This window comes from Peromyscus eremicus, chromosome X (assembly GCF_949786415.1).
Source record: "Peromyscus eremicus chromosome X, PerEre_H2_v1, whole genome shotgun sequence".
NCBI lineage: Eukaryota > Metazoa > Chordata > Mammalia > Rodentia > Cricetidae > Peromyscus > Peromyscus eremicus.
Window position 1 is genome coordinate 55,951,097 of NC_081439.1, and position 69,930 is coordinate 56,021,026.

Genomic DNA, 69,930 nt, shown 5'->3' on the forward strand with positions numbered 1-69,930 from the left:
CTTGCTTCTGCCTCCCAAGTGCTGGGATTAAAGGTGTTTACCACCAACCTGTTTTTTTTTTTTTTTTTTTTTTTTTGAGACAAGGTCACAGCGTGTAGACTTGGCTGCCCTGGAAGTCACTATGTATATCAGGCTGGCCTCAAACTCACAAAGATCTGTTTTCTTCTGCTGGGACTACAGGTGTGCACCACCAAGCCTGAGTAAGGGTTAATAACAGCAACAACAAGATTAGAAAGTTTTGGTGCAGAGGGGCTGTAACTGCCTGGAGAGATTTATACAGGTGCTTTCTTTTTTATAAGACAGGATCACTTGTATTATTTCAGCCCACAGGTGCTTTTTTTCTTTCTTTCTTTCTTTCTTTCTTTCTTTCTTTCTTTCTTTCTTTCTTTCTTTCTTTCTTTCTTTCTTTCTTTTTTTTTTTTTTTTTTTTTGGATTTTCAAGACAGGATTTCTCTGTGTAGCTTTAGTGCCTGTCCTGGATCTTGCTCTGTAGACCAGGCTGGCCTCGAACTCACAGAGATCCACCTGCCTCTGCCTCCCGAGTGCTGGGATTAAAGGTGTATGCCACCACTGCCCGGCTATAGGTGCTTTCTTAAACAATAGTAGTCTCTAATCTTTACAACTGCCTTTTAAAGGAAATATTAGCATACCCCTTATCCAGATGCAGGAACTAAAAAAACTCAGTACTTAGTAAAAGATGCAGTTATTAACCAAAGTAAACATTCCTGAGCACTTATTTTAGGCCAAGAACTGAGAGAGGCGACGGGAACCCAGTTCCAACTAGAACTCAGTCGCGCGGCAGTGTCCCTCCATCTCAGGTCTGCGCCTGCAGCCCAGGCCATGCGGGTGGATTTTTAGTAGGTGAAATTGACTTTCCCTCCTAGGGCCCAAAGCTCCCGGGCCGTGGGGCTCCGCCCCGCGCTGGCGAGGCCCCACCCCTTCTGCAGTCAGTATTGTCCGACGGTACCCAGCGTCCCTCGGCAGTTTCCGGCAGTAATCGAGAGTTTCTAACGTGCCCCGCCTCCGCCACCCCCCTTCTCTCGGCCTAAGTCCTCTCAACCGCCGCCCGGCTGGCTGTCCCCGCGTTCCCTCCCGTCCTCGGCCCTCCGCCCCTTCGCTCCCCACCTCGCCTGGCCCTGCAGGCGCCTCCGGCGGTACGGGCTGGGCAAGATGGCGGCTTTCGGGATCTTGAGCTACGAGCACCGACCCCTGAAGCGGCTACGGCTGGGGCCTCCCGATGTGTACCCTCAAGATCCCAAACAGAAGGAGGTGCGTTCACAAATCCCGGTTCCCGCGGGGTCCGGGCAGGTGATTAGTATTGGAAGAGACAGTTGAGGGAAGGGGGGGCGGGGCGATGAGGTGAGAGCAAAAGTCCCAAAAGGGTGAAGAGTAGAGTGGACTGGTGCCGGAGAGTAGGGTCTGCCGGCAGTTCCGGTTGATGAGCAGGCAATGGCTCACGAGCCATGCCAGAGGTGCCCCCCTCCACACTCACGCGGGCGCTCACACACAAACCTCAGAAAGTTGTTAGGGCCAGCTTGGTGAGGTGCCTGCAAGGGAAGAGTGATGTTGAGGTCGCTCTGAGGAATGTGGGAATCTCATTGACTGTGGGGGTGAGGGTGGGGTCCAAATGAACATAAGGGCTGGGCTTTAAATAACAACCTCTTTTACTCGGAATCCTCCTCCTCCCTTTCTCCCTTGTTACCTTGCTTTTTAACCTTTCTAACAACCTCTTCTACAAGGCGAATGGGGGTGAGCTAAAATGCTGTTTTTCTGCCTCAGGATGAACTGACGGCTTTGAATGTAAAACAAGGTTTCAATAACCAGCCTGCTGTCTCTGGGGATGAACATGGCAGTGCCAAGAACGTCAACTTCAATCCTGCCAAGGTGAGACAACCCTGCCAGGCTGAAGGAAAAGGCTGGAAGGATCTGAGAAGGAGCAAAGGCTCTGGGTTGGGAAAACTTAAAAGGGATAACCTAAATGGCAGAGTTCATAACCCAGTGCTACCACGTTGGCGGTTTCACATGAAAAGCAGGACCACCTGTCTACCACTTCTTACTACCCTGAGGTATACTTTTCTTCCTTTAGATCAGCTCCAACTTCAGCAGCATTATTGCCGAGAAGTTACGCTGCAATACTCTCTCTGATACTGGTCGCAGAAAGTCCCTAATGAACCAGAAGGACAACTTCTGGCTGGTGACTGCCCGTTCTCAGAGTGCTATTAATACCTGGTTCACTGACCTGGCTGGCACCAAACCACTCACACACCTAGCCAAAAAGGTGAGGTACTGTTTCCTGTTCTTAAGGTCGAGGTGGGGAATGTGTCAGGTAGCTACCTATATCCTGAGATGAAGCTACATGGTATCAGCTCCAGGGGTAATAGAGACCTTGCTGTTTGTGATGATGTCTATCCAGGTCCCCATTTTCAGTAAGAAGGAAGAAGTGTTTGGGTACTTAGCCAAATACACAGTGCCTGTGATGCGGGCTGCTTGGCTCATTAAGATGACCTGTGCCTACTACGCAGCAATGTCTGAGACGAAGGTTAAGAAGAAAAATACTGCTGACCCCTTCACCGGTAAGTGACTGCACACCTGGTGTACCACGCCTTGACAGAGCCTTGGGGAAATTCTTCTTCCTAATCTGTATTCCTTGCTTCTGCCTGAGTTTTGCACTCACTCAGTTGGTAAGAATGGAGTCACTTGCTTATCTGCTGTGTTCAGGTACTGGGCTGTAAAGATGACCAGCATATAATCTCTGCTCTTTGGAACTTAGTGGAGATGCGAAGGCATATGTAGTGTACTTAAATATAGAAAGTGGTAAATGCCAAGAGAGTAGACAGAGGATTCTTTGGGACTTCAGTGGACATAATGATTACTTGCTTTAAGGAGGTGGCGCTCAGAACTGTGGAGATTGTGGGTGGAGGTAGGAGATACAAAGTATTCGAAGCCTAAGAATAGTATTAAATAGCTCCCTTTCCATATTTTCTTTAGAATGGACTCAGATCATCACAAAGTACCTATGGGAACAGCTACAGAAGATGGCTGAATATTATCGGCCAGGGCCTGCAGGAGGTGGAGGCTGTGGTTCTACCATAGGACCCTTGCCCCATGATGTAGAGGTGGCAATCAGGCAGTGGGACTACAATGAGAAGCTCGCCATGTTCATGTTTCAGGTAGGAGCAAGGGCATGTTGCACGTGGCATTGAGTTACACCTTCTCCTGTGCTGTCGGTATAGAATGGAATTTGCCTGTTGCCTTGCCCCTGCTGCGGCTCTCTTCATCCATCCATTTACTTTATCTGCCTTACCTCTAATAGTTCCCTGCTATCCATAGGATGGAATGCTGGACAGACATGAGTTCCTGACTTGGGTGCTTGAGTGTTTCGAGAAAATACGCCCTGGAGAGGATGAATTGCTTAAATTGCTGCTTCCTCTACTGCTTCGAGTAAGACCTAGACCTAGGGAGGGAGTGTTTGAGGGGAACTGAGGAAGAATTAGACATCAGGGCAGCATCTCTTGGAGACAACTAGGGGCTCTGTTGGTCATGTCTTGGCAGTACTCAGGGGAATTTGTGCAGTCGGCCTATCTGTCCCGCCGCCTTGCCTACTTCTGTACCCGAAGACTGGCTCTGCAGCTGGATGGCGTGAGCGGCCACTCGTCCCATGTTATGTCTGCTCAGTCGACAAGCTCTCTGCCCACTACCCCTGCGCCTCAACCCCCAAGTAGCAGTACACCCTCGACTCCCTTTAGTGACCTGCTTATGTGCCCTCAGCACCGGCCCCTGGTTTTTGGCCTCAGCTGTATCCTTCAGGTAGGTACTAGAGGGCCCAAGAAAGTGTAAAGAACTGACTGCTCATCCTGGAGAATGGGGGTGAGTCCAACTCAGAGGTGGGAGCAGGCACTGAGTACCTGTTCAGGGGTTAGTGGTTCTCTGGAATAGGATGTTCCCTTTTAGAGGGTTTGGACATTCTCTCCCAGACTAAGGAGGCCCAAGGCTTCTTAGGAAAGTACCTGAGAATCTGGGTCATCGTCCCAGAACTTGGAAAGAAGAGGCAGGAGGATTGTAAAGTTAAATTAAAGTTAGCTTTAGCTGTATAGCCAAATGAAACCTTGTCAGAAAATACTATAAAAATAATAGGAAGGTAAGGAGGAGGGAGATCAGGAATGATACTTGCCCCAAAGACTCCGTCATAGTAACCCTAATTCACATGGAAGGGAGGTGCCTCTGCCGTGGGGATTCTAGAGAGGTAGCCATGACAATTGGGTTTGATTTATCTATTTGCCTGGCAGACCATCCTTCTGTGTTGTCCTAGTGCCCTAGTTTGGCACTACTCATTGACTGATAGCCGAATTAAGACTGGCTCACCACTTGACCACCTGCCTATTGCTCCTTCCAACTTGCCCATGCCAGAGGGTAACAGTGCCTTCACTCAGCAGGTAAGTTTAAAAACTACCTTGGTACTTCAGAGTTGAGATGTGATGCCAAATTATTTTTCCAGAAACAGTGATTTGAAGTCTGCTACTGTTTTATGTTTTTGTTTTGTTTTTGAGACAGAATCTTGCTAAGTAGCCTTCGCTGACCTGAAAGTTGACCAGGCAGGCCTCAAACTTAGTGGTGATCCTTCTGCCTCTGCCTCCCAAGTGCTAGATTACAGGCAGGCATATACTACCATGCCCAGCTTTTGGCTATTCTTCCTTTAGCATTTTATGTATCCGGGTGTTTCCTTAAAGGTTTTTTTTTAAAAAAAAAATTGCAGGTCCGTGCAAAATTGCGAGAGATTGAACAGCAGATCAAGGAGCGGGGACAAGCAGTTGAGGTGCGCTGGTCTTTTGACAAGTGCCAGGAAGCTACTGCAGGTGCGTGTCAGAGGGCAGAAGCTAAGAAAGGATGGGTGATGGGTTCATAGATATGTGAGGATCTGAATGCATTCAAGCTCTAGTTAAGTCCCCTTTACTGTTTATCCTCAGGTTTTACCATTGGACGGGTGCTCCATACTTTAGAAGTGCTGGACAGCCATAGTTTTGAGCGCTCTGACTTTAGTAATTCTCTTGACTCCCTTTGTAATCGAATCTTTGGATTGGGGCCTAGTAAGGATGGTCATGAGGTGAGTAAGAAGAGAAACAGAAAGAGCAAAAACATTGCAGGAGAAACAGTCTAAGGGTAAGGTTAATAACTCACTGAAAGCAGGAGATTCCTGAAGTGCTGATCTTCCTGGATCCTGGGCCCAGGATATTTTTAGGTGGGGTCTATTCTTGAATAAAGAGGAACTCAGTTCTTTTGTCTCCAATCTTCCCTTACTCATCCTCATTAAATCCTTTGGTTACAGATTTCTTCAGATGATGATGCTGTGGTATCATTATTATGTGAATGGGCTGTTAGCTGCAAGCGATCTGGTCGGCATCGTGCTATGGTAGTAGCCAAGCTCCTGGAGAAGAGACAAGCCGAAATTGAGGCTGAGGTTAGAGGCTAAGAAAAGGGAGTGAGTTGCCCAATGGAAAGAATCTAACTGGGTTTGGACATATTGGAGTGAGTGATTGAGGTAGTAGTGGAATTGGGACTGGACCTGAGGGATTGGAAAGAAACCACAGAGAGCTCTTGTCTTGACACATACCTGTAACTCCAGCACTTGAAGGGCATATACGGGAGGATCATGGTTACAAAGCCAACCAGGACTAGCCAGAGAGACTGTCTAGAAAGTTTAAAAAAAGCTGAGCATGGTAGTGCATACCTTTAATCCCAGCACCCAGGATCCTGAGGAATGCAGATCTCTGAGTTTGAGGCCAACCTGGTCTACCTTTTGCATTGTAGAACAGCTATGACCACGTAGAGAGGTTCTGTCTCAAAAACAGTTTTTAAAAAATGCTAGGCATGGTGATACATGACTTTTATCCAGCACTCAATTGGGAGGCAAAGGCAGAATGATCTTTATATGAGTTTGAGACTAGCCTGGTCTACATAGTGACTTCCAGACCATCCAGAGCTGCATAGTGAGACCTTGCCTTACAAAACCAAATAAGCAAATAAGTAGAGAAGAGTGGTAGAGAACTTACCGGGAATGTTAAGGACAAAAGGCACAAATAGAAAGGAGCTGATGGATTAATAGGTTAGAGAAGAGATCAGGGCTATAGTCGGGAGGTGGCAAAGGAAGTGAAAAGTGTGGGATGGAGGCAAGACAGGTGACACTTCCAAGGTTACATATTGAAGAGGGAAGAAGCAGGGAAAGTCACTCCTCAGCTTGTTCTGTCTTCTTGCAGCGTTGTGGAGAATCCGAAGCAGCTGATGAGAAGGGGTCCGTCGCCTCTGGTTCCCTTTCCGCTCCTAGTGCACCTATTTTCCAGGATGTCCTCCTGCAGTTTCTGGATACACAGGCTCCCGTGCTGAGTATGGACTCCTATAATCTCCTAGTTATAAGTTACTTTGCCTAGATTCAGTCATCAGAAAGCATAAAAGACCTTCTGTTCATCGGGTGGCGGTGGTGGTGCACGCCTTTAATCCCAGCAGTCAAGAGGCAGAGGCAGGCAGATCTTTGTGTTCGTGACCAGCCTGGAAGACAAAGCGAGTTCCAGGACAGTCAGGGCTGTTACACAGAGAAACCCTGTCTCGAAAAACAAACCAAAACAAAAGCCAGGCAGTGGTGGCACACGCCTTTAATCCCAGCACTCAGGAGGCAGAGGCAGATGGATCTCTGTGAGTTCAAGGCCAGTCTTGTCTATAGAACTAGTTCCAGGACAGCTAAGGCTACACAAAGAAGAAACCCTGTCTCGAAAAAACAAACAAACAAACAAACAAGAAAGGACCTTCTGGTCTATATTTCTGTCTTGGGCTCTGTGCAGAATTAATTTTAGGTGTACTTCTACTCCTTGATGGTCTCACAATTTTAGTTGAATAGAGAAATGCAGAGAATAAACACAAGAACTTTTGAGCAAAGCATTTTTACTATATATACAGGAACGAGGATACTTGTTTGTTTTGAGGTGGTGATGGATAGCATTAAGTGGTGTAGCCAATCATCCTTTTAAAAATATTTGTGTATGGGTATTTTTCCTACATGTATGTCTGTGCACCACGTGTATGTCTGGTGCCCACAGAGGCCAGTGGAGGGCTTCAGATGCCCTGGAACTGAAGTTTATAGACAATTGTGAGCTGCCATGTGGGTGCTGGGAATCAAATCCCAGACCCTCTGGAAGAACAGCCAATGAATGCTCTTAACTGCTGAGGCATTTTTCCGGCCCCACCAACCATACTTTGTATCTCTAGGCAGTGTCTGGGTTTTTCTTTCGATGTGTTTTCTGTTACTGCCTCAGGGATGTCTCGATGTCTGCAGTATTCTAAGAGCACCATTACTGAGATGTGTCCCTATCGCTTTTTGTCCTGTCTGTGTTCTGCTTAACTTCTCTTTCCTCATTCCCTTTTTCTAGCTGATCCCCGAAGTGAGAGTGAGCGAGTGGAATTCTTTAACTTAGTACTGCTGTTCTGTGAACTGATCCGACACGATGTTTTCTCCCATAATATGTACACTTGCACTCTCATCTCTCGGGGGGATCTTGCATTTGGAACCCCTGGTCCTCGGCCTCCCTCCCCCTTTGATGATCCTGCAGATGACCCAGAGCGCAAGGAGGCTGAAGGCAGCAGCAGTAGCAAGCTAGAGGTGTGTGTCCTTTTCGCTGCACTTAATTACTTTTGACACTCCCATTTTCACTTCTGGAGGTGAGGTGAGCTTCTGGAAGCCTCTGAGCATCTCTTTTTACCCAAAATGGTATTTTCTCAGCGTTTTGTGGTTTATAGAATAGTCTCATGTCAGTTTTCACTTGGTCTGCACAAAAGGTCTGTGAGGTACTCCTGCCTTGCATTTAAAGCTGATGGAAACTGAGGCTTTACTTACTGGTTAAGTAACTGCACAAGGTTTGAATCCAGAACTTGGGCTTTCTTCATGCCCCCTTGATCCATTTCTCAGTGAACTTTCCTGGACATCGGGGAAGTAACCCCTGGGACTAAGGCAACTCTTGCTTTGTTGTTGCCTGCAGGATCCAGGGCTCTCTGAATCTATGGACATCGACCCTAGTTCCAGTGTGCTCTTTGAAGACATGGAGAAACCCGATTTCTCAGTAAGATCATGAGCCTGGACGAATGCAGCACCTTGGTTCTCCCTTAAGCCTCCTTTTGGAACTTCTTTATGCCTCTTGCTTCTCCTGAATGTTCTGCCCTCTCACCCTCTTAGCTATTCTCCCCTACTATGCCTTGTGAGGGGAAGGGAAGCCCATCCCCTGAGAAACCAGATGTCGAAAAGGAAGTGAAACCCCCACCCAAAGAGAAGATCGAGGGGACACTTGGGATTCTTTATGACCAGCCACGACATGTGCAGTATGCCACACACTTTCCAATCCCACAGGTACTGTTCTCCAACAATTGTGATGGCCTGTTTTGAGCCCAGATTTTCATACAAGGAATTTGCCGAGGGGCTAGACCTGTTCCCATGGGTGTGGGTGTGTTTGAGAAGGGGCTTGAACATGGGAGTGTTGAGAGACACAAAGCATGCTCTTAAGAGGAGGGCAAGAGGCCTGTGATGGAGTCTGATGGTGCTGCTGGGATGCAGGAGGAGTCGTGCAGTCATGAGTGCAATCAGCGGTTGGTCGTACTGTTTGGGGTGGGGAAGCAGCGAGATGATGCCCGCCATGCCATCAAGAAGATTACCAAGGATATCCTGAAGGTTCTGAACCGCAAGGGGACAGCAGAAACTGGTGGGTTTGAGGCTCCTTAAACAGAAGTCTCCCCAAGGAATGCCCTAGTCAGTCTTCCCATGCCCAGTGTAGGGAGCTCCCCAGTCATGTCCCAATGTCCTGTCTCTTGGAGTCTCCTGAGAGCTCTAGTCCTTTTGAAACTTGCCCCTCATTCCCCCCTCTACAGACCAGCTTGCTCCTATTGTGCCTCTGAATCCTGGAGACCTGACATTCTTAGGTACCTCACAGTAAGCCCCTTACTGCCCTTCCCCTTCCCCCTCCTTAACCTAGCACCTCCCTGTACACAATTCCTCTGAGGTCCACATAGTCTGTGGTCCTTCAAACCTGTGCTTCATTGTCCCATTTATCCCTACCCCAGCCCTTCCTTGACCACCCTTCCCTTCTTTTTTCTTCCTCCCCTCCCCTTTTCCCCTCCTCCGTCCCTACCATAGTCCCTTCTCCACACCCCTACCCGATCCCTGATCCCTAGTCAACTAGTTTTCTTTATTGTCCTGACTCATTGCTTTCAACTGTCCCCTCAGGTGGGGAAGATGGGCAGAAGCGGCGCCGCAACCGGCCGGAAGCCTTCCCCACTGCTGAAGATATTTTTGCTAAGTTCCAGCACCTTTCTCATTATGACCAACACCAGGTCACGGCTCAGGTGTGGGCCTAAGTCAGCCCCCTTCCCACATTCTGGCTCCTGTCCTGTTTTCGTTTTATCTTCCCCCCACTAAGCAGGCTAAGCCTGCTGGTCTCATCCCCTTCCGCCATCATCCTTTCCTGCTTCCCTAGATCTTTCCTTCCATTCCCGTCTCACTCGCACTGCCCTTATCAGGTCTCCCGGAATGTTCTGGAGCAGATCACGAGCTTTGCCCTTGGCATGTCATACCACTTGCCTCTGGTGCAGCATGTGCAGTTCATCTTCGACCTCATGGAATATTCACTGAGCATCAGTGGCCTCATCGACTTTGCCATTCAGGTGGGGAAGTTGGGGCAGATAAGGGCGGAAGAAGGAATTCATGCTATATAGGGTCATGAAGACAAGAGTAGACGCTTCAGCCAGTTTCCCAGGCTATTTGGATGGCCGAAAGACTAGCACAGTGGGAGTGGAACATGAGCTAAGACCGCCGGAATAGAGACTTAAGTGCTCCCTGGGGAGGCCCAAGAGACAGATTAGAGCTTTGGGTACAGACCATCCTCCCCCTGTGGAGTTTATAGCATGCTGTCCTGGTGACTGCTTAGAGATACTGCTGGTAGATTGCAGGACACTGGTACGTGGTAACCTGACCCTTTGCTGCTGAAGTGGCTCCAGCAGGAAGGGGCTCAGGCTTGGCCATGTCAAGTGCCTCACAGAAAGTGGGGTTATGTACAATGAAAGGGGCCTCACGTTCCACCTCCATTTCTCTGATAGCTGCTGAATGAGCTGAGTGTGGTTGAGGCCGAGCTCCTTCTCAAATCATCTGATCTGGTGGGCAGCTACACAACCAGCTTATGCTTATGTATCGTGGCTGTCCTTCGACACTATCACGCCTGTCTCATCCTCAACCAGGACCAGATGGCACAAGTGTTTGAGGGGTAAGCAGGGCTTCACAGTAACTGAAATGTGCAGGGTCTAGTGAATGCCGGTTAGAAATGGCCTAGGAAGGACATGTGCGTCCACAGAGTGGGCAGAGTCTGCTACGAAGGGAGGGGTAGGAATAGCTTCACCGAGACACTTGAATTTGCTTCCAAGGCCTTTGTGCCCTGGGCCCTGTAGACTTCCTATTGATTCTCCCTACCCTGCTTCTGTGACAGGCTCTGTGGCGTAGTGAAGCATGGAATGAACCGTTCAGATGGCTCCTCTGCAGAGCGCTGTATCCTTGCTTATCTCTATGATCTGTATACTTCCTGTAGCCATTTAAAGAGCAAATTTGGGGAGCTCTTCAGGTAAGAGAGGTGAAGGGGTAAGAGAATGGGGCTAGTTCTACGTCCTTCCCATTACCGCACACCTCAGCACCCAGCTGTCTGTGCGGGATCAATCACTTAACGGACTATGTCCTTTACCTGTTACTACTTTGCTGAAAGTGAACCTTCTTCCTCCTTGCCTTCACAGGCCACTCTTTCTTAATCACATGTGGTTCCCTTCCTGCCATGTCTGCTGTGGCCCAGCTCCCTTTTTCTTCTCCCAAGGTCCTCCATCCTTCACTCCTTTTTCTTTTCTCCCCTTTCCTGCCCATCCCTGTACCCTACCAGACCTCCTTCAGTATTGCTGTTTTTTTCTCTACCCCTGCAGTGACTTTTGCTCAAAAGTGAAAAACACCATCTACTGCAACGTGGAGCCATCAGAATCCAATATGCGCTGGGCACCGGAGTTCATGATTGACACTCTGGAGAACCCTGCTGCTCACACTTTCACCTACACGGGGCTAGGCAAGAGTCTTAGTGAGAACCCTGCTAACCGCTACAGCTTTGTCTGCAATGCTCTTATGCACGTCTGTGTGGGGCATCATGATCCTGATAGGTATGGGGCATGCTGAGTTGAAGAATGGGCATCATGCCTCCACCTGACGTTGGGAGGGATGGCTTACCTGAGAGATGCTGTACCTTTCATTGTTACTGGGGCAGAGACAGAAAGCTCTGAGTCTGAGGGCTTTCGTACTTCTCCCCAGGGTAAATGACATCGCAATCCTGTGTGCGGAGCTGACCGGCTATTGCAAGTCACTGAGTGCGGAGTGGTTAGGAGTACTTAAGGCCTTGTGCTGCTCCTCTAACAATGGCACTTGTGGTTTCAACGATCTCCTGTGCAATGTAGACGTAAGCTTTTGGGTGGGGTCTTGCTGGAGAATGAGACAGTTACCTATTTGATGGACATCTGGCCACATTCAGGACCATAGAGGGTCAGGGTTGAGTAGACTGGAGGCATGGCGCACTGGCTAGGTCTCCTCCCTCCACACTGAGTCACAGTGTGTGTCCGTCTGCTTTTTTCAGGTCAGTGACTTGTCTTTTCATGATTCCCTGGCTACTTTTGTTGCCATCCTCATTGCCCGACAGTGTTTGCTCCTGGAAGACCTGATTCGCTGCGCCGCCATCCCTTCCCTCCTCAATGCCGGTAAAGTCCCAGTCCATAACCCCTAGAATGTCAGCTCTCCTCCATGTGCTAATGTGGACTCCAGAGCCATCCTCTTACTGTGGAACACCCTGCTGCAGTTCCCAGGCCAGTGCTTTGTTGCAGTCCAGGCTGAAAGGCTCCAAGGGCCTATTTTGAAATCGCAGCCCTGAAAACAGCTCCGCACTGTGTGTGTATATCTGGGGATGGAACCCAATACCTCCGTCATGCTTGAGCCCAGCCTATCGCCCTTTTTGGGTTGTACCCTTCAGCTGTGTACCATTTCTGTGCTCCACTTCTCCTTCAGGATTTCCTTGTCTCTTCCCCTTTCACCTCATTTGTATCCCCCCTTAATCCCCCTCCTCCCAGCACACATACACACATGCAGAGAGTTTGGCTTCCTTCTTTTCAGATCTGCTCTGTCTTCCTTTTAGCTTGTAGCGAGCAGGATTCTGAGCCAGGGGCCCGGCTTACGTGCCGCATCCTCCTCCACCTGTTCAAGACACCACAACTCAATCCTTGCCAATCTGATGGAAGTAAGTGACTCTGATTGGAGCCAGGCAGCTATAGAAACTGTGGCCCTCCCAACCCACTGCTTTTACTTTTGCTTCCCTTACTCGGGCTCCCTTGCAGACAAACCTACCGTTGGAATCCGGTCCTCCTGTGACCGCCACCTGCTGGCTGCCTCCCAGAACCGCATCGTGGATGGAGCTGTGTTTGCTGTTCTCAAGGCTGTGTTTGTACTCGGTATGCAAGGGGGTAGGACGAGAGACGTGCCAGAAGTGTGTATAGGGTGGAGTGCCAGCAAAACTACAGGGACAGTCTTTCTCCCTCCCAAAGGTGGTCTCTCTGACCTTTGGAGAGAGGGGGAGAGAAAGAAATATAGTTCTGTATATTTCTGTTTCAGAGGGCAGTGTTTGGGGAATTTCTGCCTCTGTGGGCCAGGGCAGGTCTCCACACAGTGTTCTGATCGCACTCTGCCCTCCCTATCTCCCACCCATGAACCACAGGGGATGCGGAGCTGAAAGGGTCAGGCTTCACTGTGACGGGAGGAACAGAAGAACTCCCAGAAGAGGAGGGAGGAGGTGGTAGTGGTGGTCGGAGGCAGGGTGGCCGCAACATCTCTGTGGAGACAGCAAGTCTGGATGTCTATGCCAAGTACGTGCTGCGAAGCATCTGCCAACAGGTCAGTCTCACCTTCCCCCTACACCACCTAAATGCTTCTGTGTAATATAGTCTTGTTTCTAGCCCATGACCACACTGCCTCCCTGCTATACATTGGGTCCTTTACCTGCCCCTGGCACGACTCCCCAGGTTGCCTGCAGTCTTCTAATTATCAGTCTCCTTAGGAATGGGTAGGAGAACGTTGCCTTAAGTCACTGTGTGAGGATAGCAATGATCTACAAGACCCTGTGTTGAGTAGTGCCCAGGCCCAGCGCCTCATGCAGCTCATCTGCTACCCACATCGCCTGCTGGACAATGAAGATGGAGAAAACCCCCAGCGGCAGCGCATTAAGCGTATTCTCAAGGTAGGCCAAGGTGCTGGGTTGCTGGGAGAAGCAGCAGGACCCTACCTGGAAGCAGTGGGAACTAACTGTTCAGTAAGCAGGGAGGTGAAGAAGCATGCAGGAGGAAGGTAGCAAGAAAAATAGCTCTAGCATGGGCTTAAAGAGCAGATCTAGTGGTCTGGTCTAGACTCGAGAGTTAGGCAGTTAGGTGGCTGCACAACTGTGTGCAGTGAGTATAGCTCATGGGAAGAATTGCCTCTGGGAGGCCCAGATCCTGCTTTGCATATATGGCACTTGGGTTGTGATTCAGTAAGTGAATGGTAATAGCTACTATGGTTGAAAATGTACTTCATGCACAGGTACTTATGTGCATGGCATTGTGCATTCATTTTAATTTTTTTTAATCTTTATGACCTCGTGCAGTGAATAGGAATATCCTTATTTGACCAGTGAGGAAACTGAGGCTTGTGAGGCTATTTAACTTGTCCAAGGAAGTTTAGGGCCAGTCTGAGGACCCAGGTGTGCCTGTGCCCTTTCACCTTATCGTACTGCTTGCTTCAGACATATGGCTGACTGGGGGGTGGAAAAATCAGGCCGTGGAGAACTAAAGGAATGAGGTCTGTGTAGCCTGGAGGAGATAATACCAGAGGGAGATTACCTAACAGTAATTTCCAGTCTCTTAGGACTTTGAAAGAGTGTCCTGTAAAGGCCCTGTGGGGGGACTTTGAGCAGCTGAAGCAACAGAGCCAGGGTTCAACCTTAACTTTAGGCATTTAAAGGTGAGGCGTGGAGCAGAAATTTGTGAGGCACTGGAACAGGAGTCTAGGGGGATATGGAATCTTTTTTCTTTTTTCTTTTTCTTTTTTTATTTGAGATAGGGTTTCTCTGTATAGCTTTGGCACCTTTCCTGGAAATCACTCTAGCCCAGGCCGGCCTCAAACTCACAGAGATCCGCCTGCCTCTGCCTCCCTAATGCTGGAATTAAAGGCGTGCGCCACCACTGCCGGCATGGAATAATTTTTCAACCATATGTAAAATGTACTAGTTTTCGGTGACTTTGGATTATTATCTAAATGTAGTCTTTACTACAGAGAGGGACATAGAGGTCTCTTTCCAACTTCTAAGAATCTGTTCTGGGGGATTAGGAATTAGCCATAAAACAGGAGGTAGCTAAGGCTGACACAATGGTGACTAGTTTGGGAATGGGGTTTTTAACCATCAGAACTTGGACCAATGGACCATGCGCCAGTCGTCCTTGGAGCTACAGCTGATGATCAAGCAGACCCCCAACAATGTAAGTAATGTTCCCAGGCCCTCCCTTTCCCAGGCCCACTTCCAGTTCCCCAGGTCAGGGATATCAGCCATCATAGAAGAACTGAGGCCCTACCCTCAAGCTTCTGACTGAAAGAGATAAGAGAGGATGTGAGAGTGGCAGATGAGTGGAGCTGTTGATAAGGGAAATGGCTTGAGAGTATGGTGTGGCTATGGTAGCAGTAGAGCCTACTTCTGTGGCTCAGCTGTAAGGAGGGTTGTAAGGAGAGGACAGCGGGACACTGTACAAACACAGAGGTGCAGGAGGGTGCAGCTTCTGACGGTTCTGTCCTACTGCCGACCTCCACGATGCTCTCCTTCAGCCTCATCTCCCATAGCTCCCGTTTCCTTGCACTGCTAGCTGCCTAGTTAGCACTCGGTCTACCCTTTATCCTCCCCAGGAGATGAACTCCCTCTTGGAGAACATTGCCAAAGCCACAATTGAGGTTTTCCAACAGTCAGCAGAGACAGGGTCATCTTCTGGAAGTGCAGCAAGCAACATGCCCAGCAGCAGCAAGACCAAACCTGTGCTCAGGTGGGGAGAAACATGTTAGGATTTGTCTCGAAATGGTGATGCTGGACATGCACGCAGGGAAAATAAATGATAGATTGTTCAACCTTGTCTCCCTGGCTCCCCTGAAACCCATGTCCTCTGTCTTCTAGCTCTCTAGAGCGTTCTGGGGTGTGGCTGGTAGCTCCTCTCATTGCCAAACTGCCCACCTCAGTCCAGGGCCACGTATTAAAAGCTGCTGGGGAGGAATTGGAGAAGGGTCAGCATCTGGGTTCCTCTTCGCGAAAAGAACGAGATCGACAAAAACAGAAGAGGTAAAAGGGCTTCTGTGGGTAAGGACTCAAGAGTAGAAAGGAGAGGAGGCTGCAGGCCCAGGGAAGAATAAACTTCGGGGCTCAGGGTAGAGAATAGGCCTCAGGAGAAAGTGGCAGTCGGGTGTGGTGTGGTAGCACACGTCTTTAATCTCAGCACTTGTGAGGCAGAGGCAGACGGATCTTTGTGAGTTCAAGACCAGGCTACAGAGTGAGTTCTAGGATAGCCAGGGCTACATAGAGAGATCCTGTTCAAACAAAACAAAACAAACAGAACAAGAAAGGAAGGAAGATGTAGTTGGTTGTTTTTCACTCTTACTCTTTTGGCTCTTTGCCTCTTACTCTTTGGAGGGTTCACCACCCAGCTCCCAAATAAATCACACAGAGGTTTATTCTTACTTCTTAGCGTTGCTTGTTTCTAGCCAGCTTTCCTCTTTTAAATTTTTTTAATGATTTATTTTTATTTTATGTGCATTGGTGTTTTGCCTGCATGCATGTTTGTGTGAGGGTGTCAGATCTTGGAGTTACAGACCGCTGTGAGCTGCCGTGTGGGTGCTGGGAACTGAACCCTGGTCCTCTGGAAGAGCAGTCAGTGCTCTTAACCGTTGAGCCATCTCTCCAGCCCCTAGCCAGCTTTTCTTAACTTAAATTATCCTGTCTATCTTTTGCCTCTGGGCTTTTATCTTTCTCTATTTCTAAATACCTTTCTTTACTTCTTACTCTGTGGCTTCCTGAGTAGCTGGGTGGCTGGCCCCTGAAGTCCTTCTCTCTCACTTCCTCATCTTCTCCTCCTATTTCTTCTCTCTGCCTGCCAGCCCCATCTGTCCTTTCTCCTGCCTTGCTATTGGCCGTTCAGTTCTTTATTAGACCATCAGGTGTTTTAGACAGGCACAGTAACACAGCTTCACAGAGTTAAACAAATGCAACATAAAAGAGTGCGACACATCTTTGCATCAGTAAACAAATGTTCCACAGCATAAACAAGTGTAACACATCTTCAACTAATATTCCACAACAGGAAGGGAGGAAGGAAGGAAGGAAGGAAGGAAGGAAGGAAGGAAGGAAGGAAGGAAGGAAGGAAGGAAGGAAGAAAGGGAAAAAAAAGAAAGTGCAAGTCAAGAGCTGAGTGGCATGGCTAAGCAGGAGGTCACATCTTAGGGGTAGAATCTAGGGTTCAGCAAGATGGCTCCATGGGTAAAAAATGCTTGCTGCCAGCCCTGAGTTCAATCCAACTCAGAAGAAGAGAACCAGATTTTCCTTTGCCCTCCAACTGTGCAGCATGGCATGTGCACATGCATGCACTCAAAATAAAATCAATACATAGAAAACAGACATGAAATGGTTAAAGAATGCTTTAAGAGTAGAATCTGGGACAAGAAAGCTGGAAGTTGCTTGAGCCGCAGTCTCCTCTCTCTGCCCCTCCCCTCCTCGTGGCTTTAGCATGTCCCTGTTGAGCCAGCAGCCTTTCTTGTCACTGGTGCTGACATGTCTGAAAGGACAGGATGAGCAGCGTGAGGGACTCCTGGCCTCCCTCCACAGCCAGGTGCACCAGGTACGGGTGTCTGGGCCATGGAGGTGGCATCGGGGTGGGGAAGGGCGCACCTCAGAGGCAACTCCGTGCTTCGACCCTTCACTATTTCCTCATCAAAACATTTGGTGACTTGGACTAGAAAGGAGAAGATCCCTGAGCACGTGTTAAACTTGCTTCTATCCTAGATTGTGATTAACTGGCGAGAAAACCAGTACTTGGACGATTGCAAACCAAAGCAGCTAATGCATGAGGCACTCAAACTGCGCCTCAACCTGGTAAAGGGGAATCTGGGCTAAGGAAGAAGAAGGCGGGGGGGGGGGGCTGGAAATACAGTTTAAAAGCCCCAGGTTGGGGAGGACAGGTTTGAGAATGGAGGCCCTAGGTTCCCTTCAGGTCTTCCAGTATGAACCCTGCTTTCCTAAGGAACGCAGGACCTTAAAATGGTTAGAGGAACTGAATTCCTGTGGTCAGGATCCAATAGACTGAATACCCTGTATCCTTGCAGGGACCCTGCCTCAGTATTTGATGTTCTGGCTGAGCCCTAGAAATACTAGAAACGTATTTTGGAATGGTGAATGGAATTATGGAATTTGTCTAGTACAGGTCCCATCTCTTTATAAGTAAGGAAACAGATCCTGATATATCAAATTCAGCCCCACTGACCCAAGATTGAATAGTTAATCATAAGTACAAATGATGGGCTAGGGCCTCAGGGGTCTCAGCTCCTATCCAACCAGATTCTAACCTAAGCTTTTCTCAAACACTTATCTCCTTGAACCATCTGGCTGATTTGTGGTCCTGGCAGGTGGGGGGCATGTTTGACACAGTGCAGCGTAGTACTCAGCAGACTACAGAGTGGGCCCAGCTCCTCCTGGAGATCATCATCAGTGGCACTGTGGACATGCAGAGTAACAAGTGAGCATCCCTACCCCTGCAGGCCATGCCCTGGAGTCCCTACCATATACCAGCTGCAGGAACCCCTGACTCCATTCCTGCCTGGGACCTCTTGGGCCATTTTTTTCTTAATCTCTTGCTTTTCTGGTTTTCTCCCTGCCTGCCACAGTGAGCTTTTCACTACTGTGTTGGACATGCTGAGTGTGCTTATCAATGGAACGTTGGCTGCAGACATGTCTAGCATCTCGCAGGGCAGCATGGAGGAAAACAAACGTGCCTATATGAACTTGGTGAAGAAGCTTCAGGTGAGCAAGGGAGTCAAGAACAAGGTTTCGGGGTGCTGGAAACTCGGCTCCTTCTACCCTGACCCTTTCCTGTGCTGCCTGGGAGTGGAGAGTGAGATGACTTGTTTTGGTCTGAGCCCTCTTCCCCCCTATTTCCTGTCTGCTCTTTTTTATCTGTGCACTGGGGATTTACTGAATGCCGTTGTTTTTTTTTTAATTTGCACTTTTTGTTTGTTTGGTTTAAGACAGGATCTCATTTAGTAGCCCAGGTTGTCCTGTAACTCACTGCATAGCCCATACTGCACTTGAACCCATAACAATCCTCCTGCTTCACCTGTATGAGTGCTGAGATTATTTTTGTTTTTTGAGATGGGTGGCTCTTTATATAGCTAAGGCTGACCCTCAAACTCAAAATACTCTTGCCTCAGCCTCCCAAGTGCTGGGATTAGAGATGTGCACCACCATGTCCAGCTCTGAGTGTCTTCTTTATACTTACTGTGTTCTGTGCTACCTCTTGAGACTTCCTGTCCCTCTTGTTCTGTATCTTTGAACTCATGACCTATCTCCCTGATCCTGCAGAAGGACTTGGGAGAGCGCCAGTCTGACAGTCTGGAGAAGGTTCACCAACTGTTGCCACTCCCCAAGCAGAACCGAGACGTCATTACCTGTGAGCCACAGGGCTCCCTTATCGACACCAAGGGCAACAAGATTGCTGGCTTCGATTCCATCTTCAAGAAGGAGGCATGTTCTGTGGTCTTCCCATGTCCTCTACCCCCAGCACCCCATGTTAATTTCTCATCTCACAATTCCAGCTAACACACCAAGCTCAGGAGCCTGTTGGGCTCGCCTCAGTAAAACGTGCAAACCCTCGGGGGCTTTAAGCAAAGCACTTAGCTTTCCCTTCTTTGGAGTCCCACCCTTTTCTTGGACTCTGCTTTACTTCCGCCTGCCTCTCACTGACTCTCTCCCACTTGTCCCCCTCTCTGCCCCACCTGGTTTGGGTCCTCTCACCATTCTGCTGACACCCATCTCTTTTCTCTGTGTCTCTCATTTGCCCAAGTCCGCTTCCCTCTTTTTCATGTTAGTTTCCATATTTGGGTTAAAGAAGTTGATGTACATGGCTGTATGTGTGTTACTTACGTGTGCAGGTGCCCATGGAGGTCCGAAGTTGGATTCCCTGGAGCTGGAGTTCTAAGTGATTGTGAGCCACCCGATGTGGATTCTGGGAAACAAGCCTGGGCCTATACAAGGGCAGCAAGGGCTCTTGGCCATCCATGCAGCCCTTAGTTTCAGGGTTTTCTTGATTAACCATGTTACTCTGCATAGAAGTAAGAGGGAGCCGGGCAGTGGTGGCACACGCCTTTAATCCCAGCACTCGGGAGGCAGAGGCAGGCAGATCTCTGTGAGTTCGAGGCCAGCCTGGTCTCCAAAGCGAGTTCCAGGAAAGGCGCAAAGCTACACAGAGAAACCCTGTCTCGAAAAACCAAAAAAAAAAAAAAAAAAAAAAAAAGAAGTAAGAGGGAGAAAAGGGAATGCAAGTTTAAAATGCAAAGTGAAAGCCTTTAGTGTACACAGTCTCTTGATTCCTTCATCAGTCTGTTCTGTCCTCCTCCTGCCCTCCCTGCCCCCGCCCCCCTTCCCCTTCTCTCTCTCTCTCTCTCTCTCACTGCCTCCTTTCTTTGCTGTCTTTAGTTTTTCCTTGCCCCTTTTCTCCTCTCCCTTCCCCTTTGCCCCTCCCCCTGGGGCGGGGCTTCTTTCTAGCCCTCTCATCTTCTGTCAGCTTTCTTCCTCCCAATGGGCTCTGTTCCCTGCCTGCCCCTTCTGTACCTCTTTCTCTCCTGGCCTCACCTTTCTCCTTCACACCTTCCTCCTGCAGTTCAACTCTGTCCCAGCAGAGTTGGTCCCTTCTGCATACGTCTGGGGCAGCCTTTGTCTTTCCTCTTCTCACCGTGTCCCCGATCTCTTCCCTTGTTTGAAAACCTGTCAACGGATGTTTCCCCCCCCTTCTAAGAGTTCTCAAGCCCTGTCTCCTGTTTTCCAAGTCTCAGCAGCTTACTCTTTCTCATTTTCTGGAACAGGGTCTACAGGTTTCCACCAAACAAAAGATCTCTCCCTGGGATCTTTTTGAGGGCTTGAAGCCGTCCACAGCACCACTGTCCTGGGCCTGGTTTGGCACAGTCCGAGTGGACCGCCGAGTGGCCCGAGGGGAGGAACAGCAACGGCTGCTCCTCTACCACACACACCTGCGGCCTCGGCCCAGAGCCTACTACCTGGAACCACTACCGCTGCCCCCGGAAGACGAGGAGCCACCAGCCCCTGCCCTACTGGAGCCTGAGAAAAAGGCTCCTGAGCCCCCCAAGACTGACAAACCGGGGGCTGCTCCTCCCAGCACCGAGGAGCGCAAGAAGAAGTCCACCAAGGGCAAAAAGCGCAGCCAGCCAGCCACCAAGACTGAGGCTAGTCCCCAGCCTGACCCACCCTCCTCCCAACGTGTAGCATGGAGTTCAAGTGCCTGGTTTAAGGGAGGCGTGGGGTGCATGGGGAAGGGGTGCCAGTAGAATCGTGATAACAGTGACTGTATCAGTGCTACTCCTTCTCACGCCCTTCTCCCTCACCTCTCCCACCTCCCCACCCAGAACTGCTGGAACCCACTTACCTTTGTCCTCTGTACCCACGCAGGACTATGGCATAGGCCCAGGTCGGAGCGGTCCCTATGGTGTGACGGTACCTCCAGACCTTCTGCACCATGCGAATCCTGGTTCCATATCCCACCTTAACTATAGGCAGAACTCCCTAGGCCTGTATACCCAGAATCAACCACTCCCTGCTGGTAAGTGCTAGTCACTAGGAATGGTGGAGCTGAACATTCCTCCCTCCCCAGGGGAGATGTGGATGGCTGGAACGGTTTTTGAAAAAGGCTGAAGGGATGAGGATGCCAGAGAGGTCAATTTGCTCTCCATTCCAGGTGGCCCTCGTGTGGACCCATACCGCCCTGTGCGATTACCAATGCAGAAGCTGCCAACTCGACCAGCTTACCCTGGTGTGCTGCCCACAACTATGACTACTGTCATGGGCCTGGAGCCCTCATCTTATAAGACCCCGGTGTACCGGCAGCAGCAGCCCACAGTGCCCCAGGGACAGCGCCTTCGCCAACAGCTCCAGGCAAAGATAGTGAGAGGGATAATAGGGAGGACTGTCAGGGAGAGGGTTCTGGTGGGTCACAGGCCTGACGAGATACTCGGGACCTTCGCAAGAACATGCAGTATGGGTAGGCGGCATAAGAGAGGCATGGCAGAAAGCATCTCCTGAATCTGACTTCCCCTTTTTCCCTTTAGCAGAGTCAGGGGATGTTGGGACAGTCATCTGTCCATCAGATGACCCCTAGTTCTTCCTATGGTTTGCAGACTTCCCAGGTAAGTGCCTGGGACTATGACCATCAGGGAGAGGGTAGCAGGCCGCTGTACACCCTCATGCCCCAACACTCACTCTCTCTCTCATCCCTCCCTCCAGGGCTATACTTCTTATGTTTCTCATGTGGGATTGCAGCAACACACAGGCCCTGCAGGTACCATGGTGCCCCCCAGCTACTCCAGCCAGCCTTATCAGAGCACCCACCCTTCTACCAATCCTACTCTTGTAGATCCTACCCGCCACCTGCAACAGCGGCCCAGTGGCTATGTGCATCAGCAGGCCCCAACCTATGGGCACGGACTGCCTTCCACTCAAAGGTACCCAAAGCAGTGGTGAGCTGGGAAAGGACACAGGGATAAACAAGCATCTGACTGGGGAAATCCCGTACTCGCGGTAGTAGATGGACCTGAACTTTAGGAAACATCAGGAACACTAATCTTGTCACATAACCATTACCACAGCCAACCTGAGTTGGAGCAGACCCTAGAGACCAAGAGTCTCACATTTACAACCCTGGCACTTCCTTGAGGACCAGAGAGAAGAAACAAATATAGCTAACTTTGACAAGAAGGGATCTAGGGTTTTTAGACATAGTAAAACAATAAGCAGTCCTAAATCCAGTATGAAACAGTTAACTCTAGGGCTGAGGATTTGATTTAGTTGATAGCATGCTTACCTAGCATGCATCAAGTCCCGAGTTTGATCCCAAGCACCACATAAAACCTGGTGGGTTGGTGCACACCTGCAGTACCAACACTCAAGAGGAAGATCAGAAGTTCAAGATCATCCTTGGCTACATAATGAGTTTGAGGCCAGCCTGAGCTACATGAGATGCCCGTCTGAAGGGAATAAAAAGCAGTTGAACTCTAGAATGGACTAACAAATGAGTTTCACGGTTAATTTTAGTTGACTCTTAGTTAAGACCTGGGTAACTGTCATGAGGCTCTGCAGCTTAGGATTCAGAATAAGAGTGGCCTGATTAATTGCCTGCTGGGTAGCCAACGTTATGTTAGGACTAGAGTGAAGAAAGATAGTGGAAGAAAGGTACAAGGTTCCTCACCACAAAGGTTTTACCCGAGTTGAGAAGTAGAGGTCTTATACAGAAGAAGAAACCATGCAGAAGAGTGTTTAGAGAATGGTACAAAGACATGATCAGGTGTTCAGTTGGGTACCAAGAAATAAAATGGGACTTGAGAAAAGATGTAGGTGAGAGTCACTGGAGAAAGATTCACGGATTCGAGGTGGCCGTCCAAGGATAGCTACTATTGGGGTTTGTAGAGAAGGGGAAAAGGAAGGGCATTCCAGGCAGAGGAAGCAGCATGAGTAAAACCAGGGGACTGGATTGAGTGTCTGGAGACAGAAAGGAGCAGATCATAAGTGTGGGGAACTTGGGCTAGGGAAGGAGCAGGGGCTAGGTTAGACATATGACATTGAACAGTGAGCTTCAGCATTGAGACACAACCCTAGAAAGGACTGCTTTGCTCAGGAGACTGATAGGAGGCACTCGGCGTGGCGAGAGAGCACTGTGGAATGAGTGGACAGAGTGGAGGGAAGGTGGGAGAAGATGGGCGAGGGAACCCAGCTGCAGATTGTCAGGGATGGGCAGATTTGGGTAGATCGGGCATATGGAGTAGCAGAACAGCTGGGGGTGTTTCTGGGGCACAACAGCAACCACAAAACCCTGGATAGGTGTTTATAGAATGCTTCTCGTGTGTAGACTGTTTTTCATAAGAGAAAAATAGCTAAAAGAGAATCGAAAAATTCCTAAGCATTAAGGTTATGAGACAGTAAAATGGAGTATTGTCTTGTGTTTTATTCCCTGACCTAGAAATCTGTCAGACTCCAGAAGGGCTCCTCTAGTTAGTGCCAAGAGGAATGAATACAATGACTTGTTAGTTTCTTTCAGGTCAGGGACCCAGGGTTTGTACCACCCCCTTTCTCTGCCCTGTGCTTTGACCTCTGGACCTCTTGTCTTTGGAGGTTTTCACATCAGACATTGCAGCAGACACCCATGATGGGTACTATGACTCCATTGAGTGCCCAGGGTGTCCAGGCAGGCGTCCGTTCAACTTCCATCCTGCCTGAGCAGCAGCAACAGCAGCAGCAGCAACAGCAGCAACAGCAGCAGCAGCAGCAGCAGCAGCAGCAACAACAGCAGCAGCAGCAGCAGCAACAACAGCAGCAGCAGCAGCAATACCACATTCGGCAGCAGCAGCAGCAGCAGATCCTACGGGTAAGGCCCCAGGATCGTGTCTGAGACTTAGGAGCCCAAGAAGGAAAGGGCATATTCTTCCCACACTGTCCCCAAGATGAAACATGATGTAATGTGCTAAGCACCCAGCAGAATGGGTCATGTTTTCTTTGGTTTCTTCAGCACCCTTCTTTCAGCAGGGTCTCATACTCATGGCAACCTTCCTGCCTCAAGCTTCCTGAATGCTAGAATTACAGGCCTACACCACCATATTGGATTTGATCATGGTGCTTAAGTGGCTTCCTTTCCCCTTCCTTTTCATTTCCTGAGGATCATCGTGAGGGGAAAGTTGGACACTGTCTGCCAAATACACTGTTTGGTTTCTTTCAGATGTGGACCCAGAGTTCCCTCACTGTTCCTTGGCCCCAGCTCCCTTTCCCCTTCCTGCTCCCATCTTTTCAATACAAAGTCATAGCTCCCCTGCTCTCCTTAAAATTCTCTCTTGTATGCTTATAGCAGCAGCAGCAGCAGCAGCAGCAGCAGCAGCAGCAGCAGCAGCCACAACAGCAGCCCCAGCAGCAGCCGCAGCCGCAGCAGCCGCCGCAGCCCCAGCAGCCCCAGCAGCCCCACCAGCAGCAGCCGCAGCCGCAGCAGCAGCAGCCGCAGGCAGCTCCTCCCCAGCCCCAGCCCCAGTCCCAGCCCCAGGTAGCTGCTGGACTCAGGGATGGCAGCACAGGATGGGCACACAGGCAGCCTGTGCTCGGAAGGAACAGTGTGTGATGGGGTAGTGTTGGGGGGCCAGGCCCAACACTAGGGGAGGGGTATGGGTGAAGAAGGAGGGGGAAGGTTGGAGGTCTATGTTCCACTTTCCATTTCCACCCAGTTCCAGCGCCAGGGGCTTCAGCAGACCCAGCAACAGCAACAGACAGCAGCTTTGGTCCGGCAGCTTCAACAACAGCTCTCCAGTAAGCCTGCCTGCCTCCTTCCCAAGAAGAACCTGGGGAAGAAGCGGGGATGGGGTAGGAAGAGGTGGCCGAGGTGCTAGCTTCGGGCCCAGATTATGGAGGTCCCCTCCCCTTCCCCCTTTCCCTTCCTCATGAATATGAGCCCTGCTTGGTCTTCCATCCCTGACAATCTCTCATTTTTCACAGATACCCAGCCACAACCCAGTACCAACATATTTGGACGCTACTGAGTCACCTGGAGGAACTGCTTGTACACTGGATGTGGCCCAGCCTTTCTGCTTAATTCTCAGTCCCCTTCCTGGGCGAGCTCCAGTAGTGGTTGGGGTCCTTCCCTCAGGCTCCATTTTTAATGAATTTTTAGTATTTTTGTTAATGTGAAGCATTGAACTGTTGGATTTTGTATATTATTTATATAGAGACCCCAGAGCTGTTGCGCCCAATACATAGAGCTTCTTTGCAAAAGAAGTGTGTGAATCTGCACATGGAGAGGTCTCCTCTGAGAGTGCCAGGGAAAGGATGAACAACTCAGAGCCTTCATACCTTCCATGTTATCCCCCCACTCTCCCTCTACCCTCTCCAGTTTGGAATTCTAACTGTTCTCCTTTCTTCCTGCTCAAAAGTAACCTGCAGTGAGCTCCAAGTCCTCAGTCCTTTCAGAGCAGCTAACCTCCTCAACCAAACAGTGCAGTTTCTTTACAGTGCAGCTTCCACTGGGGACATACCACCAGAAGAGGGGGTTCATTAGGCCGGAGAGAAATCAGTGGAAGCCCGTCATCCTTCCACAACACCCCACATACTTGGTCTCAAACAAGTCGAGAGTAGGGGCAGATGCCAGACCCTAGCTTTCCTTTTCTCTTCTCACGTGGTCCCCATCCTACACCCAGGTAGCTAGAGAACCTCCCCGAAGGTAACATTTCTGGCCTGAGAAGTTGCTCTCCAAGGGCATGTGATGTCAAAGAATAGGTAGGGACAGAAGTCCAGGTTGGCTCCAGCAGGAAGAGAGGCCAGCAGAAAGCCTCACCTTCTTCTCTCTGGCCTGCTGCGGCAACTTCATGTTTTCACACAACCCACCTTGGCAGTTTCCCAGGGTAACTTGCTCACTCCCAATTTAAAACTTCCTTCTGAGTCACTTTTGGAACAGGGGCTGGACCATTCTCCCCTTTGTGACCTGTCTGCCTTGGGCCTTTGATCCAGGGCTGTGCTGGAGTGCCCAATTGCTTTATGACAATGGTGATCTCTGGTCTGCCCAGCCTGGGCTGGGAGAGGACTACACTAGGCTGATGCTTGGGTGATAACTGGAAGGGACCCTCAAAACTGTAGTTGCACCCTATTGCTGGGAAGTGTTCAGTATGCTGATAAAAGCAGGAGTGCCAATCAATCAATCAATCAATATCCAAGTTATTTTGAAAAGTCCCTCTGAACCCACAAGGCCCTACACATGGGATTTGCCCAAGTCATGAGTAAGGAATGGGGTTCCCAGGTATGGTAAGCCAATACACCTGAAGAATTTTTTTCCTGACTCTATCCTGGCATATATACTCCAGGAGCCCCAGTGGATAGAAGTTTGGTAGGATAAGGGACGTTCAGCAGGAATTTGGGGGTGTATGTGTGCTAGGTCAAGTGGACAGGTGCATTACATACAGAAACTAGATAAAGACATTGGCAGTTGGGGTGGGGGTAGAAGCCACAATGGTCAGACAACTAGTGTGTTAACAGTCTGAATCTGGTCTGCTTTAATAGAAGAAGCACAAGTGTATGACATTGACCTCTGGGAGGATAACAGGATGAGGGCAAAGCGGCCCCACTGCTGGTTGCTGCTCGGGTGGTGCTGGGGCTGAGGAGAGGTCATGGTTGCCAAGTAAGGCTCTGTGGCAAGAAACGGGTATTCTGCATACAGTGCCTCAGTTTCTCCCCGGGTGTTCAAGGTCTCAAGCTTTGCAGATTAAGTTTGGATTTGCTGCCCTGGAAGATCACCTACCTGTCTGATAGCTGGGAATGTGAGGTGTGGAGGGAGTGGGGAGAGTTGGAGCAGAGCTTGCTTGAACATGGGGTGGGGGTATTGGGCCATGCCCCAGGACTTGAGCCATCACTGGCACAAAAGGAGTTAATGCCAGGGACCGCGCCCCCCGTGTCCGGGCACGCGCAGCGCGCCCCCTCGGTGCGCGGGCACAGCAGCCAGGCTGCCGGAGAGCTGATCTCGGGGATTCGGGTGCGGAGCCCTTGGCCTGGAGGCGATATGGGTGGTCCGTGGCCGGGTTCAGTCGTTTGCAGCCGCCTGGGGAACAGGTGAGGCCGCCTGCTCCGGTCTCTCATCCTCTAGCTGCCCATACCTTTCCCCAATCCTGTCCCCTCCCAATCCCGGGTTCCTCCACCTCCCCAGCAGTGGCTCCCATCCTTCTCAACCCCGTGTTCTCCATAGGTACCCCTGACCTCCCAACCCTCCCTCGCTTTGCTTTTCTCCTCTACCTCCTCCCTAAATCCTGCATCCCTATCATCCTCCCGCCCATGGTCCCTCTATTTCTCTGGTCCAGCCTGCATGCTCACCAAAATACCCCTAAGCAGAGCCCCCAGCCCCATTCTAGTACTGCATATTGCCAATACCCCCTCCCCTGCAGTGCACCCCCCATCCCCCTTCCATCATAGCATCTTATAGCCAGGTTCCCTCCCCCACTCTCTGCAGCCCCCCCACCCAATGGAGGCCTTTATTCTATCCTCCCCATTCTAGGGCAATTCCATCCTCCAATACCATTCTAGACCCACATAGCCCCCGATTCTGCAGTTCTCCACACTGGTCCATTCCAACACAATGCCCCTTACCCAATACCGCTCCAGCCCCCAAAGTCCCCTTAGATGCCATTCTCATCCCAGCATTGCTGCCTCCCCTTGTCTTCTCCCAAATTGCAAGTTGGACCAGAATGGAGATCTTGGCCTTGGGAACTCACAGTGGGTCCTAGGGTACAGAGGGCATTTGGGGGTCGGTTGGTTTGTCTAGGTGTTCACCAGAGGGAGGGGCTGCAGCGAACTGCCTCAACAGGGGAATTTGGCATTTGGCGAAGGGTTACTGGAGAGGAAGGCCTCTAGAAAGGGTTAATGGAATTTATGAGGTGGGGGCAGCATCGAGGGGGTTAATGGGGGGGTGCTGGCAGGGAAGCCGTGTGAATGAGCGGTCTGTGCCCCAGAGTTGCCATGGAGACGGTGAATGGGGGGATTGTGTGAACTCAGCTGCGGACTACCCCCCCCATATACACACCCACCCACTCCCTCCTGCCCCACCTCCCTCTACCCCTTCCTTCCCCTTCCCCTCCTCCTTTCCTCCTCTCCACCCGGGTGCATTCTGGGCAGTGTCTGGGATCTCCCCACCCCAATACTTTGCTCCCCATTTCCTCTCAGCCCCCATCTCTTTAGTCACTTTACCCGCCTGCCTGCTTTGCTTTCCTCTCTCTCTCTCTCTCTCTCTCTCTCTCTCTCACACACACACACACACACACACACACACACACACACATTCTCATTCCCCTCCCTTGGTGGCCGATTGCCGGTCGTTCTCAATCTCCCTCCCCCACCCCTTCAGCCACTTCTTAAAGGAACATGCCTGCAATCTCGGAAGGCGGGAGAAATGGGGAAAAACTAAATGTGCCTGTGTGTGTGTGTGTGTGTGTGTGTGTGTGTACACGAGTGTGTGCGTGCGTGCTCATTGTGTGCGTGTGTGTCCATGTGGGACACACATGTCTGTGCCTGTGTATATGTGTTGACTGTAACTGTCAGAAGGCCTGTGTGTCTGAGTGTGTTGCTATTTCTGTTTCTGTCTCCACCTATGTGTCACCATTATGCCGCCTGTGTCTGGATATTTACCTATGCGGGTATGTGTGATTTGGTTTCAGTAGGTCTCTGTGTGTGTCTGAATGTGTCACTGTGAGGCTCTGGCTGTGTGAGGCAGTCTGTTTTGGAATGTGGAACTAAATGAGGGGATCTCTGTGGGTTTGGAATGTATGTCTCTACCAGTGAATATTGCAGTGTCTGTGATCCTGGCTTGGTCTCTCACTCCCTCTTTGAGTCTTTGTGAGTTTATTTCATGAGTTCCAAGTGTATGTCCCTACACCCTGTTGTTTATTTTACACTGGACTAGCATCCACAATGCCTAGCGTGCTCAGCAGACCGATTTTTGCCTTTGGTTCTGGCATTTGATGTGAATGAAGAGCTAGGCAGCACAATGACAAAGGTTTAAGCATTTGGCAGCCGTAAGGCTGGGGAGAAGTGTCAAGGAGGGGCATGGAAGGGTCTTTGGACCTAGAGGAATGGCTCTTGGGCCCCCTGTGCTGCCTGAGGGTAAAGGGCATCTCTCTGTGGGACCCTCTGCCTATCTGCTGCTTTGCTTTTCTTGTACCTCCGAGTCCCGGAATGAAGTTGGCAGCCATACTGGAAGCCACTTCCAGCTGTCCCTATCACTACATGCTCTGACTCCAGAAGACCCTGGTGAACTCCACTGATGATGGAGTTGGAGTTGGGGGACTGTGAATTTGCAATGGCAACAACTGTCACTCTTCATCCCCTTAGAATTTTTTCCAACCATGGCCAGGCACATAAAATAGTTCTGAAAAGCAATGGATCACCTGTGAGTCCCTAGAACCCTGGGCATGTGAAACCTCTAATTGTGGGAAAATAGGCCAAGCCCACCAGGGGCCCAAAGACTGACTCTCCAGCCCTCATAGAACATTAAGATGACACATGCTTCCCTCTTTCCACAGGCCTGTCTGGCCCTAAGGGAGCCCTCTTTCGAAGTGGTGGTGCTTGGACGACTCGCTCTCTGCATTGCTGGGCACCTGTAGGTGTCCCTCGAGAGCTCAGTTTTGAGGTTCAAGTCAGTGTGGCCATGAAGGGGCTGCCTACTGGGCTGATGCTGTGACCCCGGAGTCTGCCTCTCCTGCCAGTACCCCTGCCCGGAACATGTGGCTGCAGCTTGGCCTGCCCTCGCTGTCCCCGAGCCCCACGCCCACAGTTGGCCGGAGTCTGTGCCTCACGCTGTGGTTCCTCAGTTTGGTGCTGAGGGCCAGTACCCAGGCCCCAGCACCCACAGTCAATACTCACTTTGGGAAGCTAAGGGGTGCCAGAGTACCATTGCCCAGTGAGATCCTGGGTCCTGTGGACCAGTACCTGGGGGTACCCTACGCAGCTCCCCCGATCGGCGAGAAACGTTTCCTGCCCCCGGAACCACCCCCATCCTGGTCGGGCATCCGGAACGCCACACACTTTCCTCCAGTGTGCCCCCAGAACATCCACACAGCTGTGCCCGAAGTTATGCTGCCAGTCTGGTTCACTGCCAACTTGGATATCGTCGCTACTTACATCCAGGAGCCCAATGAAGACTGTCTCTACTTGAATGTCTATGTGCCCACGGAAGATGGTGAGTGCTGCGGCCAGGCATTGTGCCCTCCTTGCCTCCCGCCTGCCCTGTTGTGTTTGTGGCTTGCATGTGGTTGTGTGCCCTGCAGCATGCGTCTGTCTGTCTGTGAAAATGCTTCTAACCATCACTCCGCTTGGCCTTTCCCCTCCCTGTTCTTCCCTCTCCCGGCATTGTCCGAGCTCCCATGTGTGAGTGATACTGATGCCAGAAGGGGGCTGGCCAGGCCTGAGAGCTTTGACAGGTCTAGGTCCAGTGCTGGATGGGGGTACCCTGGGGGAGTATGGGTGACTGCTGGCAGCTGCCCGCGGGAGGATGCTGGCTCCACCAGGCCCCCCTGTTGCCATTCCACCTGCTTCGAAAGGTGGTAGGTGTGTGTGGCTGAGGGAGCTGGGTGTGTGTGGGGGGCGGGGGGCAAGCCTGGTTGGCAATGCTTAGGTGCCTCCTCTTCCACTAGCTGATGCCTCCTCCCGCGGGGGTCACATTAAGGTAAGTGACAGAAACAAGGAGATGGTGGGACAGGCTCTCTGCCATGTGCCGCTGCAGAGCAGCTCAGCTCTTGGGGCCTGGGTGGGGGGGATGCATGCCCCTGGGCAGAGGCCTCCTGTTATTTTTTAGTTTTTTATTCATTTTACAGTAAAGCGGATTTCCAAGGAATGCGCCCGAAAGCCCAACAAGAAAATTTGTAGGAAAGGAGGTAGGTAGCGAGCCGGCGGGGAGGGAGAGAGAGAGAGAGGGAGGGCTGCTTGCCCACCTGCCCTTGCCCCTGAGGACCCAGTCTTCCTTCAAGTAGCCTAGGTTGAGAGGGCTGTGAGCAGACTTAAGATCCCAGGCTTACAGCCCTACCTCCTCCAAGGGCCCTGGCTGCTTTGCAGAGAGGATCCAGTGGCCTAAGGCAGGTTCAGAGCAGAAGCAGAAAGCCCATCACTTCCAATCTTCCCAGCTTCCCTAAGGAGTGTACCAAAGGTAGAGCTGGTGGCTCTTTTGGTAACACCTCCATAGAAAGCAGGCTTTCAAGGTGGAGCCAGAAGCCCCACCTTCCCCTGCAGCTGCTGCAGATACAAGGACCATCCAGTACTCAGTCCTGGGTTGAAGGTCTATACTCAACTCTCCCCTACTGAAGCTTAAGGGAAACTCGGGTACACAGATTTATTTGCTCTTCTGCAGCACGCACTCTGCCCCTGCCTCACCACCTCTGGCCCGAGCATAGCTGAAAGATCCAGGCTCTCCTGTGGCAGAAATTGGAAATCTCTGGAAACTGTAAACTCTAAAGAAAGCCAATTTTAAATTCAGCCTCCTGCAGAAAGGAATTTGTTTCCCCATATAGTAATGTTTCCTGTTTGCACACCGCTTTATGTTTTCTGCAAGGGTTCTCATATTTACCTCGTAAATGCCTCTCCACAGCTAGGGAAACAAGCAAGGCAGGAAGCAGTATTCCGATTTTACAGATGAGGAACCGAGCCCAGGGGAGTGACTTGCTGCACAAGGCCCCGTTGCTGGTCTAGAGCAGATCTGGGGCCAAAACCTGGGGCTCTTGACCCTCAGGAAATGTTCTTTCCACTGTAGCCCATGGAGGCAACTGCCACCTGGCCAATCCCACCTCCCTAAAACATAGATCAGATGCAGCTGGGTTGGGCCAAACGGCTCTGGTAACAGCCTAAGGAACAAGGACAACCATAACTCGACCCTTACAAGCCTTTAGCAAGCTCGGCCTTTGTTTTCCTTTGATGCTCTAGGGCAGGGTTTCTCTGGTGTCATCAGGATTCCTGGGATGGAACGATCCCTACTGAATGAGAATCTCTAAGGACAGCCGCAGAATCAGCACATTCAAAAGCTCGTATGTGGAGGGCTTTTGATGCATGCTAGAGCATGGAGTCAGACTTGAGAACAGTTTTTACCATTTTTGCCTCTTCACATCCAGCTCAGGCCCTCACACGCAGCAGGAAGCCCGCACAGGCTCTCATGCAAATGAAGGATTTCTGTAGTACCGCCTGAGCAAGAACACTTGTCTAGGGAGCACAACCCTTGACTGACTCCTGGCCTCTGCTGCCAACTCATATGCCATTCTTTTGATTCTCTCTCATTTTTCTTTGCTTTGCTGTGTTTTGTTTTGGTTTTGGAGCCAGGGTCTTGCTATGCAGCTTGGGCTGGCCATGAACTCTTTATATAGTCCAGGCTCAGAGGTCAGTCTTTTTTTTCTTCTTCTTCTAAGAACCTCCACTTCCACATGGGAAGGCAGAAAGACCACCCTGGCTGTAGCCTTCCATTAACGTATCCGTGTACTCAGGGAAAGGGTTTCAAAGCTGATCTCATGAGTTACTACTTAGTGGGATGCAGTGGGGTGAGGAAGAGATACATTGGTATAAGCCACTGCTTAGGAAGAAAGATATTTCAGGGCTCCAGTAAGAGCCTAGGGCAGGCCAAGCTCATGCTGAGATTTTGGCCAGATTGCTGACTGGGAGCCACCATGCAGTGTGACTATTTTGCCAACTGTAATTGTGGACGATGGGCAAGGTGCTGTTGGGCTGTGAACAGAGTCTAATCATTGTTCAGAAGAAGCTCCTAGGCTGGCACTAAAATTCTGCTGTCCCTTAAGTCCATAGGCCCATCTGGGAAGTGGGCTTGAGATAGGATAGGGGAGAACATTTGTTTAACTGTGCAAATTAGTTCCCCATGCCAGGCCCCATCCTGGGCCTGTTAGCCATTTGAAAAAGTTATGAATCTTGCCTCTTTGGGTGCACAGTCTGTGTGTGTGTGTGTGTGTGTGTGTGTGTGTGTGTGTGTGTGTGTGTAATATGCAGGGCAGCTGGGGTGGCCTATGTGGGATCCTACATGGCACCATGTCTGTGGGTGGTGCCTGGTAAAGCCCATGGCAGCAAGGAATTGTTCATCAAGGACATGCTGAAGGCACAGAGGGATCTGTACAGGGGAGGCTGGGACAAGGCTGAGGTGATGTAGCAAGCCAAGTACCCTCAGAGCGGCACAGAAGGAGCCCCCAGAAGTGAAGGATGTCCTGGGAAGGATCTTCCCCAGCCCTACCTCCGTGGAGGGGAAAGGAATTTATGTTTAGGAATGAGTGATTCTGTTTGGTGGCAGATCCACTGTGTGGCCATGTCTCATTGAGATTCTGAGGGCAAGACTGGGAGGGGTCGAGCTAACATGTTAAGACAGTGGACGCCACTGAAAGTTCAGGAAGCCAGAGGCTGTTTCTCCTAGAGCTGGGCTTTTGCCCAAGTTGAAAAGCCATCTTGTAGTCGGAGAGTAGTTCCTGTTTTGATCAATAACTATAAGGATATTCAGTTGCTAGAGTGCAAAGCAACAGAGAAGGAGAGCCACTGCTTGCTCCAGGGTCAAGGTGTCTGTGATCATGGAAGCAAGGGGGTAAGATGTGTGGTGCCAGCAGGATTAACTCCATTTTGACACTGACCAGCAACCGGGCAGTAGATCGATTGTGTCTTTCACAGCCATTCCAAAATGTCCTTCTGGTCTCCTCAGAACAGGAAGGAGAGGGGGTGCCAACCTACCCCCCAGGTCCGAAACACCTTCCTTCCTCTTCTAGTCTCTCTTCTCTCCCCTCCTTTCATGCTCCACCTCTTCTTCCATCTACTTCTTCCTTCCCTTTCCCTCTCCCCTGAAAGGTGGCACGATGCAGTGGAAAGACCATAAGGGCCTTGGAGTCAAGCGGACCTGGGTTTGATTCACACTTCTAGCACTTCCTAGCTGTGTGATCTTGAGCAAGTCACTTTACCTCTCTGAACCTCAGTTTCCCCATCAGTGAATGAGGAATAAAGATGATGCCTACCTCATTGGGATGTAAGGATCAAATAGTACAGCAGAAGTAGAATGTCTGGCATGTGGTAGATACTCAGTATATGGTAGGAACCATCTCTCTCTCTCTCTCTCTCTCTCTCTCTCTCCCTCCCTTTCTCCTTCCATCCCCTTCTCCTTCCCCCCCCCTCTGGCTCTCTCCTAGAGCAACACTTGCTGCTCTTTAAACTGGTTCCTGTGGGCAGGAGCCCTATTTGCCATTATCAAGAGCAGGGGGGGCCCAGTGAACAAGGCCAGAGGAAAAATTTCATCTCCCATCTTCTCCTGCGGGAATCAGGGTCAGCTGAGGCCCGGCTCGAATCTGCCCACTGGGACTTGGGAGCTCAGACCTGGGGTCCCTGGTAATCACCTCTGCCTTAAGTATGTTACATAGATATCCACAGATGCTGGCATTGTCACCCCTCACCTTCAGTACCTATCCCTGCCCTCCAGCTCAGCCTGCCTGTGTCTACACATGCAGCCCTTCCATCCTGAATGAAGTTTCTGCAAGTGGGCCTCTGGCTCGGTGCCCCAGCCCACCTGCTGCTACCTCCTTCCTAACTGAATGAACTTGGTTGGGGACAGGGAGGCGGGGCAGGGAGGTGTAGGGCGGTCAGCACAGCAGAGGCCTGCAACACCATCATCCTGATGAAGGTCTGGGCCTCAGCCCACCCATTCCCTCAGTTCTTGCCATCCCTCCTGCCTGTCCTGGGCCCAGGCCCAGAGCTGGCTTGCTGGGCCACACTGCAGTCATGCTGTTTTTGAATTCTCTCTCTGTTTTGTTCTCTGTTCTGTGCTGTTGTGTCTCCCCGTGTCTGGTCCCCAGGATCCGGCGCTAAGAAACAGGGCGAGGACTTAGCGGATAATGACGGGGATGAAGATGAAGGTATTTGGGGGCTGCAGGGCGCGGCGGCTGGTGCATGGCACAGAGCCCCTCCCCTTCTCAATGGGGAGAAGCCCCGTCTGTCTGTCTGTCCGTCCGTTGGTGTGTTTCCGTTCCTGTACAAGGCCGCTGGGCTGTTCCTTCGTCTTTGGCCTCATTGGCCACTGGGACTTCTGGGGTAATGGACACGGCTGGCAGGAGCAGGGGACTGACCATAAGTAGATCCATAGGGAGGGTGTCTTCCTGGCCCTGGCCCCTGACCCTCTCCCATCTTCTATGATTCATGGGCACCTGCCCATATGTGGCAGCAGAAATGCTGAAGACAAGCAGGGCCAGGGAGGGTGGGAATAGGCACAAAGTAAGCTGGATGGTGAGAGGATGCTTGGGATTCACTAAGGAGACCTCTGGGTCTCATGAGGAGCCTAGCTCCTGGGAGAGTGGCCCTGCAGGGCACACCAAAGGGCAAGACAGGGACATTCAAGGCTAACACTTCCCGAGCTTTCTCCCCCAAAAGAAAGATGGCCACAGGGCCGGAGGTTGCAGTAGGTTGGGAACAGAACCAGAAAAACTGTGACCTAACCAGCCAGACTGAGGCCCAGACACCACAGCCATCAGTAGATGAAGTAAGATTCTCGGGTGGTAACGGGACCAGCCTTCCTCCTTGGGATAACGAGATTGTGTGTGCTGCAGCAGAGAGCTTTCACTTCTCCACCCATGCTCTGGGCCCGCCCCTTTGGAGGCCCTGGAGGGGCCAGGCAGTTCAGGGGATCCACTGGTGACCGGCAGGGCTGTGCCGGTGTGGCAGAGAGTGGGCCAGCTCACAGACTGACAGGTGACAGGCAAGTCAAGGTCGGGCCTGGAGCCTTCTCTTGACTGCTCCAACCCAACACCATGCTGACTGGGCTTGGAAGCACCCCTTGATGAGTCCTCCGGCACTGGCCTGGGTGGAGACTTCTCCTACATCTTAACTCTGGCTGGGGAGGCCTTCTCATGCCAAGTTCTGCTCCACCCCAGTGTTAACAGCTAAGTTGCCCAGGAAGAATGGGGGATATGGGCATGTGGTTAAGAAACCCTGTCTATAAGGTTCCCCCACCCCATCTCTACCATTCACTACGCCCCCTTTCCCCACCTTCCTGTTCTCTCCCTGTGCCACCCCCTTCCCCCACCCTTCTTGTCTCTGTCTGCACTGGGGGGAATCCAGCTGCTGCCAATGGCCGTTTTTCCATGTAACTGGTCTAGTCCTGGGGGTTTTCAGGGCTCCCCAGCTCCTGCTTTTCTAAAGCCATGTCAGGTCCCAGGACTCCTGGGTGTACAGGGCAGGAACTCACCTGATGCTGCTAAGGAACCACCAAGCCCTTTATTCCTTGTTATCCCAGAAGCCAGCCGTGGCCACCCAGGCCCAGATGAATTATGCCCATATGGTCATCTTCAGTTGGGAGGTGCTTGAAACCCCCATCTTTAGAAACATTATACAAGGTCAACTCTCTCTGGCCAATACTTCAACTCTGGGCCTAGCAGCCCCACGAGTCCTGCCCTCAGGGATGGCGGTGGCGTCCTGGCACCTGGAATAGCTTTGCCGCCCGCACCCCCCCCCCAGGGCTGGCGGGGGTAGGGGAGCAAGGGCATCCTACCTAGCCTGTGTCTCATCCCTTCTCCTTACAGACATCCGGGACAGTGGCGCTAAGCCTGTCATGGTCTACATCCACGGAGGTTCCTACATGGAAGGGACAGGCAACATGATTGACGGCAGCGTTCTTGCAAGTTATGGCAATGTCATCGTCATCACCCTCAACTACCGGGTCGGGGTGCTAGGTATGGTTCTCTGCCAGGTGCCTAGAAGGAAAGCTGCCTTTGAAGGGAGGGGGAAAGAATCCTGGGGAAGAAAACTCAGGCAGTCTTGGAGCTCTAGCTGGTGTTAATGACCCGAATCATGATGTTCCGTCACCCTTACCCAAATACCAGGGGGTTTCTCTCATCTCATCCCCAGCTTCTTTTTCAGAATAATTAGATGCCAGTGGAGATACAGTTCAAATTTTATACATTTTTTAAAAGAGGGGTTAGACTGGGTAGCTTAGGCTGGTCTTGAACTCCTGGTCTTCCTGCTTCCACCTCTCAAATGCTAAGATTATGGGCATGGGTCACCACGTATGGCTCAAACTTCACACCAAGTCTCAAGCCAGGCCTCTGTTACCAGACCTCTACTTGACTGGATTTTGTAGGCCCTGTTAATTTTCTAGAGTCTTATCTTCATCGATACCTACCCAGCCCCACAGTCCTAAGTACCTATGCATACACAGATATTCCTTCTAATCTACCCTTAACCACACACCCTTATACACTCACACATCACGTCCATCCACCCACTCCCACACATACAAATACTTCTCACTCCCCGAGGCGCATGTGCATACAGCTCCAATCCACTCCTACACACACCCTCACAGAGCGAGACTCATACAGTCTCGCTCACACACATATCCACATACCCACACACTATATGCTCTACATCCACACCCCACACAGATTTTTCTCACCTTCCATATATATACACACATTCTTATACTGTGCTCCACATCTCTTATCCACAGCTACACCATACATACCACACACGCCCAGAGTCACAATTTTTGCTGCCCCTATATTGACACCTTACACAAACACCTAGACTCTGTACATCCACACCCAAATTCCACATACCTTATGTATATATAAATATGCTTTCCACTACCCCACACATCACACACACACACACACACACACACACACACACACACACACACTCTCGTGTCCTCCTACATGTCCCACTTGTGCATTCGCTTCACACATGATGTACTTCACATATGCATACATTTATCTCTCTCCTGCTCTACATAACACAAACCAATATTCTTTCTACTTGCATGCATTTAACTTCCTATATGTCCACAACACCCTACCCCACAAATTTACAACTACACAAACACACACACACACACACACACACCCCACAGCCTCTGCTTCCACACTGGTAACCATTCCATTCACTGGACATATATCCCCTCACACATGCACACCAAATAGACCCCCTCCATATACCTGGATGGATACACATGTACACAGTTTTCCCACATATACTCTGTCAATATATACCCAATACACACGCATGTGCTCATCCCCTTCCCTCTCAAACACACATACATCCTTGTACCTAGAGCTACATCTACACACACACACACACACACACACACCCTATATCTGCCCTAGCCACATTCATGTTCCCTCATGTATACACATGTACACACTCATCCTTTCACTCTTACCCATGATGTGCACCTATTCATACTCATACACATGTATTTCCCAAAGCGTCCCCCATGTACCACCACGTATCCTACCCATCACATACTCTGGCTGGCTGTTTGGGTGATTTAGGCTGTTTGTGGATCTTATACCTTCTTTCATGACTTCCAGTACCATCTGTGGCCAAGGTCTTGAGGTGAACAATACCCCAGAGAAGATGATACAGGACATAGGACCTTGCTTCCCTTTAGATGCTCATCCAGATTCCACATTTTGGTAGTGGCATGAAGAAGCCACCTTCTTCCCTGGAGGATTATGTCCTCAGGGTTTCTGTGGGGGTCTGTGGGCCCAGATGTTGAATCAGTAGTGCATCTGGTTGCTGCATTTTGCTTCTAGGCAGGGTTATATGCACAGAATGGCAGTCTCCTCTTGACTTACCCACAATTCTGTATGTGATATACACCTATTTGGGGTCAATCTGGAGAAATGAGGCTAGGTGTGGTGACGCATGCCTTTAATTCCAGCACTTAGAAGGCAGAGGTAGGTGGGTCTCTGTGAGTTCAAAGTCAGCCTGGTCTACAGAGCGAGTTCTAGTGTAGCCAGGGCTGTTACACAGAGAAACTCTGTCTCAAAAACAAAACAAAACAAAAACAAAAATACCAAACCTCTGGAAAAATGATATGCCTGAAAAAATGTTTTAGACTGTGTCTTCTTCAGTGGCTCCCTGGGACCCAAGTTATGGAACATGTAGGGCACCTCCCTGGTCTCTTCATGGTCTGACAGGCTTTAGACTTCGTGGTTCTTCCCTGTTCCCCTGTCTTCCTGTACTGCCGGAATGTGCAGAGAATACTAAGACTATGAGCCGATACTATATTATCAGAGCAGCAAGGAATGGAAGAAAGGAAAGCCTGGGGAAGAAAGCAAGCCGGGTGAAAGTAAGGAAAAGACTACAATGACTGATGAGGGAACAGAGGCTGGGGACCACTGGGACATGAGGCAGAGAGGAAATACTTTCTTCAGCAGGATTCAAGGGCTCCACAGTATCAGTCAGGAGCTGTGGGCTGCATGAAAGGCAGCTGGTTGGGGGCACTCTGTGTGGTTACCCCTCATCTCTTCAGTCACTCCGTTTTCGGCTTCTCTATGAGAAATTCATAATCTTTTGAGGAGGCCTTACACTCTTCTGAGATTATGATGACCGCTATGGATTCTTCATCAAAACAATACAGACACACACACACATAATTTTTTGTTTTTAAAGACTAGTCTTGCCACGTGGTGGTGGCACACACCTTTAAGAGTTGGAGTCCATCCTGGTCTATAGAGTTCCAGGACAGCCAAGGCTACACAGAGAAACCCTGTCTCAAAAACAAAAAAAACAACAACCAAACAAACAAAAGACTCTCAACATGTAGCCCAGGCAGCCTTCCACTTGAGACCCTCCTGTCTATGCATCCAAGTACTGGGATTATAGGCATACATCACCACACTCAGCACACAAATAGTTAAAGGGAGAACTTCACAGCTTAGCCATGAAACTCAGGCTAAGATAATTGACTTTACAGCCTCGTTTCATTTGGATAATCAGAAAAGTGTATCTTTGAGCTTAAGCAATTAATGACACAAATACCATTACTCTACACTTGAAAGAGTCATAAGCTTAGATTTGGTCAGGAGTTCCTGACCCCTCCCTACGTACTCTGCAGTGCCTATTCTGGAACACAAATATAATCAATAAGCCACTGATTGCCTTCTGGGTACATACAAGATGTTTTTGTCTCTTGGCACTAGATGTAGAACATGAGTTTGTTCCTGACGCTTGGGGACTTTGCTGTGTAGCTGAGGCTCTGTTGTTTTGATTTCCAAAGTATATTTAAAAAAAAAAAAACCAGGTGGCCAGTTTAGGACTCCAGTTATATACATCCACGTGCCTTCTCCCCACCAGCATCTCCTGAGCACTGAGTGCAGCCAGCCTGTGTAAGAAGCTTCTCTAAGAATCTTGAGAATGTGGGCAAGTTAATTCATAAAGATCTCCCCCAACCCCTGACCCGCCAAGGCAGAGGGGGAGCTAATATTTGAGACACTCCCACTGGGCTTGGAGCCAACAAAACAAAAAGGGATCCAGCAGGATATAGGCTGTGGATATACCTAGAGGTAGTGGATATACTGAGAACGTAATGGCTTGCCAAGTTTATTCTGGGTTTCAGAATGAAGTTAATTCCACATCATTGCTCAGGTATCTTCCAGGCAAGCTGAAAACATGGTGAGTGACAATCCTGAAGTGACACAAATACCTAGTTTTGATGCAATCTGCCAGATTCCTCCATCTTCTGTTGACAAGCAGCTTATGTATACCGCAGTATAAACTTGGGTTCAAGGAGGCTGACTCACATTTATTTTGACAACATGTGGAGTCAGGTAGTTGAGTCTTTATTCTCACATAGTCTCTGTGAATGGCCACGTTCCTAGGAAGCTATCAATGAGTGGCTTCTCTCCTAGGCTGCAAGGCTTTGTGCACTCCTGGTCAGTCATGCTTAACCCATCACCTTCGGAGCCCATTGGCTATAGTACTTGAAGAAGAACTCTCTGGATAGTGAGGATCAATGGCATGGCCCCAGCCACATACTTCACTGTTCTCCTTATCTGGAAGCTCATGAGGTTTGAGGGAGCAGAGGGATGGCCAACCCCTCTCTCTACTCAGGCTTTTCAGGCAGATCTCTCTCTCTCTCTCTCTCTCTCTCTCTCTCTCTCTCTCTCTCTCTCTCTCTCCTCACTCCTCTCTATCTCTCTGTCTCCCCCATCCCCCCTTTCTCCCTAGGGCCTTGCCCTGTAGTCCAGGCTGGCCTTGAACTCACTCCATGTGGCCTTGAACTCAAAATTCTCCTGCCTCTGCCTTCCGAGTGCCATGGAAGTGTGTGCCAACCATGTCGAACGAACTAGGACAGACAACTTGAACATATCTCACTGAACGATGCCTTGACAAAGATTGAAGGCAGATCGGCCATTGTCTAAGTGAGAGGAAGGGAAGGAAGAACAGAGGGAGGGAGAGGAGAGAAGGCAGACACGTGGGAGATTTTGCTAGAGGTCTCAAGGCTTGGGCAGCTGAGTTGGGTGTTGGCTGGCATAGGTTGTTGGGTTTTTTTTTTTTTTTTTTTGCCACCACCCCAGCCCAGTATAGGTCTTAAGAGTCACAGGAGTCACTTGCATTTCTGAATGAGACCTCCCCCTACAGAAACACTGAACCCTCACACACACATCTGAAGGAATAGAGTTCTTCCACTCATGCTTCTCAAGCTTACTCTAATCCCCTCTCCTTTCCTCATGTGGAACCTGGGGTTATGGAAGGCATGCACCAAGGTTCTGGGGGGAATAAATAACTACTTACATACTTAATTTTACCAAAGGAAATTAATAACACCCTTGAAGATGGTAAGATGACTTCTTTGGCAGAAGCTAGGTACAGAAAGACCTGAGGAAGATAGTGATGTGGTCTCTGCCTGCTTGGCTCTATTTGAATTAAGCTTCTGCCTGCAGACTGCCAGGACTGCCAGCCAGCTCTCTGTGAGCTGTGGGTTCCTCCAACATGGCCCTGAACCAAGCTGCTTCCAGGTGCTGTGAACAGGCTTTTAACTGTGGAGTCAAAGAAGACTGATCCAAGTGTGGGTTTCCAGGGTGTAGGAGCACGGCAATTACACCCACCTGGAAAGGACCCTTCCAGAGGTGTAGGGCAGGAGAAGATAGATGGAGCCTTCCAAGGAACCCAGGGACCAAGGAGGAGATAGAGGGACGAGACAGCAGGATCAGTCTAAAATGGAAGGGGGTGATATAGGACATCTCTGTGGGATAGCCAGCAGGTGGGCGGGAAGGTAGTCTCCATGGTAACAAGTCTCCACAGCAGCAAATCCCAGCAGGTGGGTGGGAAGGTAGTCTCCATGGTGACATGTAGTCTCCTCAGCAGCAAATCCCAGTGGGTGGGCGGGAAGACCTGTTTCTGTGGTAACGCAGCGCACTGACTTCCTCATTTCTCCACCAGATGAAAAAGATGATCTGACCCAGTGGCTTCTCAACTTTAGCAGGCGTCAGCATCACCTGGAGAGCTTGTTAACAACACAGATTGCTGGGCTGCATCCCCTAGAGTTTTTGATTGCCTAGGTGTTGGAGGAAGGGAAATGAGAGCAGCCCTGAGAGTGAGGAGAAGGGGCCATAGCAAAGCCCTGGAAAGAACTGGAGGTGGACAGATCCGCACAGGAAGGGCAGGGCGAGCTTAGGGACTGCTGCCTGTGCGCTCTTCACTTCAGAGAGAGAACGAAGGGAGGAATGTAACTGTAGATCTACCATGTGCTTGGCTTATGCTCATTTTATCCTCGTTACAACCCTTTGAGGTATTTTTATCCCCATTTTACAGAAGAGGAAACTACAGCCCAGAGATTTTAAATAACTTGCCGAAGGCCACATGTCGAAGATGCTGGATTTAACCAAGGGCTGTTTGGCTGCAGGGTCCTTGCTTTCTCCACTGTATCTTGCCTGACGTTAGGGTCACAGCCCCAGATACTACATCAGGGCAGAGAATGCTGAGTTCTGGCCATTTGCAAGCCCTGCAGTTTAACTCTTCTGCCTAGAGGAAACAACCACTTCAAATGTTCTGCCCCCTCCTTCCAAACAGGATTATGGGCAGGCAGCAGGGGGTTTACCCTGCCTATAGTGGTGATGCTGGGCCTTGCGAAAAGAAGCAGTGGTTTATGTTAGCATTAGTGAGGTGGGGAGTACTCATGGCTGCATGCTTCTCCTTCGTGTGGTATCTTCCCAAATTCATTTCTGCCATCCTAACCCAAGTCCTGCATCCCTTCACCTTCATTATCCTCATGCCTTTTGTTAAATCTAGGTTTCCTGAGCACTGGGGATCAGGCTGCTAAGGGCAACTATGGGCTCCTTGACCAAATCCAGGCCCTCCGCTGGGTGAGTGAGAACATTGCCTTCTTTGGAGGAGATCCCCGTCGAATCACTGTCTTTGGCTCGGGCATCGGTGCATCCTGTGTTAGCCTCCTCACACTGTCTCATCATTCTGAGGGTGAGTAGCTTTTGAGGGCCAATATAGAACAGTTTAATGCTGGTACACCTTGAGCTCCAGGTATCCCAGGCTCCAGAATGCCTGGCTCCATCCATATCCCAGACGTGCCCAGGGGAATCAGCCCACCCTCTCCCACCAGTTCTGTGTCCCTGGGGGATGGGGGGTGGAAAGGAAATCATTCTGTGCAGGAAGAACTACTTCTCCTCATGTGAAAGAATCCCCATTCACACCCTGAGAACGATGCTCGTCTCACATAGGAGTCTTATTTGGGAGAGTGGGAATAGAATGCCTCTCTCTAAAGGGACAATAGTTCCTTGTAGGTGAGGAAATCTTTCAGTATGAAGGGCCTGTTACTTCGGAGTCAAAAATCTAAGGTGAAAATTGGTTTCTAGGTGTAAGAAACACTCACTGTCTATCTTTCTTGGGGAAAAAAAAAGTCTGTACAGGAGAAATGGTCTAGCGTGAGAGGTGGGTCCAAAGTGAGACTCTCTGGCCTGGGACATGGGCTGCTCTGAGGGAGGCAGACTGTTGTTGGACCACAGACTCCCTCCTGGGCTATACACCTCACTGAAAGAACACTCATTTTCCTCCTGTTTCTGGTGTGGGTCCCTCTGCCAGTGAGTTTCTGAAGGGCTTGCATAGACCCTATTTTGCTAGGCAGGGGAATGTTCTCTTTCTATCTAGACTATAGAGAACATTATACCTCTGAAAGGCAAAGCTGAGCTTCTTATGGAGAAAAATCGTCCTTGAAATAAGTGCCCTTCTCTAAAGTGAGGGAGAAATGTGAGCGAGAAGACATTTTTATAGTTGAGATTGACCTCATGAGGGGGTGCTCTTACAAGAAGCCTCGGCATCTTTTGAAGAAGGCTTGTCTCTGAACACGAGGAAGCATCTTCACTGCCTCAGAAGCTCTGTCCCTGTGCCCCTCCAGAAACAGCACTGGAGGAAGACTAAAATGTGCTGCTTGCATCTGCAAAGAGAGGGAATAGGAAGCCAGGCATGGTGGTGCACACCTGCAAGCCCAGGGCCTAGGAGGCTGAGGCAGGAGAACTGCCATGAGTTTGAGGCCAGCCAGGGCTTCCAGCAAGACTTTGTCTTAGAAAAAGAAGGCACACACACACATAGAGACACAGACGCAGACATATGCACACATACACGCACATGCACGCGCGCGCACACACACACACACACACACACACACACACACACACACACATATACACACGGAGGGAGAGAGTATGAATGAGCGAATGAATGAAGGGAAGGAGGCCTGAGTTACATCCCCAGCACCACCAGAAAGAATATCTGTTTCTAGGTGACAGTAGAGAGAACAAGACTCCTCTTTTTCCCTCTAGAGGAGGGTGAGATGACTGGCTGTGAGGGTGCCTGTGTCTGAAGAGAGGCCTGGCACCTCTTCTGACTGGGACGCTTTCCTGGAATGACACTGTGCTGTGTATCTTAAGGGGGACTGTGACTCTAGAGACCTGGCTTCTTTAAAGATTTGCTCTCCCCGGGTAGAGGTACGGCTCAGTGACAAAGCATTTGCCTACCCTGTGGGATGCTCTGGGTTCCATTCCCAGCACTAATAAATGTATCATGGAGAGTATCTGGGAAAATGGCTCTCTCTTAAGCAGTAATCCATACTTCTCTCCCTCTCTCTGCTCATGCAAAAGCATCCTTCCATTGGCCCTGCACACCTGAGAACCAAATTCTCCCTTGGGAGCATTGGGGCCAGAGAAAGATAGTTCTTTCTTCTGAGAGCTGGAAGAATCATCTTCTTTTTGAATTGGGGGGATGGGATCCCTCTAGCTATGGGGAATCTGGATGTGATATGTCAGTAGCTTCGGCAAAAGAGGATCTATCTGTGCAGGGTCCACACTGCCAGGGCACGTGCCAGGAGACTCTCAGACCCCAGGGCCTTTGCTCTTGGGATTCATCCCTAAACTCCCAGAATGTGGGGCTCTCTCCTGCCTGCATTTCTCATCTCTCATGAAAAAGACCCCTTTGTGGTGTAAGCGCCAGCTCTCTGGTGGTGTGTTGGCACAGAACTGGGCCCAGCTGGGCAGGAAGCAAGAGGGAAGACAACGAGTGATAAAGAGAGGAAGGAGCATAAGGAGGCCCATTTCTGGGACCCAAGGGGTTAATTCTCCCTGACATTTCCCTTAACCCCCAAGTTACCAGCCCCTGTACCAAGACTGGGAAACAGTGGGGTGGGGGCTCCACAGGGCTCAGCGATCATAGAAGGAGCTCAATAGCCCCACTCTGGTCCTGCCCTGTCATCTCCTGCTAAAAGATTAGCTCCTCATTCCTAGCCAATCCACAGCACAGGGTGACCTCAGTGACAAAGGATAAAGGATGTTTTTTGATCATATGCGACATGACAACTCTGACCCCGTGCCACCTATATTCTGTAGGGCTTTTCCAGAGGGCCATCATCCAAAGTGGCTCTGCTCTATCTAGCTGGGCTGTGAACTACCAACCAGTGAAGTACACCAGTTTGCTGGCAGACAAAGTGGGCTGTAACGTGCTGGACACCGTGGATATGGTGGATTGTCTTCGACAAAAGAGCGCCAAGGAGCTGGTAGAACAGGACATTCAGCCAGCCCGCTACCATGTGGCCTTTGGCCCTGTGATTGATGGTGATGTCATTCCTGATGACCCTGAGATCCTTATGGAACAGGGAGAGTTCCTCAATTATGATATCATGCTAGGTGTCAACCAGGGTGAGGGTCTCAAGTTTGTAGAAGGGGTGGTGGACCCTGAGGATGGTGTTTCTGGCACTGACTTTGACTACTCTGTCTCCAATTTTGTGGACAATCTGTATGGCTATCCTGAGGGTAAGGACACCTTGCGGGAGACCATCAAGTTTATGTACACAGACTGGGCAGATCGTGACAACCCCGAGACCCGCCGTAAAACACTGGTGGCACTCTTCACTGATCACCAGTGGGTGGAACCTTCAGTGGTGACAGCTGATCTACACGCCCGATATGGCTCACCTACCTACTTCTACGCCTTCTACCATCACTGCCAGAGCCTCATGAAGCCCGCGTGGTCAGATGCAGCTCATGGGGATGAAGTGCCCTATGTTTTTGGTGTCCCTATGGTAGGTCCCACTGACCTTTTCCCCTGCAACTTCTCCAAGAATGATGTTATGCTCAGCGCTGTTGTTATGACCTATTGGACCAACTTTGCCAAGACCGGGTAAGGAGAAAATGGGATGTCTTCTTCTTTGGGACCCCAGCATGCCCTCCCCTTTGCTCCTCCTACCTAACCTCTTCCATTATCTCCCTTCCTGTGCAGTTCCCTAAATCTTGCTTGTTAACCCCTTTGTTCCCCCTCTTGTCATGGTTCTGTGCTATTTTCCTTCAATTTTTTTTTTTGTTGAAGGAGATAGTAGAACTCTTGCTTAACACACCCCAGGCTCTGGTACCCAGCACCACTAAACAGTAATTGTGTGGAGGCTCAAAACTCTGTTAGCATCAGGACTGAGCAGGAAGGCATTACTGGTAGAATTGTGGGATTCAAGGTTAGCTGGTCAAAGGCAATATGAAAGGGGGAGAGCGCGCATTTGGACAGCGTCTCCCCAGAGCTCTTGATACAACTGGGCAGCTGAACGGACTGATAGATACTCCATCGTATGTGGGAAGACAGAGCATTAGTATAGCCTGATGGCAGCGCATGAGCTCAGGGAAGAATGGGATGTTTTCATGCTGCCTGCCATGGGAACCAGTTCAAGCCCTGAGGAAGAAAGGGGTGGGGGAGGTGACAGGACCCAGAAAATCATGGAAGCGCTGGGAAATTTTAGACTAGTGAGAGTGAGAGGAAGGAGGCTGGGCTTTTTCTTTCTCTAGGTAGCATGGTGACCCCAGGTTTCAATGTGGTATTTCAGGGATCCCAACAAGCCGGTACCCCAGGATACCAAGTTCATTCACACCAAGGCCAACCGCTTTGAGGAAGTGGCCTGGTCCAAATACAATCCCCGGGACCAGCTCTACCTTCACATCGGGCTGAAACCAAGGGTTCGTGATCATTACCGAGCCACCAAGGTAGCCTTTTGGAAACACCTGGTGCCCCACCTGTACAACCTGCATGACATGTTCCACTATACATCCACGACCACCAAAGTGCCGCCCCCGGACACCACCCACAGCTCTCACATCACTCGCAGGCCCAATGGCAAGACCTGGAGCACCAAGCGGCCAGCCATCTCACCCGCCTACAGCAATGAGAATGCCCCCGGGTCCTGGAATGGGGACCAGGATGCAGGGCCACTCCTGGTCGAGAACCCGCGAGACTACTCCACTGAACTAAGTGTCACCATTGCTGTGGGGGCCTCCCTCCTGTTTCTCAATGTCCTGGCCTTTGCTGCCCTTTATTACCGTAAGGACAAACGGCGCCAGGAGCCCCTGAGGCAGCCTAGTCCCCAGAGGGGAACTGGTGCCCCTGAATTGGGAACTGCTCCAGAAGAGGAGCTGGCAGCATTACAGTTGGGTCCCACTCACCATGAATGTGAGGCTGGCCCACCCCATGACACATTGCGCCTCACAGCATTGCCCGACTACACCTTGACCCTGCGGCGCTCCCCTGATGACATCCCACTCATGACCCCCAACACCATCACTATGATTCCCAACTCCCTGGTTGGGCTGCAGACCTTGCATCCCTATAACACCTTTGCCGCAGGGTTCAACAGTACTGGGCTGCCCCACTCACACTCCACTACCCGCGTATAGCTCTAGCCCAGAGCACAACCCATCTCCCAGCTTCCTCCCTCCCAGACCCACAAACACACATGCACACACATACACATATATGTACACGCACGCACCCACACCCTACAGCAGACCCATCTGCACAAACACAGACAGATGTGGACATGCACCCGCATGTACAAAAACACAAATCCAGAAGTAAACCTGAACAGGCCCTTCAAATGGGGACACATATGAGTCCTTGGTACCAAGGGCCTATGGAACAGCAGCTGGAGCCAGCTCCCTGAACCTGACCAGACACTCCTGGGGCCCTGGAAGCCACAGCTGGACACCCCCTTGGTGCTTGCCCTTCTCGGAACTGCACCTTCTACCAACTGCAGACTCGGGAGCTTTAAAGAGCAGGAGAGCTCTTCCTCCCCCAGACTTGGTCTTTTCTCTGGGTCTTGTTTTTGTTGATTTTTTTTTTAATGGAACCAATGTTTTTCCAGCCCATTGAATGCTAAGCAGCTCTGGAAGGGAGGGCTCTAAGATCAGGATTCTCTGGTTCTGGGACTCCCAGTGTTCAAACAACCAGACCAAGGAAGAGGACCCTCCAAGACAGTAACAGATGGGAACAAGACTATGGGGAGGAAGAGGCTAGCAATGGATGGGGTTGGCGGGCCATCAAGGACAGAGCACCTACTGGCTCTGTGTCCCCATAGAGAACTGCAGCATCACCCTGGCTAGACCAGGGGAGCCTAGGTTTGGTAAACTAAGTACTGTGGAGGCCAGAACCTTATTGAGCCTCTGGGTATATAATCTGGGTTCTGCCTCTGCCCTTGGGGAAATGATATCAGAAATTTGCCCCATTTTATTTACAGTCTCTTTGTGTCTGTCTGTCATTTCTCTTTCAAAATGGCGGTGTTTTGGGTTTTTGTTTTGTTTTGTTTTTTTTTGTTTTTGGTTGTTGTTGGCTTTTTCTTTTCTTTGCTTTCTTTCTTCTATTTTTTTTTTTTAAGAAAAGTTCTTAAAACACTAACGGAAACCCATGGAGTTTGTCCTTTGTAAAAATTTTAAACACAGTGTCTTGATATAAAAATAAAAAAATCCAGTTAGCACTCCCAACCTGCCTCCGTGCACAGGCGTGCCCCAACAGCCCCAGGAGCCTGGTGCCTGCTCAGGCTGGAAGCACAATTCTCCAGCAGCCTGGGGCCTCCTGCCTTGTAGCTCCTACAAGTCTGGGCTGTGCTCTACTTGCCCTGGGCCCCCCTGCATAAAGCCTCTCTGATCCTAATCATGTTGCTGTACCATCCTCCTGCTCCAGTGCTCTGAGTTCCTACAGCTGAAACCTGTCATCGCCTCGGGCCTTGTAATGAAACAGCAAAAATAAGCCTTCCTCCTCTGCCACCAGGTCACCACCACTGCTGCCACCACCTCCTCCAATGCCATCACTACCATGGTCATCACCCTGCCCCCAACTTGGACTGGTGGCTAGGGGGAGGCTTGACCTCTGACCTGCTGAAGTTCTTTCTCCTTTGGAAATGCAGTACACATGGCATCAGCCTGTGACCTCCTCTGCCTCCATTGATTTACAGAAGGGCCAATCTCCCTTCCCTCAAGGGGTGCAGGTTTTCTTTTCTGTGAATTGGAATAGCAGAAGTCATTGGAGATCAATTTCTCTTGGGGACTGTCACTAGTGGCTCCCTGACAACTCTGGGGGGATGGATTCAAGAAGGGGCCCCGTAGGGCTAGCATTGTGGGGTTTCCTATTGTCCTCTGTGTCTTGAAGGGCTGAACTTGAAATCTGTTCATCAAGTGTGACAGCTGGGCAGGGTTGCTGATACCTCAGAAGCCAGGAATAGAATTGTTCAAAGTGACCCTGACAGAATAGGGAGATGAGCCATCACAAGGCAGGATGGTGTGTGGAGGGAACAAGTGCAAGGTAGTGTATACAAAGATCCAAACCCAGAACTAATACACTGATGTGCTGCCTGGGACAAGAGCGGGACAAGATGGCTGCTTCGACACACGGGACCAGGAACAGAAGGGCTGTGAGAGGGGTGCATTTTGAGTCATTTCATGATTGGAGACTGCTTCGGGCCCTCTCTTCCTTCCTTCTTTTAGGCTTTCTGAAACAAAGACACTAGCATATGGTAACAAAACATCAGAGAGGACCTGGGAAGTAATCACAGAGTCACTGTTAAAACAGAAGTCACCCCAGTGGCGTATAGTCCGATCCACTTCCACCCGGGAGGAGGAACAGGAAAGGGAAGACCAGGAGTTCAAGGTTATCCTCAGCTACAGAGTGAGCTTGAGGCAATCCTGGAATGCTTGAGGCTCTGTCTTTGTGTGTGTGTGTGTGTGTGTGTGTGTGTGTGTGCGCGCGCGCGCGCGCGCCATACATATGCAGGTGCCCTGGAGACCAGAAAAGGGTATCCAATTCCTGAGAGCTGGAGGAGTTACAAGTGTTTACAAGCTGCCAGACACGGATGCTAGAAACCTAACTCGGGTTCTCTAGAAGAGCGGGAGGTGCTAACCATTAAGCCATCCTTCCAGCCCCAAGACTGTCAAGAAACAAATAAAAATGAACAGAAAAGAGACCTAGAATGTAACCCAATAGTTTATGACCCTGCCGTCCCCCTCTTGGACTCTAGTCCTGCACTGGTTCGGCATCCCAAGCAGCAGCAGCTCTAGCTTTGGTGGGCATACTTCAAGTTGGTGGGAAAGCAGAGAGGCTCTGGAGAAAAGCGGGATCTTTAGGGCAAAGGCTCTGCTGATGGCTTACTTTGTTTGGGTTGATTTTGATTTATTTGTTTGTTTCTTATCTTTTTTTTTTCCTGAGACAGGATCTTACTAGGTAGCCCTGGCTGGCCTGAAACTTGCTGTATATAGACCAGGCTGGCCTGGAACTCACAGATATCCATCCACCTGTCTTTGTTTCTGGAGAGCTGGAATTAACATCCAGCAAAATGTTCTCTTTTGAAAGATTTTATTTTTATTTTTTAGATTTATTTATTTTATTTTATATGTTCGAATGTTTTGCCTGTATATATGTATGTGCACCATGTGTATGCCTGATTGATGCCCATGGAGGTCAGAAGAAGGGATCAGATCCCTTGGAACTGGAGTTATGGATGATTGTGAGCCACCATGTGGGTACTGAGAACTGACACCCAGGTCCTCTGCAAGAGTAACAAGTGCTCTTAACTAGTGAGTCATCTCTCCAGCCCCAGATTTTATTTTTAGGTATATATGTGTGTGCACATCAGATCCCCTGGAGCAGTAGTTACAAGCTATCAATTATAGGTCAAGTGTGCTAGGAACTGAACTCAAGTCCTCTGCAATCATAGTACATGCTCTTAACCACTGAGCCATCTCTCCAACATCCCCAGGTTGTTTTTTATGTTTGTTGATTTGTTTTGTTTTGTTTGAGACAAGGTCTCTCTATGTCGTCCTGGCTATCCTGGAACTTGCTACGTAGACCAGGCTGGTCTTGAACTCACAGAAGATCTGCCTGCCTCTGCTTCCCGAGTGCTGGCATTAAAGGTGTGTACCATTATGCCCAACCGTAGGTTGCTTTTTTTGTTGTTTTTAATATAGAAAGAAAGAAGCTGATGAGGAACAACCGATGGTTTGCCATACCTACTATGTAACAAGTGTGCTGTGACCATCTTCAAAAATGTCACTTCTGAATAAAGAGCGAGCTGTGTTCTTTCATGGCCTGTGTGCTGCACTCCTTCTGAGTGGAAACAAGATGAAGGGAAAACCAACAAGTGATGGAGGTGCAGTCAGGGGGCACTCTGGGTACCCCGAAACCCCTGAACAGCAGCTGCCAAACAGGAGGACTGTGCTGTGGCTTTCGCACTCTGAGAGCCTGGATAGCGTCACCTTTCGGGTCCATTTTCTCTGTATTTCATGTTTAACCTTTAGTTGCTCCATTTCAGGTATTCCCATTGGGGCCTCTGGTAGTAGAGAGACTCTAAATTAGGAGACTGTCTCATGGAGGTGATTTAGAGGCATTTCTTCTCACACACTCAAGATGCCAGAACAAAGCCAGGGACCACCCAGTGAGAAGCTTCCGTTGCTCCTCACACCTTTCAAAGGCCTGAAGACAAGGTGATCTCCAAGACAGACAGGATTTCAAGATGACTGACAGCCGTGACTGACATCCTAGACCCATGTTTTTTCATGGTCTGGGCCTCCCAGCTGAGCAGCAGCCCTGAGCCCACATCTCACAAATCATTAGTGTTTAAGTATAGGGTGCTGGTCACAGCTGTCTTAGGAGCTGTATTTGTGAGAAGGGTCAGAGGTTTGAAATCCCCATGCAGGAATGGTAACTGTGACTGGAGGGCTGTCCCTGTGCTATTTCTATAACTATCAGGGGTGAAGACACTTATCTGGGCACATACTATCAGGAAAGCAGTCTAGCCCCAGGGAGCCTCTGGCTGCTCAGAAGTGTTCCACGTCTGCTCAGTAACAGCCCACACAGCATATTTGCAGAGCACCTGGCAGTGTCTTTTTTAAACCCCACAGAAAATGGAATGGATGTGTTCTTCAGCCTCGGGACGACCTGTTATGGATGAGGAAAGGTGAACCCCACAGCTACAGACCAACAGATGTGGAGCCAATGGAGGGCAAATGAATGCAAGGCTCCTTGGGGACCACTCACAAAGCTAAAGATTGCTCATCCCTGTACAGAGTCAGGAAAAACAGATCATTCCCCCACCCAGCTCACCCCCTTTAATGGGGAGGCTGGAAAAGTCCATGAAGAGAAGGTCATGGCCACGGTTGCCTGGAATTAGACAAAGCATTCTTGGGACAAGACAGACAATTTCAGAGTGGGCAAAAGTAGATGTAGAGGGCTCTTAACTGCTCAAGTGATCATATACAAAAAGATTCTGCTTCGGTCACTAGGTCAGTTTTACCAAACCAAGTTTCCTAAAGGTGGATTCCCTTTTCTGAAGTCCAAGGTGTGACAGCACAAGGGCAGCATGTGAGCAGTATTAATAAGAGTGTGTCCCTCAAAATGAGAGGACCGGCCGGGCGGTGGTGGCGCACGCCTTTAATCCCAGCACTCGGGAGGCAGAGCCAGGCGGATCTCTGTGAGTTCGAGGCCAGCCTGGGCTACCAAGTGAGTTCCAGGAAAGGCGCAAAGCTACACAGAGAAACCCTGTCTCGAAAAACCAAAAAAAAAAAAAAAAAAAAAAAAAATGAGAGGACCATCTTGCGCTGTTCTGTCCTCATCAGTGTGAGGCACCAGTCTTCAAAAGAGATGCTCACAAAGTGTGCTTAGAGAAGGGGGGGAGGAAACGACAGCAAGAAGTGTGGAGTGTGCCTGGAAAAATGAGTCTAATGTGGGCAAATCATTATGTGAGAGCGGCGGCGGCCGTGGCGGCGGGGATGGGGGTGGGGGTGGGGGTGTTGGGGGTGTTGGGGGTGTTGTAGGTTTGTTTTGTTTTGTTTTGTTTGAGACAGGATCTTACTATGTAGCCTGGAATTTTCTATGTAGACCAGGCTGGCTTCAAACTCACAGAAATCCACCTGCCTCTGCTTCCTGAGTGCTGGCTTGAAGCTGTAGGTTTGTTTTGTGGATCCAACTCCAACTGCTCCAAGAGCTGATGGGTGGAAGTTCTAGGAAAGCAGATTTGGATTCAGCATTAAAAAGCTGCTCTTTTTGCCTTTTAAAAAAATGTTTATTTATTTACCTGTGTATTGTTTTGTGGGTTTTTTGTTTGTTTGTTTGTTTTTGCTTTGCTTTTTGAGACAGGGTTTCATGTAGCCCAGGCTGACTTCAAATTCACTGTGTAGGGAATTTGACTCCAGTTTCTGATCCTCCAGCTTCTGCCTCCTGAGTCCTGGGACCACAGGTGTGCACCATCGTACCCAGATTCTGCAGTACTGGGAATGGAACCCAAGGCCTTACACATGCTCGCTGAGCTTTGTACCCAGTGAGCTCCATCGGCAGCCCTGCTCTTTCATTTATTTATTTATTTATTTATTTATTTATTTATTTATTTATTTATTTAGGTTTTTCGAGACAGGGTTTCTCTGTGTAGCTTTGCGCCTTTCCTGGGACTCACTTGGTAGCCCAGGCTGGCCTCGAACTCACAGAGATCTGCCTGGCTCTGCCTCCTGAGTGCTGGGATTAAAGGCGTGCGCCACCACCACCTGGCTCCTTTTTTTTTTTTTTAATAAAGAAAAACTGTGATAAAAGTTTCAGCTCATGATTGTAGCCCCTCAGAGTCTTTTGAAATTTATTGTCAATGGTTTCAAAAAAATGGGGAAAAAACCAAGTGCCCTAAGATATTAATATGAGCAATTAGAGCAGATTGCCCAAAGGGTAACAGTCCCTATCAGCAGAGACAGTCAGGCCATGAGTGGACTAGCACTGCGTGGGGCTGATGCAAGCCTGGTGAAATGTCTTATTGAACAGCTGACCCATAACCTCTAGGCTCACTGAGATCTTGTGATACGTGATCTGGAAGGTCTCATGAGAAGGTATTTAGGAAAATATTTCTGGAGCAGAGGGGCCGAGTGGGCCTGAGGCAGAGAGATTGGCAGCAGAAGAAACAACTGGTTAAGAGGTACCTTCTCTGAGGGCTACAGCTAGTTTTCACCTCTAGTCTCTCTATTTGAATTTCAAATTCATGCTGTGAGATATGGCCTCACTAGTTGAGTCAAACTCTTCACCAAGTACTCATCTTGCCCCTGCCTAAGTAATTCCAGGGAAGGGAAAGTCTCATTCTCTCAAGTCAGACCATTGCAGACTGGATCTTCCCAGACTATTCTGGAGTCCTTTACGGGAAGGAGTCCAAGTCCATTTCCCATATTACCCACCCTCCACTCTTAACGATGATGCCTTCTTCTCAAGCAAAACAAGGTCAATCGTTCTGCTGTGCATATTTGAAAACTGGTCCTTGAACCAACCCACTGTCAGTCTGTCCATCTCTTGTTCAGGATAAAGAGTTTTGGCAGCTGGTACACAGTCCTCTCACACCCCTGTGCTCTCTTTTCTGTACTTTGCTCCAGGTTGCTAATGTCTCTCTGTAGTGTCCAGGTCCAAGCTCAGAACCCACCCTCGGTGGCCTACTGTGCACAACAGAAAGCAGAGCTGCACCCTCCCCCCTTGGAGAGCTGGACTGATTAGCATCTGGGGAGCTACTGCCCCAAACTGAGGAGCACACAGTCACCTCCAACACTTGAAAGCATGCACGCAGATGGATGGGAAGTCACGGCCCTCCTACCAAGTGTTGGAGCATCTGCATTTGACAAACTGGGTTCTAAAAATTTACATTTCATTTCATGATGGCCTTTGGGGAGTTTTCTGAAAGGAGGTTCATAGCATTTACAGTGCTGTGTGTGTGTGTGTGTGTTGCTAGGGATTGAACCATGGGTTTTGCAACTGCTAGGCAAGGGCTGTCCTTCTGAGGTACATGCCTCATTTTTAAAATTTGAACAGCATGCCATCAATACCTCATCCAAGTCATTAGTTAAATTTCTGAGCAGAGGTAGAGAGAGCTGACTTAGCGGTTATGAGTGAGTACTACTCTTACAGAGAACCCAAGTTCAGTTCCCAGCACCCACATCAGATGGCTCGCAAGCACTGAACAGATTCTCACACATAAGTAAAAATAAATCTTTGAAAGGGTGTGAGGGCTGGAGAGATGGCTCAGTGATTAAGAACACTGGTTTCCCAGGTTTAGTTCCCGGCACTCACTTGATGGTTCCTGACCATCTGTAACTCCAGTTCCTGGGGGTCTGATGCCCTAAGAGAAGTGCACAGACATACACGCAAACAAAACCTCATGCACATAAAATAAAAATAAAGAAATCTTATAAAAAAATAAAATTATCAGGCAGAACCAGCATGGTAGATCATGCTTCTAAACCCAGTACTTGGGGGGCTGAGGCAGGAAAATCTTGATGGGTTACACAGTGAGATGAAATGCTATCCCCCCACTACCACCACCACCACCGAAATAGGATGAGCCAAGGACTGCTGTCCAAGCTGAGGAAAAGTCTTAGTCACCAGCTGTGAATACACATTCTTGCCTGCTTTACCCCAGCGTTTTTTCCTTCTTATCCACAAGGACATCTCATGCCAATCATTCTTAATCAAAATAGGATTTCACGAAACACTTTTGGAAATAGGCAGAGGGAGGATAGGGGAGCAGGAACGAAAGGAAATCAGCGTGTGGCCTTTAGATGTCCTCCTCCTCCCCAGGTCTCAGGATGAGCCCTCATGGTTTCAGACTCCAAGAAGGAATTCCAGACAAGAACTCAGGCACAGACAGTTGGAAGAACTAAGACGGGAGCTTACAAAACGTGCATGCAAAGCCACCTCTGCCTCCTCCCAGCGGGGTAACCCTGGGCAAGTTGCCTAACTTGTCTGTTTGCTCATCTGTAAACTAGACAAGATAACCCCTAGCTCACAGGACTGTCAGGAGGTTTAAACGTGACACTGTATGTGGATGCGCGCGTTCTGTGAAGTGTAAGCACTACGCAAATGTAACATACTGTTCTGATGGTGTAGTGGGCCCACTGTTTTGATCAGAATAGGGTACAAAAAGATAAACAAGACCTGCTCCTTGCCCTCCCCTGGGGAACTCGGAATTCTGGAGAGCAGATAAAGTACAAGAACAGGGCACACGGCACACGTTGTTCTAGACACTAAGAAGAGGGAAGGTCCACCTGGGTGTGGTGACACATACCTGGAATCCCAAAGCTCTGGAGGCGAAGGCAGGAGGATCATGAGTTCAAGCTCAGCCTTGGTTGCAAGTCTCAAAAAGAAAAACAAAAAGAAATGTGTAGGGAGTCCATCAGACTCAGGGACAGAAAAAAAAAAAAAAAAGAAAAGAAAGAGAAAGAAAAGGCTTCCAGGCATTCTGATAGGTACTCCAACAAACTGAACAGATCTAAGGAAGGGAATGGCTGAGGGAGACAGCATCCCAGGTAGAAGCGACCGAGAGTGGTAGTTTCTAAATTGTGACTGAGGCACTGGGAGCAGTCATGTTTGACAGGAAGAGTCAGTGGGGCCGGCCAGTCACATCACGGTGTTTTAGACCATGTCACTCTCAACATGCCCACGATACAAGCATTCTGCCTTCCTTTCACAGGAGAGGCTGGCCGAATTTGAGCAGAACCACTTAGTTCTCATGTTTGAGTTTCTTCAGCTGACTTCCTTGCGCTCTTCCAGGGGGCAAAGGCATCTAGAAACACTCCTAGAAGATCACATAACATTTTGAATATTATTTTATTTGTATGGGTATTTTGTCTCCATGTATGTGCATCACTTTCATGTGGGGTAGAACTGGAGTTTCAGGCTATTCTGAGCTGCCATGTGGTTGCTGGGAATTGAACTCAGGTCCTCTGGAAGAGCAGTCAGTGCTCTTAACCTCTGAGTCATCTCTCCAGCCCGTCTTTACCTGTAGCTGAGAAACAGGTCTGTGGGAAGAGCAGGAGCTATGGCTGTATTTCAGGCAATCTGTGTTCCAACGATTGGACAGTTCTAACAGACAGAGGTGGCTGAGAAAATACAGCACTCCCGGTGAAGGAGCTTAAGAAGCTTCAGCTGGAAGTGGCTCCCTGAAGGATAGTTATCCATCACACCTGAAAGGCTTCTTATTCTCCAGTTCCATGTGGGGAACAAGGAGTAGAAAAATAGTTCAAGGGCTCTCAAGGTCCATTTTCCAGACGGGGTTTTCAGAACTACTGTTGTGATTTAGCGCCACCTGGTGTCCAAGTGGGATATAGCCGCCACCTTTCTGGCTTTTCCAGCACTCGGGGACAAGACTAGCTTCCTTCCCTAATGGGTTGTTAAGATGCTGTTTGGGGTCTGCGGAACGGAACAGAAGAAGGAGAGAGGACAAGTGCTGCTTGGAGCCTCGAGGATGCTCTTTTCTATGTTGTCAGGGTTTCCATTTCCTCAGAATGCCTCTGGGAACGTGTATTTTTCTGGAGCACTACAGGATTGGGTTTGCCATACATATGATGAAGAGTATCTGTAAATCTCTCAGCCAGACCAGAGAAATTGCCCTGAGCCTTTACAGTGATCAAAAGGGTCTGGTTCTCCATGAACTCAGGCTTAAGTGATGTTTCCTCCTAATTGGGTTAGACTTATACTTAGGATTCCTAGAGCCCCACTGAAAGGTTGAAAGAGAAGCAGGACCTCAGGAAGCTGAACAGAGAAATGGCAGCCCTGCTTTCTCTCCAAACCCATTTCGGAATGGATTCCTAATGAGCAATGAAACGAAACCTAGAAAAGTTAGGGCTCAACTGCAATCTCAGATACTTAAGAGACTGAGGCAGGAAGGTCACAAGTTCAAGACCAGATTGAACAAGAAAGAAAAATCCTGTCTCAAATTAAGAAAGAAAAAAAAAAAACAAAAACACTAACATTGTTTTGGTGATGCCTCATAATGTGGTATTAGATAGCATACAGGAGTAATAGCTTGAACTGGGATGGCCAGAGTTGAGCACGACAAGACTAAGTTAGGCAAGACGTTACTCTCTCTCAGTCTCTGTTCCCAGTTATCCTTGAAGTTTGTTTCTGGGATAAGCCATCCCAGACTTAGACTGTTCAGACTCTTTTGTTTGCTTATGAATTCTGGGACAGCTCTCAGTTTAGAGTACTGATAGAGAGAGGGCATGTAATTGCAGAGGGTATTGAAAAGCAGCAGAAAGAAAAAGGAGAAATAATCATCTTTACTTTAGACTGTTTTGATTCCTAGATAACTGCTTTTTAATTTTGTTTCTTTGTATAGGCTCCAACTCCTTCCTGGTCCCCACAATACAGGGGTCCATGAGTAATGGCCCCTTAACCATACTAGCCGAGAGGCGAACAAATCTCTTTTTATTCTTTAATTAAGATACTTTTTGAGCCCTGTGTGGTGGTGCATGCCTTTAATCCCAACACTCAGTTGGCAGAGACAGGCGGATCTCTGTGAGTTCGAGGCCAGCAAGAATTACAAAGAGTTCCAGGACAGTCAGTGCTGCATAATAGAGATCCTGTCTTAATTTTTGGTTGTTGTTTTTTTGAGACGGGGTTTCTCAATATAGCCCTGGCTGTCCTGGAACTCTCTCTGTAGACCAGGCTGGCCTAGAACTCAGAGATGCATCTGCCTCAGCCTCTGGATGCTGGAATTAAAAGTGTGCAATACCATGGCCTGGGGTCGGGGTGGGGAGGAAACTTTTCCAAAATAATATTTGCGAGCAATTTCATAAAACAGTAACAGATGACCACCAACAAAAAATATATAAATTGGCCGGGCGGTGGTGGCACACGCCTTTAAACCCAGCACTCGGGAGGCAGAGCCAGGAGGATCTCTGTGAGTTTGAGGCCAGCCTGGTCTACAGAGTGAGTTCCAGGAAAGGCGCAAAGCTACACAGAGAAACCCTGTCTCGAAAAACAAACAAACAAACAAAAATTCTATAAATTGACCTATTTTATCTTGTAAGTTGTAAAGTTTTAAGATTTCTGACCCTGAATTAACTACACTGTACCCATTCAAGGAAGTTACCTAATACAATGAAATGGGCACCAAATCATAGCAACTTTTCCAAACTAGAGAGGGCTCGGACACTAGACCTCACTACCTGGAATTAAGCCTTTACATGGGCCTTTGGGGATTCAGAGTACTAGGGAGAATCGGCTTCCGTTCCTGCTCTCCCAGCTGTCAAGACCTGGGTGGGTGCCTCTGTCTGGCACATGCTGTCCTCCTGCAGTTTCTACAACCCCCCTAGCCTGGGCTTCGCCCCACCCCTTTTCAAGCTTGTGGAGGAAAAAGAACGCAGAGAAAACCCCGCCCTTCACATAGCTGTATGATGTGTTTATAGAATATGTGTGGTAACTAAGACAAATGTTCTTGCGAACTGGGAAAAAAACAACACCACTTGGAATCCAGACGGCTTCTGAAAATCTGGCCCATGATAGCAGTTCCTACTGTTCTCGGCTAGTCGTTTTAGTGCCTTAAAGCGGCCATGTGACCTTGACGGCAAACGCCATTTTCCTGCCAGGGGGCCTGCGCGTGTCTGGAGCCTCCCTCCGCCAGCGCCGGCGCCCGAGCTTTTCGGCTCTCAGCGGCTTTAGACCGCCTCCCAAGACCCCCTTTCCGGTCTGCGAGGCCCAAGAGACTCCCAGATTATTGGTGGAGAAAGTGTGATTGACACGATCTGCGTCTAATGACTGACCGGCTCTTTCCCAGCTCGATGACTAGTTCCGCTCTCTTTCCCACAGTCATTTTGATGACTCATCCCTCTGTCTTCGCACGGTGGCCTTTCCCGGCCCCGCCCCTGCTGTCCACCATCCGCCACCCCCCTCCTCCACCCCCCCACCCCCACCACCCCCCTGAAGAGGAGCTTCAGCAATCACGCGCGTGTGTGCCTCTGTGTGTGTGTGTGTGTGTGTGTGTGTGTGCGTGTGTGTGTGTGTGTGTGCGTGTGTGTGCGCGCGCGCGCGTGTGTGTTAACACTTTTTCTGCACCGGAAGGAGGCTCATTTCCTTACAAGGAACTTAACCCCTTATTGTCCTTTGAGGTTTCTCTTGCACATGTTGGAGGCTGGGAGGGAGAAAAGATGGGGGGGGGCGGTTTGCCTCAGCTTCCAGTTCAGCCCCAGGTCATAGGGGATACTGAGCTGCCAGGACAGGTCAGCTTCCTGCTCCAGCAGCTAGCCTCTCTGGGGGAGAAGCCTGGGAAGGTGCAGTTAGGTGGAGGAGGCTTACTGATCTGGCCTCCTGCAGATCTCTGGGGACATGCGCGTCAGGCACCTAACAGAGATTGCAGTCCTAAAGAGGAATCCAGCCTTCAGTTAATAATGGGAAAATAGGGAACCCAGGCCAAGCTAAGAAGCTATCCTGGACCCCGGTGAAAGAATGGATGCCGTGTTCCTGCACGCCCTCACAGCAGGTCTTCCAGGACTGGGTTAAGTGAAGCCAGAAGCTCTGTAAAAGGACTGGCTACACTTGTCTCCTTTGGGCTGCTTCCTATAGTCTCATTTGCTCTTTATGCAGTCATCACTTTGGCAAGTTTCATATCCCACAGGTAAAGCTCACTGAACGTACCAGTCTAAGCTAGATTTCGATAGACTCTGTGCACAGTAGGTGTGCAGTAAACACTCCTAAGACTGGAGACTTTGGAAGCACAAGGTGGGCAAAGTCTTGAGCATACGTTGGTGGCAGGGGGGGCGGGGATGTGTGAGTTTGCACTTTGGTATCTCCCAGAGAGGAGACTGTTTTGCAGCTCCAGGACATGAAGAAGGTGGTAAGAGATACTAGCATCAGCACCTTCCTTTCTAGCCAGCCTCCCCTGCTCTCCCTGCAGAGGCCCCTTGGTTAAATCCCATCCACAGTTCATTTGCATTGTCCAGGCTTGCGCCTCTGACCTCTGAATGAAATGTAGCCAATGAACAGAAAAGAGGCAGCATGCTTTTTGCCCCTGCTGGGGTGAAGAGGAAATGGAGACACAAATCCTACCCCTCCTCAGCTTCTGCTTCCAGTTTCTCATCTTGATCAGAAAGCATCTCTCCAAACACTGCCCTGCCTTGGTTAGTTTACCCGCACAGTACTTGCTCTGATGATCAAAGACAAGGGCTGAGTGACACTGAAAAATGTAGAAAACACACACATGTTGGTGTGGAGGATGGGGAGCAGGTGAGTGCAAAATTCTCACAATGTTTTAGACTAACCACATATCCGGGAGGAGTTCCAGTGAGAGGCAGGTAATCACAGTAAGTGCAATGAGTGTGGCAGTTGTCAGTCTTAGATGTTTCTAGGCAGATTGGAACGGCAGAGCCATTAGCTTTCAACTGCAAGCCAACTCCTAGAGGGAGTTGGATTCATTTTACATATTTACTAATTGTGTGTGTGTGTGCGCGTGTGCGCGCACGCGCGCGCGCGCGCGCGCCATTGCACAAGTGTGGAGGTCAGGACAACTTGGGCGAACTTTCCTTTTACCATATGAGGTGCAAGGATAAAACTCAGGTTGTCTGGCCTGGTGGAAGGTGCCTTTAGACACTGAACCATCTTTTCAAGATGTGGAATTTAAGAAATAGCCCAACAGAGGCTAGAAAGATGACTCATTGGTTAAAAAAGCTGGGTTCAATTCCCAGCACCCACATAGCAGCTCACAGTCACCCATTACTCCAGTTCCAAGGTATCTGATGCCCTCTTCTGGTCTCTACAGGATCTGTATGCACATGCAAGCAAAACACCAATTCACACAAAAATTTTAAAGGGGATAGAGATCATCAATTAAGCGCACTTGTTTTTGCAGAGGATCAGGGTTCAGTTCCCAGCACCCACATGGTACTCACAGGTGTCCGTAATTCCAGTTCCAGGGGATTCAACACTGTCCCTTCTTCTGAATTACGAGGGCACCTGACATGCACGTGGTGTTCAGACATACTTGTAGGCAAAATAGTCATAACATAAAATAAATAAATCTAAAAACAATTTAAAGAGAAAAAAAGAAAAGAATAACTAGGACAATGACAGACCCAAAGGCCTTAAGGTGTTTGTAACCTGTGGTGGGAGTGGGATTAGCAGGAATTGTTATTTCTTCACCTTTCTCAACACGGGCTTGTTGAGTGCTAATCCTGTCCTCGCTACTGGAAATGTATAAACAATAATGCTAGTAAACGGTCACTGGATATATTCTGTGTGCCAGGGACTGTATTATATGCCTTAAGGACAAAGCCTTAGCTTATGCTGACTCAATTTACAACTTTTTGGACAATCCAATGGGAAGAAATCACTTCCCAATGGTAGAAAATTTGTCTTTTCCCAGTCTAGTGATAGGCTGTGTGACCCCCTGTCAGGGTGCTGGGCTGTGGTGTAATCACCTGGCAGCTGGAATATTCTACTAAGAGATTTGTGCCCCTCTCTTCTGTTATCAGACTAAACAGTGGGCACGAAGGAATCCGAATTTCCCGGTAATCCCATGCTGGGAGAAGGGGAAAAGAGAAGCCCTAATGGCAGCCAGAGGAGGAACTTGTTTACCCGGAAGAGATTCCGTGTAGTTCTGGCAATTTATCAGACCATCTTGTTGGCTAGACTGAGCCCAGAGCACACCTTGACAGGGCCACTTAGGCCCTCTATTGAAATTTGAATTTGATGTCAGCACCCCAGAAAATGGACTTGGGGTGTCATTGGACCCTTTATTTGTTTCACTTCTCAATGTGGTCACAATTGACTTGTCTCTGGTTGGATGTATGGGAGACAAGCAGCTAAGTTGAGAGTCTCTAGCTTGTTGAGACTGACAGAGCTGTGGCTTATCTAAGCACTACTGTTAGCAGTAGAAGTTAGCAGAAGCAGCCCAGCTCCCAATCAACTGAATGATCATGATTTCCAGGGGGAACACTATTCCACAGTATATTGGATTCCATACTATATGGAACCGTGATATTTGCTAGGTTCAGTATTTTCAACCTAGGGTATTTCCAACTTAGGAGGCTGGCCTGGAACTTGTGACCCTTCTACTTCTGCTCTGAATGTTGGGATTACAGAGCTGTGTCACCATGCCTAGCTATGTGTCACTCAATTCTCATGGTGGAGCTAGGGATGTAGTTCGGTGGGTAGCAGTTGCCTAGCTCTAGCATGTGTGAGGCCCTGGGTTCGAGTCTCAGCACCACAATAAAATAATAAAATCTCACAGTGATCTTATGACATAGGTAGTATTATCATGCCCCCCCCCCTTTGAGACAGGGTTTCTCTGTATAGCTTTGGAGCCTTTCCTGGAACTCACTCTGTAGCCCAGGCTGGCCTCAAACTCACAGAGATCCGCCTGGCTCTGTCTCCCGAGTGCGCCACCACCGCCTGGCTTATATCCTGCCCTTTTTTTGACACAGAGTTTCTCTGTGTAGCCCTGGCTGTCCTGGAATTCGTTCTGTAGATGACCAGGCCTGCCTCTGCCTACTGAGTGCTGGGATTAAAGGCCAGCTTATCCTTCCTATTTATTTCATTATTTGTTATGTGTCAGATTGTATGTGTATGCTGCCTATGCACGTGTGTGTGTGTGTGTGTGTGTGTGTGTGTGTGTGTGTGTGTGTGCAGAGGCCAGAAGAGGGCACTAGATGCCCTGGAGCTAGAGTGGTTGGGAGCCACCTGCAGTGGGTGCTAAGCCATCTCTCCAGCCCTATCCTGTCCATTTTGCAGATAACCAGGCTCTGATTCAAAGAGATGAAGTGATTTGTCCCAAGATGGCACCAGTGGTTGTAATCAGAAGAGTTAGGATTCGAACACTGGCAGTCACAATGCAGAGCCTATGGATGTAACCAGTATGCTCATCTCAGTCTTTTGTTGGACAGTTAGAGAAATAGGACTCGCAGCGGTGGTGGCGCACGCCTTTAATCCCAGCACTCGGGAGGCAGAGGCAGGCGGATCTCTGTGAGTTCGAGGCCAGCCTGGTCTACAAAGTGAGTTCCAGGACAGGCGCAAAGCTACACAGAGAAACCCTGTCTCGAAAAAGCCAAAAAGAAAGAAAGAAAGAAAGAAAGAAAGAAAGAAAGAAAGAAAGAAAGAAAGAAAGAAATTTAAGGGCACATAGATGGGTTGGGCCAGGGTAAAGCAGAAGCAGCAACCCTAGTTAGCTGTTTTGACAGGTAGAACAAGCACCCGGGTGTGCAGAATGCCCAGAGGGAGCCCAGACAGGCAGGTGGTTGGCAATCACAGTATCTGGCAGCCAGTGACAGAGGCCCAGCCATGGGGTTTGGGCTTCCAGAACAAGATGCCAGATGTCAACAAGTCTAGCAAGAACTAGATGATACATTATTCCTGTAAAGACAGAGGTACTCTGAAAGACACCAAGGTAGGACTCTGGAGTTGAAAACATCAGAATAGGTGCCTAAGGTGGGGGATTTTATCCAGTAGACCAGAAATAGCCCCGTTATTAGAGTTAAGGACCAGCTCCATTATTTCTCCTTTCCAGCTGTTTTTTCAACACTTTATTTTTTTGGCACTGAGGTTCCAAATTCTATGCCAGGTACCAGGCCAAGGCACAGTCCAGTAAAGGAGTAAAACCTGTAAAACAGGCATGTACAATGCTGTGTGATAAGTTCTGTATTAGAGATACAGACTACGGGGGCGGGGCGGACGTGGGCAGGGTAGGGAGATTCATGTATTGAGAGAATTTAAAAAGACTATATTGATCACAAATTGGAGGCCAGCCTAGGTTACATGGTGAGAGCCTGTAAACGTACGTAATAGAGGTGGTGAGGTGGCTTGTCAGGTAAAGACACTTGCCACCAACCCTGAGGACTTGATTCCCATCCCCAGGCCCCACATGGTAGAAGGAGAAAAAGAACTCTGTAAGTTGTGCTCTGACTTCCACTCATGCTCTGTGACACACACACACACACACACACACACACACACACACACACACACACACACAAAATAAATAAATAAATAAATAAATAAATAAATAAATAAATAAATAAATAAGCATGTCCAGGTCCGTGGCCCAGCAACCAGGGTCTGGGTTGATATCCATAGCTCCTGTTGCTACCTGGAACTGTGCGGATGCCCAGGGTCTCGACAGCCATCTGAGACCATGTTGTTGTCCGAGGGCTTAGCTGCTGCCAGGGCCATACTGACCTGGCCTGTGCTGCCACTGGGGTCACGGTGACGTCCGTGCCCGAGCTTCTGCCGGGGTTCAGGTCAGTCATGTCTGGGCCCATGTTCCTGCTGCAGCTAGGGTCTGTGATGATGTCCTTGGCCCATGTTATCACAGGGGATCAAAGGAATAATTTGTGTTGAAATCTGAGAGCTTTGCTGAGCCATCCCTGACCTTCAATGGCCCTGGGAGAGCTGGCCTTGACCCTTGCTGGACACTGCATCAGGAGAGCTGGCCCCACCTCCGATGGGAGAGCTGTCCCCTCCCACACTCGGGAGAGATGGCCCCACCCCTCACTATGGTTGTGGGAGAGCTGGCCCAGATGGCATGCATCTAGAACTGGCTCTGCCCCTCACCTGAGGGGGGCAGTCCTATTGGCCCAGACTGACCAGCTCAGCTACCACCCAGACCCACATCATGGGCCTTGAGTTGGCACACCCTAACATCTACCCCACCTATGGCCTGATGGAGTGCATGAAGGGACTGGTCCTGCCGAACGATAACCACAGATCTCTGTGACTCGGGGCAACATCAGGATATCCGAGAGGAGTTTCCGTGAGGGTCCAGTGATGATGGTGTGACAGAATCCAGAGGCCTTGAACCAGACCAATGATTCATTGAAATGAACATTGTGTGGGTGGGGCTGACTGGACAAAAGGGTGTACTGCGTGACACACAGCAGCTCCCAATGCCACTAACATGAATGAAGAGGTGTTGGAGAGATGGAGGATCGAGGCGTTCTTCTTGTTTTGTTTAGTTTTTGATTAATTTTGGGGAGTTTCTTTTGGGGGCATGCTGCAGGGGTGAGGGGAGGATATGGATGGACTGGGAGGTGAGCGGGATTGGGGTGCATGATGTGAAATTTCCAAAGACTCAATAAAGAATTATGCAAATAGATAGATAGATAGATAGATAGATAGATAGATAGATAGATAGATAAATGTAAGAAAAGAAAAAACAGGATGGAGATATGGAGATACTTTTATTTATTTATAAAGTGTTCTGCCTGCATGTTTGCCTGTGTGCCAGAAGAGGGCACCAGATCTCGTTACAGATGGTTGTGAGCCACCATGTGGTTGACTGGGAATTGAACTCCGGACCTCTGGAAGAGCAGCCAGTGCTCTTAACTCTCTCCAGCCTGAGATATGGGTTTCTTAAGAGTACTTACTGTTCTTCCAGAGGACTCAAATTTGGTTCCCAGCACCCATGTTGATCAGTTCACAACCTTCTATAATTCCAACTTCAGGAGATCTGACCCTCTTCTGGCCTCCTTGGGCACATACACAGCATACACAGATACACACACACATTAATAAAAATAAACTGAAAAAGAAAATATACACAAATGTATGTGCGTGTGTGTGTGCTTGTCTGAGTGTGCGCACGCACGTGTGTGTGTGTGTGTGTGTGTGTGTGTGTGGTGTGTGTGTGTGTGTGTGTGTGTGTGTGTGTGTGTGTTCTGTTCTGGGACTTTAAAGAAATGACATTTTTCTAGGCCCAAAGTGTCCAATAATAAGGTCCAGGACACAACACCGTGAAAGAGCAGCGAACAGTTCACACTGGGAAATCAGTGTTTGAGAGGAAGCAGTGGAGACACATGAGTCTGAAACAGACCTGAGGCCAGGCTATGAAAGGCCATTGTGGATGCTGCTGAAGATCTTGGGTTTCTCTCAAACATAAAGTAGAGCCAGGTGTGGTCTTTATATTGGCAAGTGATTGTATTCCATCTGAGTAACTCAGGAAGACCGTAGAGGAAACACTATCCAGAATCACCGGCAGCAAGCAAGTCTCTCCGGATGGTACTGCAATTGTGTAAGTATGGGTAGTCAGGGGCAAGTGGGGTGGGGATAGGGGAGACGGCTCAGTGGTTAAGAGTGCTAGCTGCTTTTCCAGAAGACCCAGGTTTGATACCCAACATCTACGTGGCAGCTCACAGGTGGTGATTCACACTTGTCTGTAACCCTAGCTCCAGGGACTCTGACTCCTTTCTTTGACATCCATAGGCACTGGATGCATATGGTGTGCAGGCGCAATGCAGGCGTGACGCATACAAAGAAGATAAAGAAATCATTTTTGAAAGGTCTAGTGAGCTGGTGCAGCAGAGAAGGCGCTTATCAACAAGCCTGTGCTGCCAAGCACTTGTCAAGCTGACAACCTAAGTTCACTCTCTAGAACCCACATGCTGGAAGGAGAAAACAGATTCCTGCAAGTTGTCCTATGACCTCCACACAGGGACTGTGACATGTACCCAAGCACATGCACATACATACACACTCCTAAATACAGAAATAAAATAAGATCCTGACAAGAGAAGATCCATTTAGGGAAATATTTCTGAGTGAGAATGGGTACAACTTGATGATTGCTGTGATCAATGATCAAGAAAGGGGTTATTAACAATTTGAAAGATTTTTCCCCTTGAGAGACTGCTAATATAGTGACATCCTTCACAAAGAGATTAGGGCTCTAGAATGTGGAGCAGGTTTTCTATGGGGAGGTGAGGAGGCAGTTTGTGCTGTGTGGAGTTGGAATGCTCAGAGTGTGCTGGAAGGTGGCTGGGTTAGTTAGGGTTTCTACTGCTATGAAGAGACACCATGACTATGGCAACTCTTATAAAGGAAAACACTTAATTGGGACTGGTTTACAGTTTCAGAGGTTTAATCCATATCAGCATGGCAGGGGTATGGCAGCATGCAGGCAGACATGGTGCTGGGGAAGGAGCTGAAGGTCCTGCATCTTGATCCGAAGGCAACAGGAGTTGAACTGTGTTCCACACTGGGTGTAGCTTGAGCAAAAGAGACCTCAAAGCCACTCAGTTTCTCACATGTACTCGTAGCTACTACATTATATTCTTTTTGGTTTTTCAAGACAGGGTTTCTCTGTGTAGTCTTGGCTGTCCTGGAACTCGCTCTGTAGACCAGGCTGACCTCGAACTCACAAAGATCGGCCTGTCTCTGCCTCCTGAGTGCTGGGATTAAAGGCATGCACAACCACTGCCAGGCTGATTTATTTTATTTTGAATTATATGGGTATGTGCTCATGGGGGTGCAGGTTTCCCAGGAGTCCAGAAGAGGGTGTCATCAGATCTGCTGGAGCTGGAGTTACAGGTGGTCATGAGTGCTGGGAACTGAACTCAGGTTCTCTGGAAGAACAGCAAGTGCTCTTAACCACTGAGCCCCAATACTAACAGATATATCTACAAGACAACTCCCACACCTAAAGCTCAGGGATCATTGTAGAAGAGTCAGAGGAACAAAGAATTTGCTGTGAAATTGTGTCTCCTAATAGTGTCAGACACTACACTCATAAAGTCTCACAGACATGACTGCCCAAATGTGAACTGAACAGGGATGACACCTATAGACACACTGATGTGGGCAGGAGAAATCTAGGAGGCCTCAACCTTATATGAAGAACTACAGACAACTAAGGAATGCTCAGAGTGGGAGAAATAGTCTTCCCCAGGGAAGAGCACACCAATTGGTTATTCAATACCAAATAGTCAGCTCTGAAAACATACAAGTAGCATTATATAGATTGAGCAGGTTTTACTTATTTATTTAGAAATATATACATATATGCATATATGCATATAACAACAATTAATGCGAAAAGAGGCCACAAATTTAAAAGAGAGCAGGGAAGCACATAGGAGGGTTTGGAGGGAGGAAAGGGAAGGGGAAAATAATACAATTATAATATCAAAAAATAAAAGAATGCTGGGTATGGTGGTGTATGCCTTTAATCTCAGCACTCAGGAGGCAGGCAGATCTCTGTGAGTTCGAGGCCAGCCTGGTCTCATAGTGAGTTCCAGGACAGCCAGAACTACATAGAGAGACCGTGTCTTGAAAACAAAACAAACAAAACAACAACAACAAAAAACCACTGAGCTACCTCTCTAGCCTACTGATGCTCTTGAAATAGGGTCGTGATATAAGTATGGAGCTGAGGCTAGCTGTGAACTCGAGGCTTACTAAATTCTGGGATAATAGGTATGAACCACCAAGCCTGGCTAGCTCTGTAGAGAGAAATCTTGTGTCTCTTTAGGAAACTAGAGCACACTCTTGTGGGTCCCAGAGTCTAGTCTAGTCTTTGCTTGCTTTCTCGCCTCTTGGCAAACTTTATAACTTCAGTGATGTCATCCTGTGCTGGACCAGGGCCCTGCTGTCTTGCACGCTTTGTCATTCTTAACCAAATTCTTCATTTGTTTGCTTCCTGCAGTATCGAGCTACAGCTCTCCAAACTGATATTCCCAGTATTGTTACCACCCTCCTGACCTGGTACCGCTGAGAGCTAAAACCTGACTGCCCAGACCCTGACTGGGTCTCTGGGTTGTCTTGCAGATGGCTTTTCCAAAGCAGGATCTAAAGGTGGTCCTATACGCAGAAGCAGGGTGACTTGCTCTACGTTTTCAAAAGACTGGTGAGCCGGGCGGTGGTGGCGCACGCCTTTAATCCCAGCACTCGGGAGGCAGAGGCA

The 69,930-nt window shown here is 49.4% G+C and overlaps 2 protein-coding genes across 4 annotated transcripts; both read left to right on the forward strand.

The window, feature by feature from the left end:
- The first annotated feature begins 995 nt into the window (after positions 1–995).
- On the forward strand, positions 996–25,095 carry Med12 (mediator complex subunit 12). Of its 3 annotated transcripts, XM_059250203.1 has the most exons (46): positions 996–1,269; positions 1,780–1,884; positions 2,087–2,278; positions 2,414–2,573; positions 2,989–3,170; positions 3,331–3,441; positions 3,553–3,807; positions 4,287–4,433; positions 4,754–4,853; positions 4,965–5,101; positions 5,324–5,455; positions 6,252–6,378; positions 7,416–7,645; positions 8,022–8,102; positions 8,216–8,386; positions 8,591–8,735; positions 8,902–8,952; positions 9,257–9,375; positions 9,550–9,693; positions 10,126–10,289; positions 10,509–10,640; positions 10,987–11,214; positions 11,363–11,507; positions 11,682–11,802; positions 12,234–12,335; positions 12,433–12,546; positions 12,810–12,985; positions 13,149–13,328; positions 14,530–14,601; positions 15,020–15,153; positions 15,282–15,443; positions 16,881–16,992; positions 17,157–17,246; positions 17,777–17,886; positions 18,035–18,170; positions 18,729–18,890; positions 20,228–20,605; positions 20,829–20,979; positions 21,115–21,320; positions 21,485–21,562; positions 21,660–21,714; positions 21,790–21,877; positions 23,541–23,793; positions 24,271–24,456; positions 24,635–24,716; positions 24,903–25,095. In XM_059250203.1, exons 1-46 carry the CDS (start codon positions 1,171–1,173, stop codon positions 24,944–24,946), a joined length of 6,549 nt encoding a protein of 2,182 aa, XP_059106186.1. In that variant the 5' UTR covers positions 996–1,170; the 3' UTR covers positions 24,947–25,095. The 3 variants fall into 3 exon arrangements, with proteins under 3 accessions (XP_059106186.1, XP_059106183.1, XP_059106184.1); XM_059250200.1 differs by having other exon boundaries at positions 21,660–21,877; positions 24,268–24,456; XM_059250201.1 differs by having other exon boundaries at positions 21,488–21,562; positions 21,660–21,877.
- Positions 25,096–29,475: 4,380 nt separating this feature from the next.
- Positions 29,476–48,852, forward strand: Nlgn3 (neuroligin 3). The gene is made up of 6 exons (XM_059250404.1): positions 29,476–30,117; positions 34,748–34,807; positions 36,467–36,616; positions 42,963–43,148; positions 45,563–46,352; positions 47,041–48,852. Exons 1-6 carry the CDS (start codon positions 29,661–29,663, stop codon positions 47,882–47,884), a joined length of 2,487 nt encoding a protein of 828 aa, XP_059106387.1. The 5' UTR covers positions 29,476–29,660; the 3' UTR covers positions 47,885–48,852.
- The last annotated feature ends 21,078 nt before the right edge of the window (positions 48,853–69,930 follow it).

Excerpts from the sequence above, each read along its gene's own strand:
- Med12 (XM_059250200.1), top strand. The coding sequence starts at position 1,171 with ATGGCGGCTTTCGGGATCTTGAGCTACGAGCACCGACCCCTGAAGCGG. Across the intron at positions 1,885-2,086 it reads TCAACTTCAATCCTGCCAAG|ATCAGCTCCAACTTCAGCAG; the intron begins GTGAGACAACCC and ends TTCTTCCTTTAG. Across the intron at positions 10,290-10,508 it reads ATGGCACAAGTGTTTGAGGG|GCTCTGTGGCGTAGTGAAGC; the intron begins GTAAGCAGGGCT and ends CTTCTGTGACAG.
- Nlgn3 (XM_059250404.1), top strand. The coding sequence starts at position 29,661 with ATGTGGCTGCAGCTTGGCCTGCCCTCGCTGTCCCCGAGCCCCACGCCC. Across the intron at positions 30,118-34,747 it reads CTATGTGCCCACGGAAGATG|GATCCGGCGCTAAGAAACAG; the intron begins GTGAGTGCTGCG and ends TCTGGTCCCCAG. Across the intron at positions 36,617-42,962 it reads CTACCGGGTCGGGGTGCTAG|GTTTCCTGAGCACTGGGGAT; the intron begins GTATGGTTCTCT and ends TGTTAAATCTAG.